This window comes from Megalops cyprinoides, chromosome 20, assembly GCF_013368585.1.
Source record: "Megalops cyprinoides isolate fMegCyp1 chromosome 20, fMegCyp1.pri, whole genome shotgun sequence".
In the NCBI taxonomy this organism is placed as follows: Eukaryota; Metazoa; Chordata; class Actinopteri; order Elopiformes; family Megalopidae; genus Megalops; species Megalops cyprinoides.
Window position 1 is genome coordinate 7,403,661 of NC_050602.1, and position 72,089 is coordinate 7,475,749.

The 72,089-nt window shown below is 41.7% G+C and overlaps 1 protein-coding gene across 1 annotated transcript; it reads right to left on the minus strand.

Annotated features, from left to right (window-relative positions):
* Positions 1-15,721: 15,721 nt before the first annotated feature.
* Positions 15,722-50,123, minus strand: LOC118796059 (parapinopsin-like). The gene is made up of 4 exons (XM_036554889.1): positions 49,754-50,123; positions 42,722-43,050; positions 25,532-25,765; positions 15,722-15,976 (listed from the first exon to the last, which is right to left on the minus strand). The coding sequence occupies exons 1-4, from the start codon at positions 50,121-50,123 to the stop codon at positions 15,722-15,724; spliced, it is 1,188 nt and encodes a 395-aa protein (XP_036410782.1).
* Positions 50,124-72,089: the final 21,966 nt, after the last annotated feature.

Consider the following 72,089-nt stretch of genomic DNA (forward strand, 5'->3'; position numbering starts at 1 on the left):
TTAATACCCAGCTGTGTGAATGGTTGATATGAGAACTAATTGCTGTGAGTTACTGTGGATAAACCAAATTCTGTAATTTAAATAACTCAATCAGCAGGAAGTGCATGATGTGCAAATGATCTTGTTTTAAGCTAAATGAAATCCTGACCCATGACCCGTTTAATAATTGCAGTTATTACCAACATCACTTGCACTCTGTGGTTTTTTTAAATGGTTTTGTTAATGAAACCATTCAAGGATCAACACCTTCTCCCTCTGCATTAAATCAAATTTCTGCATCAGTAGTTTTTAACAATGCCTATGAAAAAAATGACTGAACATTACCCAGCTTCTGCCGGTAGCTCATCATGTTTCATGTACTCTGCAAGCATGAAAACAACTGACAAAAAAAACTTTACAGAGAGGCTAATTATGTATATCGACACATTTGATCTGGTGCCTTTCGTCCCCAGACGACATGTCAGACGAAGCACTGCAAATGAGAAATCATTTGTATTTCGCATTAGGCTTGGTGTAATAATGTGTGCACAGCGAGTGAGCAACTCAGTGTTCTGCTGATTAAATGTGATGTTTTTCTAATTTAATTTAGAGCGTGGGGAACATGGATACTCCTAAACATGGCCAGAAATGTTACTAGAACAAAAGAACAAATCAGTTACATAATAGAGTGCCAATTCAAAATTCATAATGCGATCATTACCCATGATCATCCATTACTGTATCTGAATCTTTTTTTAGAGGAGGGGGATGGGTCAGAGATTGAGAGGGGACCATCAGTTGCAAATCTATATTAATGCCACAGTGGGCAGAGCTACCATGTTCTGACAATGGCTGACTTTTTAAACCAATCAAAAGGCTTTGCACTCCACATCAAGACACTGTGTTTGGTTCAGCTTACTGAGTCATCAGTAGCACAGGTTTAGGGGTTTATGAAGCAATTGTGTACCATTACTACCTATCACCCCATTGTGTCAGAATCATTCAGACACCTTTGTGACATTGCCTATACAAAATGGAGATCTTGCATTACATTACTGTCATTAACACATGCTATCATCCATTGCTTACATATACAAAATGTTTTACATGTTATCAATTTATATAGCTGGATATTTACTGAGGCAATTGTGGGTTAAGTACCTTGTCCAAGGGTACAGCAGTGGTTCTGCAGGGGTGAATCAAACCAGTAACCTTTTGGTTACAAGCCCTGCTCTTAATTACTATGCTATACTGCCACTCCATATACAAGACAATATATAATATGGTAAAATATGAAATCCAAAATGTCAGTAATGTATCTAGGACATGTATCAAAATATGGCACATACTGCAAAGTATATACATTATTGATGATGTCTTACATGCAATTACTAGAGGAAACAGGGTGGGAGATATTTCACAGCATGATTATTAGAAACATACTCCATAATGTGTGCATGGCACTTCATGCGTGAAAACAGTCATAATGGACATTTCGAATTCAATACATAAAGAATGTTCTGATGGGGCACAGCTGATGTATCCTTCAGCAAGGTGCGAAATCACTGAATCACTACAGTAAGTAGCGAATATCTGGCTGCATACATGTGTAGTGTGAAAGCTATATTAGTAGTGCTAAATTAGGGTTTTGCCAAGCTTTTACATTATGCTTTGTAATGACTTAACAGGCTGGTTTTATTTATAAAACAATAACATTGCAGAGTTTCAAACAGCAGTTTCACACAGAATAGTTGGTGTAGTAATTCTTTAGTGTAGTAGTTGTTTTTATTGCAGTTCAATACTTTGCTATAAAGCATTAATGCAACGTTATTGCTCTGTTGGATTCCTGCCAGACGTTTCTCTCGAAGACCGTTTTCAGAGCTACCTTCGCACCAGCTTTTTTCATCCAGCATTACCATGTAACATTTTTAGACGTCTCCCTTTTAACAATATTAATCTCTGTAAGTAGCTGTAATTGATACAATCTGATCAATCACTTAATGGCGTCAGTTATTACTTCTAAGGTCAGTGAGACATTACGGAAGTGGTTGGTACCGCATGTATGGGCAGTCCCTTTTCCCCTTTTCTTGTGGGGGCAGGTGAAAAAAAAATTTAGGAAGGAAATTTAATTACATTCCAAAGATCTTGGTCATCTAAAATGTGGCTGCTTTTGACTTCGAATCCATTCAGATTGCGGTTGATACGTTGACGCGTAAGTGACAAGTTTAACGGGATGATTCGGGCACCGGGACCGTTGGGGAACCCCTAACCGCCCCCGGATTACTTCTCGAAATAACTTTGTTCTCAGATACATCTGAGCAGTGAACCTATTGATGAAGAAGGATAAAGAGCACAACGACTACCGAACCGCTTCTCCAATTTAGACCGCGCGTCAAAGCGGAATGATTTGTAGCACGTGAAATGTGCGCTGGACCATCTGTTTTCACGACTCGAGGGCGAGAGTGATTCAAAGCCGATATTCGCACTCTGTCTCCCGTTCTCGTTCTGGTCTTTAAATCGGAATTATTCCGCTTGCCTCATTGTAAGCAGCGCAACCGGGTCATGCCCTAGGCTTACTGCGGATCCGAGTGAGATTATTAAACATTGTCATCTGATGCTGCTGTGACTGATTAATAAGCGCGCAGCTATAACCGGAATGACTGCATTGCGCGAGCGCCCGCAGCGTTGTGAAGAAAAAAAGCGAAGTGTGAAATCAGAGACGGTGTTAAAGCACGTCTTCGGATATACCCCCATACCTCCGTGATGAGTATGGTGGAAGCGGAAGTAAGCGAAGTATGCTGTGAAGATATGAAAAAAAAAAAAAAAAAAAAACTTGCTTAGGCCTAATGTTATTGTTCCATGTTAAGGAAAACCACTCATAGACTGAATCAGGCCACTCCATACTTCATACCTGAGTGAATACATCTTCCATATCTAACTTTGGGAAAGAACAAAGCCAATAAATCAAAACAGTAAAACCAATTAAAATCTGTTGGTAAAACAGCTAACTACAGTTGGTTTGTCACGTTGGACTACAACAATTTGGTTTTCAAACTAAAAATTCACAATAAGATTCGCACGGGCAAACAGGACAACCAGCACAGACCGCGGGGCCAATATACACATAATAGAACCACGGAGGGCAGGTTGCACTGAATATAGCTAGCTAGCAAGCTAGTTACTTTAACACAGCGGAATCTGCCACAACAGGCAGTACTTACAACACAGGGACAATAACACAAGGGAACCATGAGCGTAGGCTACCCTGTGCGATATACAGTAGCGTACGTTATGCAGTAGAACAAATTTAAAACATAATAAAAACACAATGGCAAAACAGCAGCCAGCAATGTCCTGTAGGGATCAGATCATGATTAGTGTATATAGCCACTGTAATAACAACACCTCGGGAGCCAAATCCTTCCCTACTTTTACCGTTAACAATAAAAGTTTAAAACTTTTACCACGAAGGAGGATATTATTAGCCAGCCAGCACCGCTCAGTCTATGGCCACCTATAAAACACACAGCTGTCAGATCTGCACCAAGTGTAAGTAGCATGCGTGTCCACAGTTTAAAACCTACCTCCAAGACACCAAGGAAGTTACGCATCACACAGAACACATCACATGAACAGCGAAAGGTAAGGCTTTTTTTCTGCTAGCACCCATGCGGTATATTTATAGCCGCTCATCTTGACTGATTTGTGTGATAGCAAACCGGGTAACAGCTATGTTGTCAGCCCTGCCTAGCATGCTAACTAGCTTGTGTGTGCCAGCGCATTGTATTAGCAATCCTGCTACACTTATAATCCTTTTTATTTGCTTATCAGAGGCTTTAGTCGAGGCTGACTTTTCAATCTTATGTTTTTACAGATGTAATCCATACATATGGTAGGTTGTTCACTGTGACATTTGAAGTTAAATAACCTGCTCAAGGGAGCAGCAGCAGGACTTCACATGGAAATTTAACTGGTCATCTTAGACCTACATGCCCATCACCTGTGATGCAGCAAAGACTGGCCTATATAGTTTGCTTTTGGATTTAGCATGCAGCAAACAGCTGTGTGGTTGTTGTCTTTAACAATGTGTATTATTTGGAATTCTGATTACAGAGTGTAAATGTTTCCTTGCACCTTGTCATTTTCATTCCAGTCTAACACCATCAGTAGCACAGCATGTAGAAACCAGAAACTTATTTTGGATTGTTTCCATCTGATGTTTTTATTTCCATTTTCTAACTGAAATTGCAGTTGCCCTTAAACAGGGAGATGGACACAGACAATAGAAACTGCAAGCCGGCACAAATCACCAATTTAAAGTTTTGACATTGGCTCTTTTTTTTTTCCTTGGGAAGTTCTGGCCAAGCTCAGATAAAAGGCAGATTGTGGAAGTTACTTTGTCGGCAGCGAACCGGTGGTGTGACCAAAGGCAGAGGGGTAACTCAGAGTCCATTACAGATTAAATTAAGTGTGAATCTGCTTTTAGAGGAAGGCTGAGAAGACAAAGTGATACTTGACATCACAAAAACCCCAGCGCAAGCAGGTTTTGACACGGCCTGTCTTTTTTCAGTTTGTTGACTTATTGAAGTGATAAGGCATCCCTTCTATCCCAAACTGAAAATCATTTCAAAATTGGTCTCATTTTTCATCAAAGTCTTTTGAAACTGATTAACAAAGTGCTGATTTGATTTGATTTACAACACTAAAACTGTTAGAATACACTCTGCTCTGGGCCTCTGCAACCCTCATTCATTGAAATGCTTCATATGGCATAACATCCTCGGTGAATGAGATGGGGACAATATCTAGAGAGCATTTCATCTAATGCATTGTATTAAGATTCCATTCCGTAACATACAGGCTGTGCTCATCTGTTTTATGAATTACATTGAACTCAGGTGTTCCATTTGAGGAAATGCCATTACAAGGAAACCAAGCAATATAATGAATATTTAGTGTGACATGAAGAGGGAGCAAAACTAACCTTGACACAGTGACAGCTGAAGGCAAATTTTGGGACATTTGTAAATACACTTGCAGTGTATATAGACCTTGTTTCTTCCCACACCTCTGTACTAGCTTGCCCACAATGAATTCGATAAAAAAATAATAAATAAGGAAATGGATAATTACTCAGTGTATTGACCTGAAATTGCCAGTACAGAGAACAGTAAAGAATAAAAATTACCATATATATTATATCTGAATATGCTCTTGGACAAAACAATTTTTGACGTACAATTTGTTGTGTTAAATTAAATTAAATGCTTGACAAGTCTGCTATTTATGTGCAAGCTACTTCCTTTCAGGAACCACTCAGCTATACTTAAGTGTAGCTAATTAAACAGGTGTCTCTTATTAGCCAATGACTAGCTTCCTTCTCACATACTCCACGCATGCACACACATGACAATTGCATGGTCTGAAACAAACCTGTTGAATTTTATCTTCTGTTTTTAATATGGAAAATGGAATCTGAGGGTCCTCAAAAACTGCATAAGCAAACACACCAACACTCACTTAAATACAATGCATGTTACTGACTACCGAAAACACTGTCACTGTTGACTTATTTCCCTCTGAGAAATGTGTCTGGTAAAAAGCTTTTGCTACCATGTGTATGGTCATATTCATATTCAACAGAATCTAAGCAATTCAATGGTTGCATTTGATGCCCATAATGCTAAAGGGAAAATGAACATCTCCATTCCTATATAATGATAACCTGCATCTAGCTCTTATTTACTGATCCAATCACTAAGTGTAATTACAATCTTTTCAGCACATACAGTTCTGTGCTGAAACGGCGAGTGTGAGGTTGAGGTTAATGAGCAGAAATGGAACATTTTAGTAGTAATTTTTACATTTCTGTTTCCAATGTCTTGGGAGTCTTTGCCTCAAAACTTGTCGGCATTTATTGGAGCGATTCCATGATCTACAGACAGAGAGTCCTGAAAATGACTCTGAAGGATAACATGAAGATGACATATTTGATCAAAAGAGTGACTCTCTGGTAGATGTTATTGGTCCCTGACGATGGTAATCAATAATGTAGGGGACATCACAGTTCCCAAAAGCCTTAGTCTGTAACCATAGCCATTTGTTCAATACCTTCTTTCCTTGATTAGACATGAGAAAAGTGATGATGGTGATGATGATGATGGTACATTCTTGAAAGAGAGCCAGCTCTCGAGAGGACTGTTTCCCCTTGCCCAGGGTCAGAGTCATTCATTTTAAACGGGGAAGTTTTTTACCGGATGATTATTACCTGCTTATGCGGGAGTGATGGAGCACACTGTACAGGGATTAGGCTGCCAGGCCGGTCCACAGAGATGGGAAAGTGATGAGCTTCCATGAGGGGAGGGAGCGGGGGGCGTCGTCTGAGGATGTCTCCCCCCCCCTTTCTGCTCACAGTGCTGTCTTGGTCCTCCAGTTTGACTTTGTCTGCCTTGCATGCGCACAGACCCATGGGTGAAGGAAAGGGAGTTTTTTGGGAGTGAGCAGCACTGATTGGAGGCTGACTTCACCACAGCTGTCCTGCGCCTGAGCCAGACAAAATGCTTTCCTCCAGAGTGCGAAGTGTTTTCGTCAGTTTGCGCCATACCATTCACGGGAAATGTGTGGCAGCTTTGCCCATTTAAAGTTTCCTGAAGCCTCTCTTGAGGCACGCTGTTAAGCTTTCGGCCTAGCGAGTGATTTTCTGAGATTCAACCAGACGCCACCCCCCCCCCCCCCCCACTCCTCTGAGGTGAAGTGGCTTTGTGTACACTTTGCACATATTCGTGCCACAGATTTGCTGTCCAGAGTGCTTTTGTCAAACAGCTAGGGGTGAAGTGATCGGCTGCATTAGCGCCTTCAGTCTACAGCTGTGTGCCTCTGATGTCTGCTTTCACAAAGGAACGCTGAGCCCATCCTCCATTTTGCTTGTCCTAAGATGTCCTACCGACAGCATTGTTCACCATAATCTCAGCCCTGCATGTTTATCTATTGATCTATCTCTGCCTTTCTGTCCATCTATTTATCTGTCTTTACATCTGTCTGTCTTCTTATCTGTTTATCTTCTGAATCTATCTGTCTTTCTGCCTATCTACTGTATCTATCTATCTACACCTGCCTGTCTTTACCACTGTCCACTATATGCCTATTACATTACATGACATTAGTGGCATTTAGTAGATGCTCTTAACCAGAGAGACTTACATAGATCACAATTTTTACATGCTATCCATTTATACAGCTGGAAATTTACTGAGGAAGGTGTGGATTAAGTACCTGGCCCAAGGATACAACATCAGTACCCAAGCAGGGAATCAAACCAGCAACCTTTCGGTTATGAGCCCAGACAAATAAATAGATAGATGGGTAGCAAGAAGTAGGTAGATAGATTGAAGTACTGATCTATCTTTTGCCCTGACAGTGTTGGTTTTACCACAACATTATTTGTACTGAGCCAATCCATTAATTTGGTTGTGAAACCTTTCCCCCATAAAAACAAGGTAAGAATCTCTTCTAATCGTTTCCTGAACAACAGTTGAAACACTTTAGAGTTCTGAGACACGAGCCTCAGTGTCTCTACGGTGGAGCCATTCCTTCAAATTGGGGCCAGGCGGACAAGGCCGGACCAGCTCTGTACGTTTTCCAGGAACGCCATCTGCTGCTGGAACGCCTATGCTCCTCTAGGAGGGGACGAGATCCCCGGCTACTCCATGTCACGATGAGAGCAAGTCACCGGGCCACGCTGTACGCCCTTGCATGGAATTACAAGAACTTTACATGAACTTTCCTCTCCTCAAAGTTTTTAAGTGGACAGTAATAAGTGTTCTCAAAATGTTATAAAATAATGATCAATAGTGCTTTATTACACTTTGCCAGTTTGTTCAGGAAGATACATTGCAAAAGTGTCTGCATTTGATGTGGCTCCAAGGAGCATAGAAAACAAACAACAATATTTGATACAATACAGACAGGCGGCTGTGCTGACAGCACTGAATAAGAAATAACCTGCAGCCTACCAGAAGTGCAAAGGGACAAGGGGCCTTATCCTCATAAAATGTGCTGACATTGTGCAGAAACTCTGATAATGGAAGGATAATAAAATCAGGGAATATATTTACCTTATTTTCCACAGTGCAGCACTTCTGTACCGAAACACTATACAAAAAAAAAAGAGAACATCACGCTCCAGTAGCTGATAGAATGGTTCAAGTGTCCAAGATAATCTAAATTCATACATTAAACCGGTCTTGAAAAAAAGATATGCCCCTATGTATATCTAAAACTAATCGCAGTTTCAAGTTTATAGCTTCTTTCCTCCCTCAGCATATATTTGTTGTCTCTGACGGTACAAGAGGCCATTGCATGAGGAACAACTGTCCTTGACCAATCAAAGTAAGTAAGAGGAAATCGACAAGAGGGCACTCATAGGGTCTAATACTCAAAAACAGCTGACCTGCCTGGGAAGACGCGACACAGATGGGGCACTGGTGATCAGTTTGGATTTGAATTCTCTGTGCATAAAGAGCATAAGTTAACACACAGAGCACTAATCACAGTGTTTCACTCTCAAGAATTTCTGCTTGCAGTAATCTGCAGCAAACAGGTGACTTTGAAGCTCCTGGACTGAACTATATTTAAACTTTTCCTACTTAAGCAAATTACACCTCACCCAGCTGCACTCTCAATATAATCTTCTGTGCGAGGGAACATTCACCAATACGTGTTTGTATTCATGCTAAAAAAAGGATGTCTTTAACAGGTACAGACAGTTTGACAGGTGTGAAGACTGGAGGGGGCAGAGAGATGTGTAAGCCAGGTGTTCAATGATACAGGAGTATATGGTATTATGTAATGTTCAAGGGTTGCACAATAGGAAACATAAGGCTTTATTGGACCACAGTAGAGTGTCTTAACAGTTGCCTCTTTTAAACAGCATTGCAGAGTCCTTGACATCACTTTCTACCAAAGTGAGTTGTGACACAAGAGGTAATCTGTTAATTATGGAGTGGCTATTCATCAAAACAACAACCCATTGTTTATTTTACGCAACACGGACCGGGGAGTAACAGAAAATATGTTTATTTAATTCAGGTCAGTGTCACCCCATGTGCCACTGTCCCCTTCTCATGAGAGCTGCTGTTCATCTTTCAGTGGTTAATTAGCAATATCCTGACCCTGAGGGCCTCATATGATAGATTGCAGCTATGAACTTCCAATGATTACAACAGCTCCAGTGCTGCTGTGGCTGTTTAAGAACTACCTTGTGTTCTTATTCAACAGCATGACCTTTCTAAAAACAAGCAGCTACTAATGGCAAAGGCATGCTGGCCTTCTTAGCACTGTTGGAAGTGACAGGACCTACTGTTGAAGGGTGGCCGGATTGTGCACATTATTCCCCTAGTACAAGGATAGGAATAAGTGGTGGACAAAAACGTAAAAAAAAAACTGTGGAAATAAATCTAGCAACACTCCTGTGAAAGTTGAGAAACAGAATTCTGTTGGTATAAGTTCTCTCATATCTTTGTGATTTTTAAAAAAAATATTAATATTCTATGTGCAATAAATGATTGGTGTTTCGGTGAGTGTGTACATATTGTCAGGTAGAACCTTTGGTTAGTGTGTCCCTTCAGTTTCTTTCTGTTTTAGCTGAGTATCAGTATGCTCTGCATGGTGCACAGAATCCTTTCAACTGCACTTGTGACTAAACAGACATCTCAGTGTGGACAAAGTAACACCAACGAACCAAGTCATGCTGCTGCTTTTAAAGAAGTTTATTGAAGTTACACCCTTTTAAAATGTACAGATCTTCCAGCTTTGGTATGACATAATGCACACATTTTAGTCACTGCTTATAAAACCATATAGTCCATTTGAAGATATAAATGTATAATCTTTATGTATCCTAAATGCAAATAAATGTGCTGTACATAAGCTGAGCATGACCACTTACATTTGACGTCTTTGTAGCAAAAAACAAAACCCATAAATGATTAATTCATTTCCATCTGCAAGTGAATTACATGCTTTAGTATTCTACACATTTTGCTGGGTACTGCAGAGGCTCTTTATTACTGTATCCTAGGAGCAGACTTAATCAACTGAGAAATGAAGTGACTAGAGTTACTGTGAAAAAAACTTCAACGGTTCAATGTTATACTTTATGTTGAAGTTTCTATCTCTGCATTACAGAAACTATAATCATATCTTGAACAATTTAAACAGTGTCCTCCTTAGCTGAACTAGGAAAGAACACGGAGTGCATAGTCTCTGTAGTAATAACATCTCCAGTATAACCACAAAATTGAATTGGCAGCCTCTTCTGCATTATCTTCTTATAGCTAATAGCCTTTTTCTTTCAATAATACAGAGCACTCCACTTATAATAATCACTTCTATCCAGGACAATTAATTTCTTATAAGCAGTATTCTCAGCCAAGTTCTTCACACACAGATCAAAGCATATTTGAAGTGTGCGCTACATGTATACAATCCTATAAAATAAAATGACAAATCATGTTGGTCAAAAATAACGAATCATGTTAGTTAGTTGAGTATCACAGTGTATCACAGTGTAAATTACTGCCGCTGTTTGAATTACAATGTAATAGTGCAGTCCTTAATGAAATGACTAAAGCAATCATTAGACTCACACTGACTGTTTTTGAGTGCCTCCATGACTGGTGCTCTAGGGCCTTGCCTTTTTTTTGGTGCCTTCATTTTTATGATATGATGCCTCCTTAGTTCTTCATAGTATCTTAAACAGTACAGGATATGGAATAACAATTTCTCTCCTGCATTGCTTTCAATGGTGTGAGAACAATCATTAGACTCAACAAGGCCTTCATTTTCAGAAAGCAACTTTTATTTGAAGTGTTTACTGCATGTTGACTCAGGCACTCAGGTAAACTGCACAGCTTTTTTCTCAAAATATTTTATGTGTTCGATGCTTTGGTTCTTATGGCAAGATAGGATATGTACTAATACTGTTTTTCATTTATTATGTGCCATTATGCTCCACTGTGAACTGTAATACATGTTGTGAGCCCAGTTTGATTCTTCTAAGCAGACTGCTTGATTCTTAGAAGCAGCGTGTTTAGACAGCGTTAGTAAATAATGATTCTGTCCCAGCGCTTTTGATCACTCTATGTGGTTGACTCTTGTATCAATATTTCTTATAAGTGGAGCACACTGTGATAGTAATAATAAGAAGACGAAGAAGAAGAGGATCATTATGTCCCATGCATTTTTGTATTTGTATCAAAAATGAATGAATAATCTTGTCGATTAAATATACAGAATATTAATATTAATCTTTTTCAAGCAGGCCATGCATTGAAACATTGAATGAACTAATTGAGCATTATCAAATCCAATCCAGTGTGTACGATTTTTCCATGGCTTAAAATTTTAATTCAATATTTCAAGTATCTAAATGAAGTCATTGTCATACATTTGTGCTGTGGTGGCCTTGCCCTTGGAGGTAGCTCAGTGCTCTCACTGTATTTAAAGGGTCCGACACACTCTTTCTCTAAAACTTCAGAATGTCAGCATTATGAAGGCAGAATGATATTTTCAGCATTGCTTAAGACGCGATTATTGAAACAGAAGCTCTGTCAAATTTAATTGCAAAAGTTCTCAATAACTCCAGCAGTGATGATGATGTAAAATGGTGTGTATAAAACACGCTGCATCAGATCCTCAGTTTGAGAGAGAAATTATTACTCACTGATAACTCAGATCACATTTTAGTTCCACATTTAATGTCATTATACCCATTTGTTAAAACTGCGTGATTCTGAAAATTCATGAGCCTGAAAACATAATCCTTTTTTATGTGGCAAAAGTGCAGAATGATTTTTAAAATTTTTTTTTTTGAAATTTCAATACAGTGTATGCACATAAATTAAAATTTATTTTAACTTGCCTTATGCAACCAACACATTTTGACATATTGTTGTTAAAAGTGCTATATTAATGGAATACTTTTGCATAAAGTGCTAATGTTGTATGACTATTTTAAACCTGTAAACGGATAAATAAACGAGACAGACAATTCAGTGTTTGCAAAAGCTACTTCAGTAAAATCAATTCCATATTGCTGTTGTTGGTTTAAGTACAACGTAGCATTTTAAATGGCTTCTGTTGTGACAAAGTAATTCAATAGCTGCCCTCAAGGTCCTCAGTAACCATTGCAGTTGAGCTAATTTAAGCAACATCTCAAATAAAAAACCTGTGACTAATTCTGAAATCAACTTGAAGTGAAGCACATCTTTTTGAAGAACAGTCTGCACAAACATACAGTGAAGGATCAGATTTGCTTCTCAGTAGTCAGGAAGAATCATTCTATCCAACGCAGCAAGGGTGATGATACCTTCACATTTTACACTGTGGACAATCAAGCAACTGGTACCGAAAACAAAAAAAAAAAAGATTGCTGTTGTCACGTGCGACTTTTTAAAAAATCTTTGAATTTCAGACTGTTTGGCACAAGACGAGGGAATTGATTTTGATTATTGTCTGTTTACTTGCAACACTTGAACCACTCAGGTGGGGCACAGTAGGCTTGGACTAAGCCTGCAGGCTATGATGGGTTATGACGCTGATAGCCAGATATGAACTGATGTACACGAGTCACTAGTGCTTGAGTCCAAGTCAAGGTCACATGGTCCACCATGTGGGTTTCCATGGAGACTTAACTGGTGTTGTGTAGGAGCATGCTACAGAGAACCCCTTGTGAAATTCTTCAGGTCCTAATTAAGCCCCACACGTAAATGCACAGCTTGAAATGGGAGTATTTCTGTTACAAAGTGAAGCCTATATATTAAATTGGGCCTCTGGAAAAAGCATCAGGATTCATCTAACTGGGCCACCCTTAATGTAATTTACACCCTTGTCTTTGGTTTAATCTCAGCTGGAAATGGGGCCTGGTCTCATTCCTTAACAGGTACGTACACAATATGTCTCTCGAAACCTCCAACCTCTTTCTCTTGATTTAATTTTCAAACTATTAGATTATTGCCTCTTTGCACAGAGCTCCAGTTAGAGTGAATGATTGTTATAAAAATGATATTTTTATATACAAGTATGATCCAAGGTGCATTCAACAGCTCAAAAGGCTCCAGGGCCGCCCGTATGGACGATATGGGCCCCTGGTGAGGACATGAGTACATTACAGGGTCAAGCCCCCCTATCCGTCTCCATAAAACTAGGTGCCAAACAGTATGGGAATGGGGCCTCTATTTATTACCTTGGTGTGACTTGATTGGGGGTAGACCCACCCACAGTTTGAAGTGATGATAGTGATGAGAGTGGGATAACAGGGCAGCTGAACAGTTCAGAAACAGAAATCTCGAAAGCTTCACCAAACTATGTAGTGTATTCATGCCTCAAATATTTCAACTGCAAACACTTCTTTGCCACAGAAACTGCTTCAAGGACAACAATTTAAGAATGTTTATAAGGGACCTGGGGCTTTTCTCAGAATAACTTTTACAGCTTTACCTTTCTATTATCCCTTAATAAATATGTCCAATTAAGACAATTTATGAGGCTAAAAAATACAGAGCTTTAAAAATGAATCCCAGGGGTTAGGGCAAGCTAATGTCTTAATAAATGGACACAGTACAGAGTAGTGAGACTCTGAACTGATATTAAATGTTCCCTTGTAAAAATACAAATGGAACACAATCTGTTCCAATGCAGGGTGTGCTGGCTATATCTCTTGAGGTGAGTCTGGGGATTACATGGGTGTTTACGTGTTTATTTAAAATTTGAGGTTCCTTGCAGGCACCTCTATAATATGCTTGCTTCAGCATTGCTATCTATCACAAAATCGTGTTTTACCGAAGCACAGATACACCTGTCACACCGTGTGACATACTTTTGACTTTTGATATCAGGGTGTTATGCATCACCGAGGGGAAATAAGCACAGATTCATTTCAAAAGGCATTCAGCTTAGAGGGTAATTTTCAAATACGAAATGAAAAAATACGCACATGCTATTTATTTGTGTAAATCTTCAAAAATACAAAATAACTTCATACTAATTTTTGTTAAGACTAGCAACACAGATGAAATCTCAATCGATATCCTACACACAGCAACAATGCGCTAGCAGACAGGTACCATTAGCTCAGTGTTGCTCAGTGCCAGTGGTGGCTGGCTACATATAGAAACAGCTTCTGTAATATGCCCACCCTATCTCTCATCCCTAGCATCTTTTGACTGTTTTGCACAATGAACAAGCACGCAAATCTAAAAAAGGGTCCTGCATTACTGGCTGATTCCTTCACACATGACTGCAGATAATGTGATAGCTCCACCTTTTTAAACTTGAAAATGAAAATATGAACATAAAAATATTTTAACTGTAACAAACAAGTTTCTTGCGTAAAAAATCTGACCTATGAGTTCTGATCAGAGTTATTCCATGTAACCTGACTTCTTTGTTGTAGTGAGATCACACAACATGACATGCATGTGGTACTAATTCAGATGTTGCATTTGAGTATTGATATTGAGTATAGGGGAATCAGGTGCTGACGGGTGATTGATGCTGAGATTGGCTGGCTTTTTCATCATGAAAGGCAGATTCAGAATCATGATTGGTTAAAAGGTAAGTCCTCTGGCTCCCCTCTTTGTATCTCACTGGCTGCAACTAGCTGTTTGGTACAGCCAGGTACAGCCAATTAACCTGATTTGAATAACTAACTAATAATTTGCAATCTCATTGTGCTGTTTTATACTGTATCTCCAGTATCTATTTTGCGTACTTAAGCAATTCAGTATATCTGTACAGCTTTGAAAAAAAACTATGAAAATAGGTGCATTTTGTGAATACAAAAAATGTAAGTGACAACATTTATATACTACGGTAGCCCAGGACGGTCGTGCTTGCAATTGAAATTTCTCGAGATAACGGGTTAATTTATCTCATTATCTCGAGATTGCAAAGCTCGTTTTCTCGTGATAATGGGTTAATTTATCTCATTATCTTGAGATAACAAAGCTCGTTATCACGTGAAAACAAATGATCAACTCGTTATGAACTCCTGAAGCTGCTTAATAGCAAACTGATCATTTGAATCAGCTGTGCTGGAGCAGGGAGAGATCTAAAACATGCAGGACAAGGGGTCCTCCAGGAGAGGTTTGGGAAACACTGATCAAATCGTCAATTTGTTATTATCTCAAGAAAACGGGTTTTGTTATTTCGAGATAACAAAATAATTAACTTGTGATCTCGAGATTAAAAAAAATAGTCACAAGCACGGCCATTCTCGGCTTCCGTAATATACAGAAAAATACTTTAACTGAATTTATGAAGTTGTCTCTGCTAAACATGCCCTTCTATGCCATTCAGTACACAGCAGCACCCTAGGCCAGTTTTGTACAGGGTGATATGTCATTGCATTGATGTAGAAGCTTTACCAACCTTTATCAAGAGGAATTTCTCAAACTATTTTTACCAGCTGCTAAACTGGTCACTCTCTCCACTGATCTGCAACACGCTGTTCTCATGTGGTTTGAAAAGGCCTTCTTGCTCTCCGCTTTCCCTTCTGCCAGACTGCCTCCTGTTTTGCACTGCCTTTAGTGGGCCATACTGATGGACCAACATCCAACATCCCGCCCCTATGGCTGCGCCCCCCTTCCTGCAAATTCCGCATTCCTCAGGACAGCGCCCCACATAGTCTTTCCTGTCCTTCCTTCTGCTCTCTTTCTTGCTGGGATTGCCGCGCCCGGCTGTTTCAGCCATTGTAATGGGCCACCAGCGAGACGGCGATGGGCTTTGGCGTGTCCGAGGAGGCCTGGTCTTCCGCGCTGTTGGTGGGGTTGGCGGGGCAGGTGGTGGGGCGGCCGACAGAGGCCACCACGAAAGTGAGGTTGTTATCGTTGGTGCGACGGACGGGGCGGAAAGGCCTGTTGACTTTGGACGAGCTCTTGAAGCTGGAGCCCCTCTGGGGAGCTTCGCATAGCAGCAGAGCAAGAAAACATCTGTAAAACTGGCACACAGAGAGAAAACACATGTAAAACTGAGAAACACATAGAAATCCCCTGTAAAACTTGCACAGACACACAGAAAACACCTGCAAATCTGGCACACAGAGAAAACACCTGTAAAACTAGCACACATAGGGAAAACACATGTAACTTGCACACATGGAGAAAACACCCATTCAACTGGCATATACACAGAGGAAACACCTGTAATAGTGGCATTTAGAGGAAATACCCATAAAACAAGCACACACAGAAAAAAACACCTGTAAAACACATACAGTGAAAACTCAAATAAAGCTGATACACACAGACAACGCATGTAAAACTGATATACACACAGAGAAAACACCCTTAAAACTGACACACATACAGAGAAAATGTAAAAGTGGCATATGCACAGAGGAAACACCTGTAAAAGTGGCACTTAGAGAAAATACCTGTAAAACAGGCACACACAAAGAAAACATCTGTAAAACTAGCACACACAATGAAAACAACTGTAAAACTGACACATACACAGAAATCACCTGTAAAACTAAAACATGTACAGAGAAAACACCTGTATACCTTTTATGCACACACAGGAGCAGCCACTAGTAACACTAGTAAAACTGCCATGAAAACATGAAAAAACTTCTAAAACTTCTTACTTTTATTCTCAGTGGCAGTTCACATCATAGAGGCCTGGTTTTCATCCAGTTTAAATAGAGCAGCTGATTCCATGCATAAATGTACTCGTTCTCACCACAAAAAAAGGGTTGTTCGCACCTCTGGCAACATCCTCCCCTCACTCCCACTGACAAAAAAGTGGTTTGCAAATTGAACTCTTCCATGCAAGGAAACCCATTTAGCCACATCGCTCTCAGACAAAGTAACTGCCAGTAATTACTAGTCAGTTTGAAATATCCAAGTGATGGCCTATCTCTCTCCCACTGCCAGCTTCCCACATGTCTTAATCGCTCTTCTAGTTTTCTTCACATGGACACCAGACCCGACTGTTAATTATTTGTATATCCTCCAAATTGTATTAAATGCTCAAGTAATTATGTTTCCTATCAAACTAAGACCATAATAGGATCTTCAACGGAAGGCATGCTGTACTGGAGTGTGACACCACAAACGCCAAAGACAAAATTACAACATATTTAATTTTTATATAAATGTGCATTTGTTCTCTGAGAGAAATTATTTTTCATCATTTGGCTGATTGCAGATAAAGGCTTCATAATTAAACTTGGCGGGTGAACAGCTGGTTGGGGAATTCATTCGCAAGAGCTGTGTTACAGTGGGAGCAAATCTGAAATGAAAGGTGTTTTTAAGCACTTTCCACTTGAACCAAATGTGGATTGACTCAGTGTGGACTGAATTTACTTATTATACACGTCACGGCTGACCTCAAGCATATGGTGCCACAAAATAAGCTGCATATATTTGAACACATAGACGTTTTTTTCCACTTTCATTCTTTTAACACACCTGTTGTATAATTTACTGCACAGTATATACATACTGAGCGGTGTATTCTAAATGAATTCTAAATATATCAGAATGTATTCATTGAACCTTGGTTTTAATAACTAACCATATTTTCAGCAGTATGAACTTTTTACATCGGTGAATCTACCAAATGTAGGTATCTTTATGTGATATTGTGAAAAAAAATTAAAGCCAAAGTGGAACAAAACTTTTAAAAGTTTTTAAAATTCAAGTAACAATGACAGAGAGGTGTGAAATAAACACAGACTCTGCTTATTTCACATGTACACATGGTTAAGTTTTAGATTTCAGCAAAGTTTAAGTTTTGTTGTCTTCATCTGGAAAAAAACATCTGGAATGGACCCTCTCTGTTTCACATACCAACAAGCAAAATTTTGATTTCTAGAAAGGTACATTTCATACAGTGTGGATGGTTTCCAGTTTCCCAAATGCAAGCATCAAAGCTCTGGATAGATCCTGCATTTGATAGAGAAGGCATGTCCCATGGCTCTATTGTGAAGCCACATCTGGTCACGATCCAGTCAGGGCTGTTAGATATAAATTTCATTACTGCAGCATTAACAAGACATTCACATTCCCTCACAGCCAACATCATACTAGTGTTGGCAAGTCGCACCCGGAGCATCCTGGGAATGCTTGATGACTTCCAATTGGATTCTAAGGTTTTTAGTGGCGTGATCCTGTGTGAAATTTGTCTTTGATTGTAGGAATTTAAAATATTTGAGAGGGGTGACGTAAAGAGATTGAAAAAATGAGTACAGCTCCATCCCGGTGGTCCAGACCTCACTATTTTCACATTTCCAAACTAAGCGCAGCCTACACATAACCCATCACAAGCTTTGCCATCATAGAGATATGGGAATGACTCACAGGAAGTGGAAACACGCTCAGTAAGGTGTTGTGTAACATGGTAATGGGTTATTCAGAGCCCAATGTTTTTCTGTGCCTGCAGTGTGTCCATTCATAGCGATGTGAGGAATCGGGTGATGAAGAAGAAACTTTTTGAATGGTTCTTTAAACAGGATCTGTCTACCCACCCCACTGTCCAAATAACCCCACCCCAAAACATACGTTACCTTCCTTGAGAAAACGTAGTGTACTTAGTATACTCCATGTGTTACACGTATACTTATAGTCTACTACATTTTCTCAAGAAATGTCAAAGAGTAGGAGTATCCCCCCCCCCCCCAACACACACACACACACACACACACACACACACACACACACACACACCACACACAGACACAAAAGATAATCAACTGCCTCGAGGCTCAGATTGATGCCATAAACTGATGCATTTTTCATTTTGTTCCACTGTTAACCTTGCTGACCTGTTTACCACTTTCCAGCCGTCTCTTGATCGCCTTTTCCCAGAATAAGGGAATAACTTTCCATTTTTTGCAATTGGCCCTGGGTTGTATGGTTTTTTGATCCCATCTTGAAATGAACTATATCTTGCAGTCAACGTGTTTTGATAGTATGTATTTAAAAAATATGCTGTAACACAATTTGATTGATTGATTGATTAAGCAATCCTGCATTTTAACTGGCCCCACAACAGGGTGGTATATGCAGTATATCTCTTCAGTGCAAACACACAAAGGCCCTTGTGGCATGATCAGTGACTCAGCAAGTGTACCCAGACAGTGAAAGCCAACACATTACCCAGCTATGCACACTGAGCGGCCTCCCCCTGGGAACGCCTGGCCTCACAGCAAACCAAGTGTATTATTGTAACGCCTTCTCCTGTTTGACTTGCTGGGTTTTTCAGTCCTCTGCGCAAACAGGGACTTCAGAGTCACCAAGGAACAAGAGCGGGAGAGGGAGAAGGAGAGGAAGAGGGAGAGACAGGTAACTTAAACATCACGCAGATGGGTGGAGTGGCACTCAGAAGGTCACCCTTAATGGCAGGCAACAGCAGCATTCCCTTGGCAACCCGGCCTGGCCAGGCCTGGCCTTATAACGGCTGTTTGGTGTAAAATTGGAGGAAAGTCATGCAGCTAATGTGATGGTGTTAATGGTGACGTTTCCCCCCCTTCAAGTCTGGGAGTCACACACTAATGCCTCTCGCTTCCTGTCCCGTGAATGCGCCTCAGTAATTCCAAGGCCTTCCGGTTTACTTGGCAATTCAACTGTCGCAAACAGGCGTTTCTATCGCAAGAACGAGCCAATTTGTTACAGAGAGGAGCGTGTCTTCTTCAAAGCTGCCTGACATAGCATTACATTCCATTTAGCCATTTAGCTGATGCTCCTATGCAGAGTGAGTTACTAACAAGAAAGTTAGGCAAAGAGCGAAGATGATACAACATCATAAGTGTCACAATCCGATAGGAGTCATTACATTACATAACATGCAAGTTATGCCAGACAACTGGCATGACCCGCACCCCTGCAAGAAACTGTCAGTATCTTATGAGGTAAATGACATTATGTCATATGCTTTATCTTCTGAGTGAGGCCAAAAGATATACTTCAGAGTAATAAAAGTCATAATGAAACAAAGGTTATAGCATATGTTTATGTAACACAGAAAAAGTGTGTAATTGTGGTTAGGTGTTGTAGTTGTGTTTGGACAATGACAGCTGTATTAAGGTACACCTAATGTAAAGCGTGGCAAAAGAAATCCTAGAATATAAAATAATCCTTTGCTGTGAAATGCTAGAATTGCAATGGCAGTTGCAAGGTTGTTAAGATAGATGGGCCATGACAGAACATTTTAAGCTTTGTAAAAGAGAGACAGCCTGGGGACAGGAAGAGATTGGGTGCTTTACAGAAACTCTGTCCTTCTGTCTCCTGTCTGCGCTTTAAGACTTTGGTATCTTATAAAGAAGAAGGACAACAGATGACTCAGCCTTTTCTTTACCCGGTATAAAACAGTCTGGAGGTCTGTGTTGTTTGTAGATATCGCCTGACAGTGTTTACAGAGGTACACACTTGGGGGGGACAGATGAGAAGTTTACTGATCAGCTGCCCGCGCCCAGTCGATTGCACTGAGACTGATTGATACCACATCTTGTGTTCAGCGATGCTCAGTGCACGTCAGCAGTTTTCAACAAAGTTCAGTGGTGTTGAGCGCTCTGCCACTTCTCAGAGGTGTTGAGCAGGCTTCTATAGTCACACAAATGGCTTTATTTCAGGTGAAGTGAAGCATGTGTCTTTCAGCCCAATAAAAACATTCAATTGAAAGTAAACCTGCTGTGCCAGATGAGAACTTCACACTGATTGGCTGGATTATATTATTGGCCTCAGCGCTGTGATTTGTCAGATTAGATTATCAGTTTCACACTGTGATTTGTCTGATGAGATTAATACCATACTAATACCGTACAAAAGAATTGAAACTCTCTGGTACATGAACTTTGTCAACCTACTCCAAGAAGTATTCATGTTGCCTTCTGAACATATGGTATAAAATCAGAGATGAAAGTTTTTTTCTGTTATTGTGTGAAAGGAAAAAAGTAAATTTCATTTGCTTCAAAGTGTCTCTGCCCACACTGACAACACATGTACACGAAGCTACAAATATTTCATCACAATATTACCAGTCAAAATCCTCATGGATGAACCTCTGGTCCATGTATGATAAAGGGGTCTGCTTATGACAGCAGTGAAAATGATGTGGATGTTTAAATGAATTCCATACCAAATTATTCCCATTCAGTTATCACTTCAGACGACTGCAGTGAATAAATACATTGAAGTCAGCCTCGAGCTGAAATCGAATCCATTATATCAGGTTTGAGACCTACTGCATAATGTGCATTTTCTAAAGAATCCTCAACTGAATGATAAAATCTGCTATCTCTCTCTAATCTATAATATTTCACTTATGAATCCCTGCTGAGTGGTCAATTAGCCATCATAAATAGCATAGTTTGAAGGAACAACTAAAAAAATCAACAAATTCTGATCTATTCCTGTTTGACATCATGACTTCAATGATTTTTTTTTTAAAAAGCAAATTATGAGAACAGTATGAAATGAGGCAGCCCTACGGAAATCTATTAAATTTGACATTGCAAATCTAAGCAATTTTTTTTGCAAGCTACATCAGTCCACTCAGCACCCACTTTGACACTTAAACAACTCGATTCGATTCTGTGAAATCTCCCAATGTTACAAATTGCTTCCCAACCATGAAAAGCAATATCAAATGTAATGGGCTATAAAATTGAGACGGGAGATTATTAGCTTACAGCGGGTGGCCATTAACATGAAAATAAATCTTCTGCAGTTTCACGCCAATTACAGTTGCCCAGGGAGCGGGAGTCACATGGATTTGAAAAGGACTGCTGACTGTCATATCAATGCTGTGGTCCAGTTTCACAGAGAGAGCATACCTGCCTACTAAGTCTGTGGGCCTGCTCTTTCTTACAGCCTAGCAAAACGTACACTGCCTACACTGGGCCTGCATGCTTTCATTCGAGCTTCATGAAACACATTGCCATTGTGTATGTATGTATTTACATTGCAACTTTTCCCCACTAAATCACCCCTGTATACTTTTTTGAGGTAATCTGCAGTTAACAAAGATACTGTGTTGATAATAAAAGGAACTACAGTGCACTGAAGACTTATCTTAAAATTCTTATCCACCATAAAAAATGTCTTCTGTGGAAACATTTTTTTTTTTTTTTTACCTATCACTTGAAAAAAGAAAGATTTGAAATTCAGGTCAGTAATAACCATCACAGAACTTTTTCCACAGAGTTTCCATTAGAGTGGATTTACCCCCTGATAAAAAACAAAAAGACTTTGATCGTCTCTCAGATCTGATTTATACACAGATGCAGTGCCACAGGAGACACCACTGAATACTGGTAAGGGAACTGGCCATGCAAGCAAGAATTCTTCATGTTCAGACCCGGGGTGGGGCAAAGGTTTTTATACCCTTAAGCAATGTACTTTATCTCAATTGCTTCAGTCAATATCCTGCTTTATAAATGTGTAATAACTGAAGTGGAAGCTATGCAAGTCATTCCGGAGTATGTTGTATGCCAGACACATTCATAATACAATGTAATAGAACATGAATACCTCCAAGCTCTGAAACACACCTCAGCCAAGACATGGCTGCCCCTCGTGACCATAGGCTAGTTTAGTCACAGGGGAGGACATAAGTTACTGCCTTTTGAAAACTTAAAAGGATAAAAAAAACTGATTTCAAACTATGTGACTCTCCTGCTTCCTATCCGCTGACCTGAGAAAGGAACAACACACAGCTACTCACCGTGAGCAGGCTCCTCCCCACCTTTCTCATAGGGGACACTCCTCCTCCTGTCTTCTGTGATTGGTCGGTCTCCATAGGTGAACAGTGTCAAGCTACTTGTATCTGTACAGCATTTTTAGTCTTCAACTCGCCTCAACTCACAGTTTCCATAAAGACGGGCTGGGAGGAATTGAAGACTGAAAATGACATACAGGATATAGGCGTCTTCAGCGGCCACAACCAAGGGTCCCTGAAATGTTGTTGACTTTTTTGGGTGGGGGTGGGTATGGGGGGGCGGAATGGAGAAGAATGCTTCAGGGCAACTATACCACCTATGGATATATGAATATACATATATGCATATCTATTCAGAAGACATAAATTTCCATACAATCAATCAAAGTGTATAGATTGCAACTAACGCGGTTATTTTGGTATTTCTATTTGGCTTGGAGTTTGACAAAGGGATTGTACCTAGCCACAGGCTACGGTTGTTGACCTCCTATCATAAACAGGGAACAGAATGCGGGAGATAGGATGGAGGAGGGATGCCATGAACAGCTGATGCAGAAAGGAAGCAGCAAGTAGGATTTTTATCATCATTGACATGACTTGTTTGTCTAGGTTTGATTAGTTGCATAGGGATTGTCTGATAATTCTCCCCTTGAATCTTTGTTTGGAACATCGGTATGTGTGTGCGTACACATTTGCTCAGCGAAACAACTTACAAACACATTTGTAAAGACAGCACTAAATAAACAGATGAATTTTAACATCAAGAAACTGTCCAAAGCGAATTGAATGGAAATGATTCTTGCAGAACTGTCACCAAGATTCCAATACATTGAAAAAACAAAGAGTACCAACATAAACATGCAACAAAAACCATTACGTTTGAGTTTGTGTGTGTGTGTGTGTGTGTGTGTGCCTCTGTCTGCCTGAGGCCCACGGGACAGAAAGGGAGCAGAGTCACCATCAAAGTCCAATGGACACATGCAGGTGTGAGAGAGCAGGCCTGCCAGGAAGGATTACAGTAGAGTACAGTGGAAGATATGATCTGCTCACCATCTGCTGCCCTGATACCACATTAAGTTGAAGGGGTAGAGTGGGTCGGGGATCAGTGTTTTGCAATTAAACCTTCTTCTCTGAGACTAAAGGGTCCACAATCTCCCCCAAAGCATAACCTTTATCAGTGCTTTGGCATACTCTGTGAATTTGGGAAAAAATAACCCCAACAAGATACTGATATTCTAAATAACTACACTGCATGGCTGCATGGTAGTCCATCTTATTTGGTAGGCAGTGAGCTTTTATGTTTTCCAAGGAGAACCACACAGAAGTCACAGAGTTGCAAACTAAAGAGAATGTTTGTATGATTTCATCCACAAGTGAGACATACAGAAGATTCCCCGTTGATTTATGTGAGATATTTCCACACTCTCCACATGTATGGCTTTGATCTGTTCGAATATCCCATTTTTTATTTATTTATATATCTATTTTGACTCAAGCTTCAGCACATGTTGCCCTCCGAGGCTAAGACATAAACCTCAGACGGAATAATTCAAAACACCCACACGCACACACACAGAAGTGCACGCTGTGTCTGGAAAATTCCACAGAGGGAAGAGAAAACCAACCAACCAAACAAACAAAACGGTGCCCGCTCCTTACATGTGGTGGTGACCAGGGTGGGCCACAGCACCACCTGACGGGACGTTCATCACAGTGGGCGTGTTCAGATGAGGCACGTGCTTCCATCCATCATGCTGGGTCTGCTTTCCCCTCATCCCTGCCACAGGGACCGACCACCTGATTAATGCCCGAGCTCTGATGAATGACCCGCGGGAACCGTTATTCGACTCCAGTGGCGTGTGTCCACCCCGCTGCTATCTGGTCACCCGGAGATTAACGTCCGACTGTCCTCGTCGCTGATATCCAATCGAAACTGCAATATTTCTCTTCCTTGCTGTCTCTTTTTTTTCCTTTCTACCAAGCCTACAGGAAAAAGCCACAGGGACGTACATCTGCGCAACCGGTCCATAAATCCCGTGGAACCACGTAAAAGATGACTCAATTACATTTGAGCGAAATTGATTTGATGTAAATTGTGACATTCTTGGAATATCTTTGGATGGGTGGATGGATGGGTGGGGTGTTAGTGAACCATTTACTCTCTGTATTTCTCAACAAATGCTGAAATGCTCAAATAAACCTGTTATTAGAGATGCCGCCTATAAATATGATTATTAGTCATTCTTACTCATCTCTAAAGATGTGCATTATTACAGATTTATGTTGAACAGCAGAGTCATTTCTTTTACCACTTGCCTCGAGATTTGGGCCTAAAGTTCTGTGGTAAGCTTTTGTCAAGCTTTTAATGTGTATTTTGGACATGCTGTGAGGTGACTGTGGGACAGAGGATTGGGTGTGAATGATTTTAGCAGTCTCTGTCAGCTCCCCTAACATTCACCAATCTCAAATGGGGCCACTTTTTAAGGGGCAAGAAGATAATGAACAGGAGTGGAAAAACCCAAGGCAGAAAAAAAACACACTGTTAAACTCTCTCTTTCTCACACACACAGTTCAGTTTAACTGCATCTGTCTCCGTCTCCTTTGGAGGCACCTTGACTGCTCCTTTTAATATCAGCAGCAAAGCAGAAACAGCAGAAACAGCCAGGGTACGGTGCTGACTAATGACATGTAGTCATACCACTACATCCAAGCACTGGAGTCACATTAAACAGGTTCTACTCTCTCAAGGCTGGGTAGGCCTGTCTGGGGCTGACATTGGAAACTACCATTCCCATGATCCCCTGCTTCTGGGGGCTGTGGCAGCTGCACTCACCTGCTTGTTCATGAAGATGTAGATGACGGGGTTGATGACGGTGCTGGTCTTGGCCAGGAGGGAGGGGATGATGCTGGCCTCAGGGGTGATGAGGCCCGGGCGGCCAAAGGTGGCCAGCAGCGCCATCACGCCGTAGGGCAGCCAGCACAGCAGGTAGCAGATCACCATGGTGATCACCATGACGAGCACCCGGTGCTCCCGCTTGCGGCTCACGGCCGTGTTGATGCCGCTCACCTGGAGGGTCAGGGGTGGGGGGGGGGGGGGTGGCGGGGCGGGAGGCAGAGGGTAGAAGCAGACAAAATAAAATGAAGCATGTTTAGTGAGGTCTCCACTTATACACCAAGGCTACCCCCATGAACTCTGCAAACCCAACCAGTGCTGGCAAATGAGCTACAAACAGGGAAGACCTTCACACCGATAATAGTCTGAACCTGGCTTTAATGACTAACAGGCATGCCGATTTCACTGAGGATCGCCCATCAGCAGTCCATTCCTTTTAATTAATTGTGTCTGATGTGGTAGCATGACCTTGCAGTTCACATTAAATGATTTTAATTACGACAAAGAGGTCAGGCGCGCACCATTTAATTTTTACTACAGAAAGATGTCAGGTATAAGCATTTAACATTGAAAAATTATCCTTCATTTATTTTTTCCAAATGACTTTACATTGTACAACATGCAATAGGCTCAGAGCTGCCACATTATATGCAGTGGAGCTCAGAGGGATCAGCCATCAGCTAGTGATCTTTATTCAATCTGGCTTGATTGTTAGTCATGACAGCCAAAAAGAGGTCCAGGACAGTTTAGGACATCAAATAAGGGTACGTTCTCTGTCGCCTCTTGCAGCACACAGGCTGCCAGTCAAAGTCATACATTGCAGATGTGATATTACACACTGTTTCTGATGATATTGGGGGAGCACTGAGACATTGGGTGAAAAGCTATCTCCAGAGTCTCGCTTAAAAGGAACTGTCAGCCCACTCGCACCACACAAACGCGACTGTTTCTATTTGAATATCGGCGCGACGGGTCCCGTCACCAGGCGTCTCCCGACACTGTCTGTCACCGGGCGTCAATCAAAAAACGCAGCAGGGACAGACGCTTTGGCAGGAGGTGCCTCAAAGGCTGCAGGAAAAAAAAAAAAAACAACAACAGACAGCATCATTTTACGAGCCACACGAAGCTGCTTTCTGGGCAAAAACCCAACCGACCGCCCAAACAAGCAAAACAAAAACAAAGCAAATCAGAGCTGACAGCTGAATAATGCTCAATGATGCCTCACTCATTGGCTGCTGCCTCAAACTCTCAAGAAGGCTCGTCCCCTTACTCCAGGAATACCAAGTCCTGTTATTTAAAGGATATTAATTCTGGTCAGAGCAGAACAGCTCTGTCCAGCAGGGGACACCTCTAATGCTCCTGTGAATAAAAAGCAGAGGAAAACAACTCCCACAATGCATTGCTGCAGAATTCCTTTAGCCTGGATGGTCCTCATTGGCAGGCAGTCCACAACTTCTCAACTAGCAGCAGTGTCTCTCCAGCCTACTGAAAGATGGCTTTTGCATTCTAAAAGACCGCCCAATGGGACCTGTGTCCTCCAGCCGGACCCTTCTGCCCCCAATTCTCTCAGACGCCCCACTCACGTACACACGGTTTTGGGGTTTTGCTCCGAGCAGTGCTGGTGCTCTCCTGCAGCTGTGCAGAACCAGTGATCACAGACTCAGTCTTCTGCTGCCTTCATTGTCTACTTTCAGGGCTTTAACCAGAACTTTTCCTGCAGATTCTTTATCTCCAACCCCACCCACCCCCAGTGCACAGAGCTTAGTTCAGCTGTATTTACAGCGTGCATACTGTGGCCATCCACTGTACACTGATTCGTCAGTTCACCTCTGGAGGTGGAGCCTGCTGTGACATCATAAAGGCCCCTCAGTGGTGAGCACCAACATACAGTAAAGAGCATTTAGTATGTACTGTTGGCGGATTATTGGGGGGATAGGGTCTTTATTTCTCTTCAAAGTCTTTTTGTTCGACTAAGATACTCACGACACTCTCTCTCAAAATGGAAGATACTGCCAAAATCTAAATTAGGAAAACAGCGAGCAAAATGATTAACAGAGGCCTTTTATCCAAATTTAACAGCTTCCATAATTATGCTGAACAGAGGAGTGTTGAGAGCCAGACTCCACTCTATGTTTCCCAGTCTTCTCCTGTCTCCCAGTAACAACTTTAGGTGGTTTTCACCCTGACCTTGTGTCTGGAGGGGGTCCGGACAGGAGCTGTCTTTTCCCGCTGAGTAAATAAATAAATGTAATGAATATGGATTTCCAGCGATTTAAATCCTGTAAAACTCACCCAGCTACTATGATGCCAACCGTGCAAAGCAATTAATCTGAGTATGAATGACAGAGGACAGGACCCGCACCTGTCATCTAAAAATATGACAAATGCCAGTTTGTTTCACACTTTTTAGAAGACTGTGGGTGTGAGACGTCCAAACACAACAGCCCAGATGTCTACGAGAGCTAAAGGTAGATCTGCCTCATTAATTTGCAGAACCGTGTTGCCTGTACTGTTACTTTCCTGTGATGTTCCTAGAAGTACCGACAGGACAGTGGTGCGCCACCCGATGGACTGGATTGACTAGTGCTCACTGGTCAGTGCAGACCGTGACAGGGCGCATGGTGGCCAGACAGCTCTGCAGACACACCTGCAAGGCATGATGGGAGCACGCCCTTCAACATCATTGCAGTGGTGGACACACAATGAACGGAGGGGGGGGTGAAAGTGTGTGTGTGTGTGTATGTGTGTGTGCTTGTGTGTGTACGGGACAGCAGCAGGCACCAAGCCTACCTGTCAGATCCCATTAACTCTGAGTGACAGTGAAGTGGTAATGATGGCGGTGAGATGTGTTTGTCAAATAAAATTCCTCAAAGTAAACAGGCCGGGTGGCCGCTCGTCCTTCCTACTGCAGCGGCCTCAAGTGACCTCCCAGCAGCACCGAGCCCACCGCGTGCACCCAACAAGTGTTCCTTTCCAGATAAATCTCTGTCTGAGAGGACTGGACTGTTTAGGACACATTGTTACACTCTGCTTCTATTCTCTTCTTTAAGTACAAATAACTGCATTTGAAGGCTGGGTGGGGTGGGGGGGGGTACAGGTTTCTAATAAAAGAATACAGCCAGAAAAAGCCTTGAGAGCCAGTTTTGTTCCATTAGATGCCAACCTGTGGAAAAACACTGAAAAATTGTATAAAATTAATCCGGCGTAATTGACCACTTCAAACCCTTTGATCCTAAACGGATTAAGGGTGCTCAGTGCACATTATCGCTGCTCAGTGAGAGGGAGCAGAAAACAACCCATGTTTTCAGTTACGCTGTGTCTCTCCTTCAAGCTATGCATGTAATCACAGGACAAGCGTCCCAAATGCATATGAATAATGCCGGGAAGCAAGGCCACCATTTACAGGGCTTGGGCCAGCTGTTTCAGGAGCAGTGCTGGACTGGACTGACACTGACACAGCTGCAGTGACAGTACAAAAGGGATAGCTGTACTGATAGTGAATTCCAAATGAGTCAAAGGGAGAACAATTACAGCTTAGGGTGGGGGGCTGGGGTGGGCCCAGATTCACTTCTGGTCCAGTTCGGAATCTGCATTTCGGAGCACTGCTGCCTGGTGCCCCTTCCGAGAGGTGCAGTAAACCCCACCGCCTGAGTAATTTATTCTGCCGCTTTTCTCAAATAGACCCACCCCACCCCCATGCAAACGGGCTGAGTAATCCTCCCAGCAGCGCCAGCGGCTTTGTTCCTGGCGGGGCCCTTGAATGCGCCCGGGAGACGGCAGCGCGGCCGGCCAGCTGAGCAAAGCCGAGACGACATCATACGAGCAGGAAGGCCAAACAGACCAAACAGACCAAATGCACAGAGCACAGCTGTGTGCAAACCCCGCCCCCTCCCCGAAGAACATCCCCTGTTTGCCTGCCTGAGAGAAATCAATAACGGCTGCGTTAGCGTCTGCCGAACAAATGTGTCTGGATTCTGAATGTGCGCCATTTTTTGGCAGCTGGATTTGCCCTCCATCCTCAAAAGCTGCAATAAACCGCTGCCTAATGTTTATGATATCACCAATGACATAATGTCAGGGGACATGAGACATGAATGCCACTCCTATATTTTGGTGCGATTATGCAATTAGAAAATTTTACTTTTTATACAGTCCATGTCTCTTTTCTTTATTCTCTGTTCATACTTTCCCCTCCTTTTGGGATCAGCAGGTTTGGGATCACCTCTCTGCAACACCTACTACACTTATGAAGGAATGCTGAAGGGAGGAGAATGCAGTCCTCCAATACACTCACGTGCAAATAATGGCTGTGTCTCAAACTTCAAATCCCACAGTGCACGACAGCAGAGCGTCTCCACTGACGTCATCTGAGTGACTCGCAGGCGCCCTGTGAGCCGCTAAAGGGCTAACTCAACTCTACCCTAAAGTGAAATCAACTGTGTTTCACTTCTATGGACTCCTGGTCATTATTGGTAAACGGCACAGGTCAACCTTGAGCCCAGATCAAGCGCTTTATCTGGCTGAGCCACTAGGGAGCACTTCTGCATGTCTTTCTGAAAACAAGCGGTCAGACAGTACTCAACAAATGAGTTGCCTGAAATCCTTCATGACTTCTTACCTGATCCATTTTTTCCATATACAGGTGTGGCCTCTATACTATTTGCAATGTGCTTTGTTATTAAGTTAATGAGTTGAATCAAATGTTACATATTTTCCTGTTCTTCTCACTCAACGTTTTGAGTTAAGCATAAAGATTGAAAAAAAAATAATGCACAAGAAATGGAAACAAAACACTTGGCTTAAATTTGGCACCCAATCTCAAATAAAACATTACAGTTACACTGGAACTGGGTCTAAGGCTGGGAGCCGTAACAGGAAAAAGCTACTAAAAACCAAACCCAAGTGAAAGGCAGAGCTTCCTGGGGCGTCTAGCTCCGTGCTGTAGCCTCTCGTCTTGACAGGCGAGCACGGAGCGTAATGCTGATTGCCTGCCTTATCCCGCCATCCAAATTGCTGAGTCCTATCAGATTACCTGAGACCCCTGTGCGCGGACTCAATGTGACTGATCATATGCTTTGTGTCCTCCGAGCGAGAGCGGGAGAGCCGCTCCTGTGCTCTGTCAAGCCTGGCATTACAGTGCGCAAAGGGCTTTCTCAGCAAGAAGCTGCCACGCTTCGCTGGACTCTGCCACAAACGCTCAAAATCCTTCTGCCTCTCCACCCCCCCCGCCCCCTCCTCTGCTTAGCATCGCAGTGCCAGTTCGACCTCCACCCCCACCCCACCGGGGAGGTGAGACCAGGTAAGCCTGCACCTTTCAAAAACATACGGCTCAGAGAGCTGTGGGAAAACATTAATAACTGGTTACTGTAAAGTGTTTTTAAGATTCCTAGATGCCCGAGCTGACAGTTATGGGGCCTTAGTTCTCTTTTAAACCTTTTGAAGGTGTTCCAATGTGCACCGAACCGAAGCCAGAAGGGAACACTGCAATTTAGATGATCCCTCGCTGAACCCAAAGCTGGACTGAGATACGCAACGACCCTCAGAAGTGTGGTGGCGCTTTGCATTTGGTCCCACGGTCTAGCTATATATTCAAAATATAAATAGAGAACCTAATTATCCAAGTCCACTGGCTCCCAAATCAACCTATTTAGGACAGAAAATCCAAGCATTAAGTTTTTTTTTTTTTAATATATAAATTACGATCTTAGGAAATGGCTATACTTTCCCTCCAAAAAATGAACTTGTTAGAATCCTTAAAGAGATCTATCTGTGTCAGGATGGTGTAATGGTATTATGTAGTGCTGGTTAAATATCTCCTGGGGGTATTTTTTTCTTTTTAGGTCATATACGCTTTGACTTCCACTATTTAATGACTGGAGATTAATTTAGCTTCAGCACCCTAGGAGGGAGATGGTTCATTCACCATATGCCTCTTATCAATTAGATTAACTTAATGACACATTTCCTATCTTTAAAAGTATGAGACATCTTTCCATAGACAATCCCACATTGCCCTTATTTGCAGATATGAATGCACACATGTACATCTAATAAAAAGTCCTGGAGCCATCAAAGATGTGGCTACACCTTGCCAACACGCATTTTGATAACATTTTTGCAAAGTTGTGACTGTGATAAGGATTTCGGCTACTACTTTAGAGAAATACTGTGACACAGTTACAGGTTACCAGGGTTACTGGAGGAGATTTAAGAGCTGCATTTGTGCTTCTGTGCCTTCTTTCCACTTTTTTCCTTCTTTGAATTTGAGCTACTCTAGAAAGGATGCTAAGATAATGATGCAAATCTATACTGATATGTATACCTGCTACTATACCTGCACTTACAGTATGATCCACACAATCTGGGGGAGGTTAGGATATTTGGCACCTCACTATACCTGCATTGATTTACAGTCAGGGTCAAGTCAGAGTCGGATGTAACATAGACTATGATTTGGGATGAGATTTAAGGAAGTTCTTCTTTAATGCAGCATATAACTTTACAAACTGTGTGTCTGCCTTTGTTACATAATAACTTAATGTTTGCTCCCAAACAACTAGTATATTTCCCATCATTCTTAAGATTTCTATCTGGACTGTCACTGTGAAGATCCATGGACAGTACTGTTAGCTCTCACGAGAAATTGTATGAAAACACACAGGCACACACAAAGACACTGCACACGCATGCACACATACACATACACACACACACGTGTGCATGTACATACGCACACTTATACAAAAACTCATGCACAGATGTGCATGCACCAGTATGCACACACACTCGCATACACACATACTCTGGTAGGTAGATAATACATACAGATACACACCCATGTTCAAACACGTGAGCTGACACGCAAGCACACTCAGGTACACATACTGTACGCAGACACTCACAGACACACATACTGGTAGGCACACATGTGAACACATTCACATTCAAACTTGTGCAGACACACAAAAGCACACACACACACACACACACACACATATATGCACACATGCACACTCTGAAAAGGAGTGGAGGGATCTGCCGTCTAAATCTTAGTGGGTGCGTGTAATTAAATAGGCTCTCTCCTATTACACTTTAATCATATTCAATCTAGCCCGATTATTATTCATAAGCCCAGCATGGGGGCCAGCTTAATAAATGATTAGAGCACAAATTTCAAGTAGCAAATTCATTAAATATATTAATAATTTATTTGAAATAGCACAAGAGCAAATCATTAGAAATCCAAAATGATAAATCAGACAAAGAATTTGCATTTTTTCTCCTTATCATTATAGAGCGGTCATGTCAATTGATAAAGCCGTGCACTGTAGTGTACTGTTAAACACACAATCACTTCAGATTGTGTAAATGACCGAATGTGTGTGTTGCTTGTTTTTGAGTAACATTATTATTATTATTATTATTATTATTACTAGCTGTTGCTTTTTTATAGGAACATGCATGTACAAGGTATAATGTCAGGGTCAAGAAGATTCAATTAGACTTTCCCTTATGCAAAGCTAGAAAGGAAAACTGACTGTTGCTAATGATTATATTAGTCTAGATGGCAAAGCTGACAGAATATATACAGCACAATCTTTAAGAGGTTTAATGTTTTCTGTCATTTTCCACAGCTTTAAGCATAATCAGACATTTGACTCACCAGGGCTACATTCACGTTTGATTCCTTATATATTCAGTTTGATTCTTTATCATTAAGTGGCATGACTAATCTAATGAAGGAATTAATTAGAATATCTTCATCTTTCTCTACATTAATTCAAACATTCTTTATTTCATCCATTGAAATACTCATTTTTCACCCGATTTACACAATCATCTTGTTTTACATATTTCATTCCTTTTTCAAACATTCTGTATAAAAGTGGCAATAATTGATGTTTTTCATATGTAATACTTGGGGCACATATTTAAAATATACTTCTTAAATTTCAGATGTTATTTTTCAAAATATCTTACTTGACATGATGTTCACCTGCAGAACCTCCCACATCAGCTGACCTAACCCTCCTAACCTGCGGACCCACATAAACTGACAGCTACCAAATGCAAAACAAGCTGTAGTTTTGGCTTACAGAGCGTCTCCGTTTCAGGGGTTGCTGTGACAAAATAAGAAAATAGATTTGTTATTTACAATGTGTAGGAGAAGCTCAAAAAGGAAAGATCAAGTACCATAGCAACAGTTACTATTTAGCTTCAGGTGACACCATATCGAAGCTGATATGCTTTTAAACTTTTAAGCTTATATCAGTTTTCCATATGCTCCTAGACTGCAGGTCCAGAGGTCCGCAATAGAGAGGAGGACCTAGCACTCTGAATGAGTGATGCAACTTAGCACAAATAGTCTGACTGATAGACTTCTACGAACCTGAATCAACATAGTAGCTTAGCCTCGATATCTATTTATCCGGTAGATGCCGATTTCCCACACATGATGAAGGGACGGCACCTGGCCACGGGCCAAGGTTGTTGACCCCCCATTTGAATGTCATAAACAGTGAATGAGGTGGACTCAACATTAAAAAATTACTACGGAATATTTTCTGCTCCTAGAAATTCAAAACAAAGTTTGTTTATTTAGCATTCTGAAGAGTAGCACCAAAATGGAGCGTAACTGTTACTTTGCTCATTGTTTGTGTGTAGTGATCCACACAATCTGAGGGAGGTTAGGATAATTGGCACCTTGCATTGCAATGTGTTTTACATGAGCTGTAAAATAAAAACCAAAAAAGGATGTGGGCTACAGACACAGAGAGTGAAACGGCTACAGACACAGAGAATGAAAGGGCTACAGACACAGAGAGCTACAGACACAGAGAGTGAAAGGGGTACAGACACAGAGAGCTACAGACACAAAGAGAGGGCTATAGACAAAGAGAAAGGGATACAGACACAGAGAGGGCTACAGGTACAAAGAGAGGTCTAAAGGCACACACAGACGGCTACAGACACAATGAGAAAGAGCTAGAGATCAGAGAGAGAGGGCTACAAACAGAAAGAGAGGGATATACACACAGAAAGAAACGGACAGATGCACACACTCAGGTGGGACGGCCAAAATTGCGCAGGTTGGGCGATTCAACACCAGGGACATTTCATCCACCTCCACACCCTGCGAAGGAGGCTGATTCGGACTCAACCTGGCGCTCACTCAGGGACTCGAATGCGAAACTGGTGCTGAGATAGGGAGACTCAAAGCACCGCAGAACAGATCAGATACGATAAATAATAATGAGTAAACTGGCTGGGGGACATATTTCATATTCAGCGTGCAGGGCCCATGAATATACTTGCATGGAGCCATTATAATTAAATGAGATGTAAAAATGGGTCACAAAGAAATATGCGCCCATCAGCAGATACGGTTGACCAAGTGGCCCGCTTCCATGCAGATCTCTGCGATACAGTAAGACTGATTGTTCCCGAACGGACGCGTTTGCACGGTGATGGGGACGGTCTCTTAATGCACCCCAGGCACCTGAGGGAGAGGTGTGCCTGTTTATGAATGAGGCCATTCATCATACTCCGGTGTGCGTAGAGCAGCCCCGCCTCGGCACTCCAGGAGAGAGCGCGCGCTAAGACATATGTTCTCTCTAAAGGGCACCCACCGTAAGCCTGTTCTCTGAGGCCGCCGTCTCCGTTTCTTTAACTTAGAGCAATAATTCAACCCGGATGTCTAATGCAGACTGCAGTCGGGTTTTGCCATGTTTTTACTGCACTATATGCGGACATATAACCCGTGAATGTCTGCAGTTGAAAAATGTCAACAACAACAGGTGACCTACAGCAACAGGAGGGATGCAGGTGCTAATCCTGAGATGCAGACATGACTGTTGTGTGCTTGAGCAAACTTAAAAATGCCAATCAACCCAAACTGCTTCCGTGCTATATACATTACTTATATTACATTACTGGCATTTAGTAAATGCTTTTATCCAGAGTGACTTACATAGGTTATAATTTTAACATGTTATCCATTTTTATAGCTGGATATTCACTTAGGCAATTCTGGGTTAGGCATCATGTCCAAGGGTACAGCAGCAGTGTCCCAGTGGGGAATTGAACCAGCAACCTTTCAGTTACGAGTCACTGTGCTACACTGCAGCCCCGAGTGGTATATCAAGTGGTATGCAATGTTGAAGCAGTACAGCACAATGAACAGTAAAGACTGCAATGAACAAAAGAAGCAGAGGGAAGCCATCTTTACATACAAAATAACACATATACTCCATATACCTGAAGGGGGCCGACACTCTCTGTTGTTCATTTTTGAATCGGATTTGGCTACAGGTTTATCAAACTGCATGGTGGTGTCAAGATTTTTTATATTTCTTGTTTTTGCTTACATTTATCCTCCTACCTTTTTCATCCAAATTTTAGTGGTTGCCGATTATTCATTAAGCATGCCACAACTGCAGTGACAACCAGTAGGCCTGTGTGGCAGCGTGCGGCGAGGGGCGTACAATTCTCTGATACACATGCACACTGTGACTGGTTTTCTGAGTCACTTGGGAGCTCACATTTCCTGTTTCAAGTTCCCACAAAAGTTTCTTTGGCACACTGTCCATCCCAGCCTGCACTTCACCATCAGATGGGAGTGACACAGCGGCACTGACTCATGCACATTCATCACGTTTTCAGTGTCTTAAATCTATTTTCACCATTGTGATTTCAGTGTGCTCGTGAAAGTACATCAGCAGAAGGAGACTCCTGTTAGGACTGAAACTCACATTCCTCTGATCATGAGGGTCAACCACTACTCAATGGCCACCAGACACTCAATAAAGGAAACTGTATCTTGAGGTACAACTGTTCTGTTACTGAAGGTGCTTTCACCTGAGAAAGGGTTAATGGGAAATGGCCATTAGACGTCAACCTTGATCGAAGGTAAATAAACTCCAGTTGATGCTTACTGATGTAATCATCCACGCTCTCACCTTTAAAGCGTCAACAAGGCCTGGATGGGATTACTGCTTTGAGCTGTTCCCTTGCAGCATGTCATCTTCTTGAACGACAGAGTGCTGCAATTAAGAGGTTTTTGCTTTGAAAAAGTCTCTCTCAGACTAATCCGTCAATTTGTGGAAATTACCCATGCTGTCTGGCATGAATGCAGTTCACCACTGACTCCACTCAAAACCACAATTAGGACTCGTTCTGAGAACAAAAAAAAAAACAAAAAAAAGGGTGAGAGCCCACACACAAGTCAAAGGAGTAGAACACGAAAATGAGAGAGGCGACACCAAAACAAACTCAAAGGCTGTGATTAAAAACCCTGATGGCTGCCATTGAATGCGAGAGCTCCTTTCATGCAAGTTCAACGTCTTTCAATTGCAAAGCGGTTTTTTGAACCTGCAGTTATCATTACAGACATGGTAGCAGATGTAGTATATGCAGCAGAGAGTGCCGTGGTAAGGCTCAGGAGAAAAGAGATTGGATGGGAAAATGCAAACAGTCGATGGCAAAATGCATACAGCTGCTGCAAAACGTATTCACGCTCTTAATAAACTGTAACAAAAAGGTGACTTAAAGGAAGAAAGCGTTTCTTCAGCTATACTTAGTAACAGTGCATCACACAAAACTGCAAACATTCTCCTTTTAAAAGCTAGGGAAAATGCACAGGTCTGTATGCCTGGTATTCCTTACTAAACAGTTCCTCCGAGGTTTATATTCAAGCACCTTAACTTTTTCTACCAAAAAAAAAAACATTTAAACAGTAATAATCTTAACGAAGCTCAAACAGGGTCTAAATTTTTAATGAGAGCTGTGAGGTAAAGCATTGATATTTAGGAGGATGGCCCTGTGAAACTGGGAGATGAGGGACCGTGTGGAGGAAGGCAGCCACGCAGTTAATTCCACACCGTTTCACCGTATTTCTTTGATCGGTCACGCCACGTGACCAAAAACAACGAGTCTGTCCATCACATCACACCGCAACATCGGCAATTTCCTCCAAACAAATATGGAGTGCAGATAAAGGATAATTAAAAACAGATTAGCTGCGCGGAATTCAGATTCCGGTAATATGAAACAATGGGCCGTGCATGTTTCAAAACAGCTTACTTGTCATACTTGTGAACAGGCGAAGCTGCTAAATGCCACATCATTATGCAGCGTAACATGCACAAAGCCCCCTCTTGCAGGTAGGTAATTGATCTATTCTGCTGCACGTCAATCAAACAGACTCTGGGCAGATGGTAAAGAACGACTTTTAATTAAGGCTTGCTACACTCTGATGGGGAAATTGATCCCAGGCAGCCTTGGTTCCTTGAAATAAACCCAAAAGGGCCACAGTTATGTACTGCATAATACACACACACACACATGCATGTATACACACCCACATACACTGCTTTGTGTGTGTGTGTTCCAGTGTACACTGGATTAACAGTAAAACAGTAGTAGTTGTACACTGAGATGTGTGTGCCTGTGTGTATGTTTGTATGTACATTTGTGTGTGTTTGTGTGTGTGTGTGTATGTATAAGTCAGGGTTTCCGTTAGCCAGTAATTACTGGTTTTTGCCTAGTAAGAATGGTAAAAAACTGATAAATTAAAAACTTGCAGGTCAAAATGTCCGGTAATATGCTCATACAAAACGTAGCTATAACGAAGGCTATCCTTAAACAGGACATTTGTGTTTTGACAGCGAAACAGCCTATTAACAGCCTACAGTACTTTTTTCCCCAAAAGGGTGCGCTCTTTTATGACGCGATACTTGCTACTAGGCCCACTACTATTCATCTTCGAAGCAATTTATCAGCACCCCTCATTGATGCCAAGCGCGCACAACGAGATGTAGTGGCAGTGATGATGGTGCCCCATGGTTATGGGGGTTTAACTTTTGCAACAGCTTTCAAAGTGCTTATTTATGAGTTCAGCGAGCTGTACCCCGACTGGGCTACACTTGCTGAAATTACCTGCAGAGAGGGGCTTCTCTCTGCAGAATTGAATTAAGACAGTGCTGCGAAATCATCTGGAGGAGGAGAGAGCGACGCGGCTTATGTGCATTGCAAGCTGCAAAGACACATTGGACACGTTTGCAGCAGAGGACTTTGCCTCAATGAAAAAAAGGAGAAAATAAAATGTTACATGGTAGCCTATAGGCTACATTTGATGCCATGTAGGTCTAGTAGTTCTTTTTTTTTTTTCAACATTTTTTTTTCCATTTTCTCCCCAATTTGAAATGGCCAATTCCCCGAATTTTGGAATGCCCAATTTGTCACCGATGTTCGGTCCCATTGCACAACCCCAACTGCCAACTGGGAGAGTGTGGACAAGCATGTGCCCTCCTCCGAGACACATCATGTCAGCCGCTGCTTCTTTTCGCACTGCGGTCCACAAGCTAAGCTAGCACAGAGATGAGTCAGAGTAAGACATTTCATATGCAGCTTTGGCACGTGGACCACAGGCGTCCGATCGACCAATAGGGGTTGCTGTTGCTAATGGGACCGAAGCCCCTGCCGACGTACCCACCCACACAAGAAAAAATCCTAGAGGAAATCCTGGTATATGTATGTGTGTATGTCTGTATATGCGTGTGTCTGTGAGTATACTGTATTTGTTTTTAATGACAGTAGTAATTTGTGGAGTATCCCTTGTTAGAAAACTCATTAGCAAGCACAGCCAGGCCTAATAAAAGGGGATCAGTGGATCGCAGACTCTGTGCACCTAGTCCCCTAGTCCCAGTGACCACACCTTTGGAAAACATCCCCAATTAACATCTGCAACATGGTTTTGGGAGCATGGATGGAGACTTAAGACAAACTCAAAAGGGTACCTCAGGTGAATGCATTCAAATGCTTTGTTTGTGTGAGATAATTGCAGGTGTTTATGTTTAATGATGTCTAGTTGGCTAGTCACTGGCTGTCAATCACTCAACGGAACCCAGGTTGTTTACAAAAATTTGCACATCAAAGTCAACAGCTATTAATGTTACGTCTTATTTTTAACTAACCATGGCAAAATCTTAATTGTAATTTGCAGTCATCATTGTAATGTTTTGCTGACCTATGCTAATGCTAATAATTAATGCAATACAGGAGCGTAGGGGGAGGACATCTTTGATTAAATTTAACAACTCAATAGAATACATCATTTCCTTCTCATCCAGTTCCAGCAGTAAACCCATGTCTCTCATGGGAGCTATTAGCTAAAAAAAAGCCTCTGCTCAATGATATGTGGGTCTTTTCATAGCCCCTGAACAGTATCCGCAGCAGACTAACCCAGTCCTCCCACCTACTTACTCTTAATGGAGCTGGCAAATAGTGTGTGGCAGGTTCATCTGCTCAGTCAAACCTTCACTCGGCGGCCCTCCAGTCCCAAAACAGACGGCACTCTCCGAGGCACACAGGCGCTGCCCCCGTGAATTACCCCACACAAGCGGTGGGCTGTCTAATTACGGTGCTTTACTTTCACCGGGGCTGCAGTGATACCTCCGTCTTGGGACCTGTCGCCCCGTTACGCTCTTATTATCTGGGCTCTGGAGACTTGGAGGGGCGCGGGGCGCTTGAGAAATGTATCTTTAATGGCTATGGAGACCAATTAAAAGCCCTTTTGAAAAGTCAGAGGCGAGCGGTGGTGGGAGAAGGCCGACAATGCTGCTGCGCCTGGTGCCTGGGGCTTGGCTTGTTCCTGCTGTTAGGGGCATGCCACACTGGGCACCGTTTATGAAATGGCAGAACCAAAAAGGAACAACCAAAGGGGCTCCGGCACTCATCCACTCCCGCCCACGATGACCCCCAGTGCCCACCTCCCAAATTTTCCCCGTGGAAACGAAGGCAACATGCCGGCAAGGTCCACTTCGGGTGAGGGCATCAGATTGGCTATGGGCTCAAATCCATGAGGTAAAAATGTTCTGTTACTGAAGGTGCCAAATGCACTGTGGCTGGCACCTTGGATGACTTCCAACAGGATGCCAGAGACTGTTCCGTCTTGCGTACATGCCCTTAGCGTGATGACGCTATGCTAAACATGAGCCTTGACAGTGCTGCGTGAAATCTTGGGTGAGGCTCTGAACTTCCCCCTGCTTTGCCTGCAACATGGAGCAGGAAACCGTCCAGAGCCAAGAGAACAAAATGTGTAAGTCTAACACAGTTTTTTCCTCATGCCATATTTCCACATATTATTGTTGTATGCTCCTCACACCAGCAGCTTCTTTATAAGTTGTGCTTGGATAGCCAGCGTACACAGGAGGCATTTGTAGTCAAACCCCTTCGTATTGCACACAATCTTCTGGAAGGGCGAGCGTGAATGCTGTGTAATCAAAACTTTTACCCTTCGCTCCCCCACCCTATATCCTGTTTATCATTGATAAGCTAGGGACGCCGCTGCATGTCACAGTTTAAGGGAGACAAATTGATTTTATTATCCGCTGGGTTTTGGACAAAAAGGAGAGCACTTTATTAAATTGGAGAATTCGACGCAAGGCAGTCAGCAGCTCAATTTCAACAGACATGTACCTACCCTGAGAGGAAACTAATGCATTTGTCTTGAGCATGAAGCCTGCAAGAAACACAGGAATGTCTATTAAACAGAAAAACCTCAGTCAATATTTATATACTGCATCAATGAGTTGTCTTTTTCTCATTAGCAGTTCAGTACACTGAATGGCATGTTTATACAAATCTTCTGTTCAGAGACTAAAGCCTTCTATAATCCTAAGAATATGCATTTATGATCTTGTCTAGTCCATGAGAGGTTACATTCAACAGACATCCCAGATAGCCCACCTGTCTAGACCCACTTCCTACATGCTGACAGTCAAAAATACACCTGAAAATGTAAACAGCCACTGATATCTTATCTTTGATAAGAATGTAGAGAAGGGCAAGAGCAGTCACCCCACCCAACCTCAAACCAAGGTCTACAGGGTGCCAAACCTGCAGCTTGACCACAACACCAAAGAGCCAGGCTTAGTGGCAAGGCAGTCAGAGCACATACTCAACCGTAGTGACAGCACTCTGTCACAGGACTTAAAAAAACAGCCAACAACAATTAAAATACAGAATTTATTCTTTTTACTGTGCTTTGTTTTACACAATAGGGCCAACTGAGAATCAGTTCACTTTTACAACAATGCCCTCAGGGAGGGAATTGTTTGGGGACACGATTCATTAATTAATTAGCCTGAGTTCTCCCACTGCCACACTCTTTTGGCATCTGGTTGAGTGTTATTAATACCCAGTGGCGGTGGGTTAGCTGGAAACAGGGGTAGCAGAAACATTACCTTTAAATCTATCATTACTTTCTGCCTGTTCCCATTTATCCTTCTTGATTAACAATAAAACAAATAATTCACAGAATAATTGACACCAATTGTAAATAGAGTAAATGATTATGCTCGCGAAACAGCACAGATTGTCTGTAGTTTGTGTGCTTGCGAAAGCTACAACGTGAGATTGTATAATTAACAAGGATGGTATTTATCGATTTAAATTACTTCCAATGCTCAAAATAACAAGGATGGCAATTTGAATAATTAAGTGGCAAGTAATCCCAAAGCTTTCTCTTAAATGTTTCAAATTATAGCTTTCTTGTGTTAAAAAAATTCAAATTACAAAACGGAGCTAAATTTGGTTAAATCAATTTAAATTACTGAGAATAAACTTTCAGGTTAGCTTGAGTGCAATGAACAATAGCATTTAGAACACAGACCTCACAAAAGCTGTGATGTGTCATGAGCATTTAACGTAATTTACATCGATAAATGCCATCCTTGTTAATTGAACAGTTTCACGTTGTAGCTTTCGCAAGCACACAAACTACAGACAATCTGCGCAAGCATAATCATTTACTCTATTTACAATCAAGGAGGATAAAGGGGAACAGGTTGAAAGTAATGATAGATTTAAAGGTAATGTTTCAGCCTCCCCTGTTTCCAGCTCACCTGCTGCCACTGTTAATACCATACCTACAAGGGAAAGCATTTGGTTGGATGTTTATAAATCAGCCTTGTAAACAGCAAAGTCCTAAGGATGTTATATGGTAAGCTAATTCAAAGGTGCGTTCAGGATGTGATTTTCTTACTTTTGTATGTTCGATGTGATGATCCTTTTCTCTTCATACAGTAATGTACAATGTAATTTATGCAAATTTGTGGTTGTTAGACTTACCTGCTTGATAGCGTGGAGCAGCTTGCCGTAGCTGTAGACGATCACCATGAAGGGAAGGATGAGGCAGAAGATGAACAGGCATATGATGTAGGAGATGTTGTTAGCGCTCTTGGCGGTCCAGTTCACGGAGCAGGTGGTGCCGGGCCCCTCCGGGCCGTACCTGCTCCAGCCAAATAGGGGGGGCACTGACCACACCAGTGAGTAGGCCCAGGACAGTCCGATGCCCGCGCCGATCTTGCGATAGTTGGTGGCATCAGCCTCTGCTGGGGTCATCATGGTACAGTAACGCTCGTAGGACAGCACGGCCAATGAGATGAGGGACACGATGCCTGCATGGGACACACAGAATGCCCACGGTCAGCCTGGAGGGACCTGACCCCCCCCCCCCCCCCCCCCAGCTGCCAAAGAGGAGACAAATCTGACATGTCCTGGCATCACTGGAGATCCCTGAGGAGGTCAGAGAGTCGCGCACACATGCTTTCAACAGACGCCAGATCACGCTTCCTATCTTTAGCTTTCTCTGCTGTGTCCCTTCAGAAGGGAGTATTTTGATCCCCTGGGTTGTCCCTGTCCAGGAATGGCTTTCAAAAGCAATAAAGCTGATCAAACAAGCCATCTAATTAGAGCTGTGGGCCTCACGCTGAGCTGCGCTCTGAGTATCTCAGCCACTGGAGGAATGCCTATGTAGGAGCCCTGAAACAGCTGGCCGTCCTTCTCACGTTCGGATGTTTGTGACATCTTTGATTAATTGTGACATCATTAAGTTTCACGCCATTAACCAATGAAAACACAACAACACAAACACCACAAAGGGACTGAGGACAAATCATTCCATAACAATGGAAGATTCCATGCAGAGACATTATTAATTTAAAATTAATTTTAAATTAATTTAAAATTCTCAGTGGCTGAGATGGCACTTAGATGGTACAAGCAGAAGCCCTAGGTCTGAGTTTGAAGCTGGCTGTGCCATTTGCTGACCAGGAGACCACATCGGTGGGTGGGTCCGTCAATGGCCACTCATTGCTCCATTCTCGACACCCTGGAACTTGTGGGAGCACCAATGAGTTAGTCAGATAACATCAGGAGAATGCACCTATCCTACAACAAAGCACTCTGGGAAATTTATGTGCAAAAGGTATATATGCATATCAGAACCTGTGTTCCTACCTAGGTTCAGTGGTTTTCACTGCAATGTTGACAATCTTAATGCATAACTGCAGATTACAAAAAGTTGGGTGAAGACGTAAAATGTGGAGGAAAGCTCAAAATAATGCTATAATATATTTGCCACCAGTGCCCCAGACCACATAAAATTAGAGGAACAATGTCAAACCAAATTAAGCCTAATAAAGAACACGGTTACAGGACACTTACAGACTATTTGCCAACTACTAACAAGGAGCTTTGTGGTACTTGTTTCTTAAATTGCTCGGCCGCAATGAAGCACGCTGAAATCGAATAACTCAGCGGTTGCAGCCTGCCAAGGCCACGAGGCAGGAGGGGTTGTGGGGTTGTCTTTCATCCGAACCCTTGATTACTTAATTGGATCAATGGCTGGATTTGATTTGACCCAAAGGCAGAGAAGTTTTTCTGAAATTAATGACACTGAAACCTGCGAGAAGCAGGTGTGGGGCCGAGAAGGGAAGCAGCGGGGAGGTGGGTAGGATTCTTGTTGTTTTCCGATTGAAGAAATGCATCAAAACATGAGGTACTGCCACACCCTCCCCACTTTTTACTTTAGTATGTACCAAAAAGGACTTTGTAATATGAAATTTCCCTCCCTGCCTTACTCAGTGCATTGGCTGAGGTATTAGACTTGCAAAGGGTATGTGTGTGTGGGGGTGTTTGTGTTTATGAAATCTGATATTCAGGAATTACGTGGAGCAGCCGAGCGATGCTCGCAGCCCTCAGGCACATATTGCAGGCTGAATCTGAACAGTGCTTTCGGCTATGCTAATTTAAGCCACTTATAGCAAATCTGGGTTAGCGCAGCAGGTGGAACAGAAACTGGTGCCCCAGCTTAGTGAATCCTCAGGCGAGGATTCGATCGTCATCAGGGATCTGTAGTAAGGCTGAACCTCACAGACTGGGCACAGATGCACCATGCAAACGTCACCACATAGAAGTGTACAAGTGAAAGGAAGAGAAACATTATTATAGAGTAGTAATTTATTGAACATCTTTTTTTGGTTGACCTAAAACCCACACCTGGTTAAAACACCCACACTCATCAGGGATCCAACTCTGGATATGTGCTGTGAAGCACGTCTACGTTTCACACATTTTTTTCCTCATTCCTTCCTTCCTTCCTTTTTACTGTGAATTCCCAGTTTAAGGTAAACAAAGGCGACGGATTGCATTGACAGGCGGTGGCATGACCACTCGGTTGGATCTTACTGTGCATACAGCATCAATGCAAGACCTTTTCTTTTACAGAGAGCGTTCCAACAGCCTGCTAGCGCATGGGCAACTACTTCACCCATTCCAACACTTTTGGAGGGTTAGCGGGACATGCCTTAAACCCTATTAAACTGGAGTACATCAGAGTTAAATTGGGCATTCTGATACAGGTAGGGACCTTTCTTAATGCTAATGGCAAGGGAGCGCAGCGGGCGTTCTCTGATCTGTGGCCTCCTAGAGGGTCCCTGGCAGCTGTTTAAACGCTGCTTTCCCTCTCTCCCAGCGAGTCTGCCTTACCCTGGCACTGTGAGTGACCCCCAAGGCATCCTGGGATTCCGCTCCAGTCACACCGAGCTGGTGACGCGAGTGGCCTTCATGGCTGAGTGACTTCTACCACCTTGCCGTCTCCCCCCGAGGCTACGCTACCATCACCAGTACTCTATCGCGCTCCTTTCCGCTATCGATGATGCCCGAAGTCCTGAAAGCAGTATGGAAACATCTGTGAAGTACTTCTGTATCTGAAGAGCACGCTGTTTGGGACATGCAGAGATTGTATTTAGCCTTAATGTGATGCTCTTTATCTCAGTTCTGTCTGCGGGGCGTCAAAATGTTAGGATCCTTCTCTTTGTGAACATAACGCAATTCCCCACAATTCTTTCAAATGCTAAAACCTAAGAGGCAACAACATGGCACTGTGTTGGCTGTGCCCTTGAATTTTGCATTACAGAGAAAGGATCAGGATCTTTGATTGTTCACTTCAAGCAGGGTTCAACTTCAAGCAGGGCTCAGCTAGGCCTTGTGCAAGCTTTTGGTGGCAGAATTCCAGGCAAGGGCACCAATGGGATATACTTTAATCTTTCAATTATAAGGAATATGTTCTTTCACATTACTTCTTTGACACTGTGGTTCTATGGCTGATAATGGTATCAACTTTGGTACGAAGCACAAAATATATCACACAGAGCCTCTCTACATGAACATGCATTTACATATAAATGTCCCAGGCCTCATACACTGTAGAACCGTGTTTCCCAACCCTGCTCCTGGAGGCACACTGTCCTGCATATCTTCTATGTATCCTTCCTGCTTGACTAAATCAGGTGTGCTCAGCTAATCAAAAGTGCCACTGATGAGTTCAGTCAGGTAGGTAGAGCAGGGATAGATAGAAGATATGCAGGACGGTGTGCCTTCAGGAGCAGGGTTGGGAAACGCTGCTGTAGAACACTCTACAGTACAATACAGGAAAGTACTGGAGGCATGCATATACTTATGGGTGAAATGTTTCAGAAAAAATATTCTCTGTACAAATGCTGGGGAAAGTTGTATTCTTCAGTGGCAGTACCAGTGCTATGTCAGCATTTAGTCCCACAATAACATTCATGAAAAGCTTTTAGGACCATCAGTCTTAAAGGACACCAAAGTTTATTCTGTGAAAGATTACATCTAAGGTAAGTGTCTAGTGGGAGGTAAAATGAAGTAACAGCCTCTGCCCTGTAAGGACCCCTGTTTTGTGTGTGCATTGCAAATCCAACTAAACACTGCCCCTAGTTTAAAAACTTAAAAAACACACTATTCCCATAGAAGTAAGAAAATCAGTTTCAGCAGCAGCCAAGATAACAATGAGTTAAAATCCTGACTCTAACTTTAACCCCTGACTTAACCTTGGACCACATTTTAACCTTTTGTGCATGCAGTGTAAGTACTGGGGAACAATGTGTGCTCACACAGAAGTTACATTTTACTTACTACATAAGTACAGTTAATAAGGCCACAAAGTAAAGCAGGATCCCAAGGCTCTGGTTCAAGAGGACACGCAAAGGGAGTCCAATGATATGTTTACCGTTATACAGTTACACACCTATCCTATACACATTTCCACCTATCCTTGCCATGCACACACGACTCCCCCTCCATCTGTCAATGTGTGCTCATATTATTGATTCAATCACAAGGAGTTGTTGTGGAGACAAGGACACTGTGTAAAGCACAAAATGAATGAAGAGACTCTTTTAAACCAAACAAGGTTGCACAACTCCCCTCTCCACTTGACTGTTGTTTCAAAAACCACCTTGGGATGATGTTAAAGTAAAAAGGCAAGTGTCTCGCTGCAGTTTTGTAGCCAAAAGGAATTTAAATTTTGAAGTATACTTTTGTAGCATTTGTAAAAAGGCACCTGTTTCCCACATGGTACTGTCCATCCATCTTGATAGTTTCCCTGTGAAACATCTTTTGACTTGCTTTGAGAAATTTCATAAAACTTTTGAGCTTAGATTAGTTTTATGCATTACCTGATAATCCTAACTATTTGTTTTTGGAGAATTGCCCTTGCTTCCTTTTAAAAGAATATTTCATGGCCAGTCTGAAGATGAGATGTATCTCTTGCCCAACACATGCTCAGTAATTCCCAGCTCCTGCATCTGAACTACTTGGGGTTTACACCGCTCATTGCATCTCTGCCCATGAGTCCTTGCAACAATAATACCCCTAAATGAACACATATTCTTGCATTATATGCACATCTGCTGGTAGTTTTCCTAGCTTTCTCCTTACTGTGGCCCCTGTTCGTTGCATTGTGAGCACAGCCAAATTGAGGCAACATCGACTTTATTACCAGCAATAAATACATTCACAAGTTAAATCTGGAGATAACTGGATGGCAGGCGGGCAAACAGGCAGGCAGACAGGATTCACATTTTGCCCAGGAGATAAGGATCACTGGCCATCATCATGTAGCATGTCTCCAACAGCTGACAGACAAAAATGAACTGGTAATGGATGTGCGAAAGCCTATTGAACACGGGAAGAAACTTCCTCACCCCTCGCCGATCATGTTCGATGTAGATAAGGAGGCGTCGGGTGAGCAGGACTGAGGGGGCGGGGTCAGGTGACCCGTTCTGCTTTGCTATTTGCCAACGGGCCGCCCCAGCGCTTCCACAGACAGCACTGTGTCATTAACATTCAGGGGAATCAGCGTCTTATTTTCCTCCCTCTGTCCCCTGCAGTGCTCTCTGGCTGACACCACCGCACTTCTGAGAGGCTGTGAAATCTTAACACCAGATTTAGGACCCCTCCCACCAGATGTTTATAGTCATACAGCGTCAAAAAAGCTAACTCAACAATTCAGCTGCCATATTGCTCAATGCCAGGTGTTAGTTTAGGTGTCTAAAGACTTTAAAAAGTAGGTTTTTTTGTGAGAGGTACTTGTTAGATTGATTCCATTTCATGAAAAGCTCTTCACACATTCAACACTGAAAATGTGAGGCTGTGATGCAGTGTGCTAATGGACCACAGACCCATCTCAAAAAACAGAACCAAGCAAGCGACGCTTTTCTGTTGAAAATGTCAGAATACAGAAAATACAGGGTGGTTCTTGGGAATTCATTTCTGAAGCTCAGCTTTTTACCTTTAATTTGTGGCTGCAGACATCAGGGTGACGGCAGGAACCTAGAGGTACAGTAAACTGCCAATTGTGAGGGCATATTAATTTATGTTTGCTGGCCAGGGAATTCTATCATTGATTGTTCTGGGGCTGTAAACTCAAACTATTCCCTGTGCCACTTTTGAGGGTAATAAAAACTCCCTGACAGAATTAGTGCTGTCTTTTAATAACAGGAATAAGTAGCTTTGGTATTCAAGTTTTCATGTTGAACAATACATCACCACTTCATATAATCTAGAGCGCTTGAGCATTAAACCATACAAGCACCCTCACCAACTCCTGTTATTTTAAAGTTATTTTGAATGTTTCTTAAAAAACATTCTGTTGTAATATAATTCTGGTCACTGCCCTAGTCGTCACACTAGCCAGAGGTAAATTTTCTGTTACACCGTATAGACTTACCGCACTTCCTTATACGCTGGCTTGATGTATCACAGACATCTCCTTGTCTGTGATACATGAAGTTACATTAAGCTTTTTGATGTCATCTTTCTGGTGCTACAAACTTGCAAACCTGCAGCTTTTATCTGCTACTTAAGATGATATATCTAACATGCATAAATCTGAGCATTAATCGAAAATGCTCACAGCATTAAAGCATTCGTTTCAAATTCTTTAAAAGCATGTTTTTCTTTGCCTAACCCGACTGAAACACCGCAAGGTAGCTTTTTTTTATAACCACGAGTCAACACATCGCCTCACATGTGTGTCGGGTGCTGAAGGTGCACCCAAACTACAACTGTTCAGCCAACTGCCAAATACATCCAGCTCATAAAACAGAATGCAATATATTGCAGTACATCTTGCTATGACCCGTAAACGACGCATGCTGAGGTGAACCGTCTTTAATTTATCTTATTGGCACGTTTCTCCAACATAACAGAGTATGGTCATGCAGCATGCACTGTGGGAGGAATTTCGCGAACAATTGGATCAAAAGTATCGTGACACTTAAAAATATGTGGATGCCCTACTCATTGACGCATTAACACAACGGCAGTCGAGAACACACAAAGGGAACTGTTTAGTTTGCCAAACGATAGTTCACGTGCATCATATACACAAAAATCGAACTTGCCTATCTGTTTTGAGAGCGCACGAAACAAGCACCAAATCGAATAAGTAACACAAACTGATGACAGATCTTTACTCAGCCTGACACTGGAACACAGCTAACGCAATTAACTTACCGAATAAAGTATTTGCGAAGCCATACCACACGCACCCAGCCGGACCGATGAGCCACCGTCCCTGCGTGCTGGCAGCAAAGCTGAACGGAGTTCCCACCACGCAGACCAGCAGATCACTGACGGAAATATTCATCAGCAGGAGGTTGATGGGCGACCGCAGCATCTTGTAGCGACAAAAGAGCACGAGGACGAGCAGGTTGTTGAAGAAACCGAAGGCGCCGATGAAGCCGAGACACACAGCGACCACCAGGTGCCCGGTCGGGCTCAGCGTACCGTGAGAGGTCGTCTCCAGGTGGCCCTCGCTGCCGCCAGCGCACCATGCGCTGTCAGCCTTAGTGCAACTGGTTAGGCTAACGTTGGACACAATCATTGCAATCCGTTTTCCTTGCAAAAGCCCACAGCGTGCATTGAACAAGATTTACCGTGGCATTATCCAAAACATCTACTTTGCTTTGGATTATAGCTGTTGCAAAGAATCAAAGTTGATTATTATTATTATTATTATTACTACTCGTTACCGTGTTGTCTGTTGTCAGAGGGTTAAAAGACACAACAATACATATCGCTATATTGTAGCCTCAGTACATTATTTGAAATTAGTTTGATTTCTCAGTTCATCAGCCGAACTCGAAATAAAGTTTGGAGTGGCTGTGCTCCACCGTGTGGCAGTAAATATCCCCGCAGTCAGCCGGACGAGGCTCCGTTGGTGTTTTTATTAGTGGTCCTCCTTCTCAGCTGACGTCTATGAGCAGGATCTGAGAGAACGACTTCATTGGGGAATATGACCTACAAGTGAGGTCCAGCTTAGGGGGACAAATAAATGAAAAAAAAAGATCAATGGATCTGATAAATGCATGATTTAATGATCTTTCTTGAAAAAAAAAGACCACCAAAAAGGTAATACTAATAACAGCAACAGTAACAAAATTATAGGTATGCCACATCTACTAGTTAGAGTACTTTTAGATGATAAAGTCCGTGTTGCCGGTTAACATAATTTTAAAATGTTACAATCAAGACTGTTAATATGGGCCTAAGTATTTTTTTGCTAATCGGAACACTTTGGTTATGACAGTTAGCATGACCTTAAACTGTTTGGAGTCGCTCTTTAATTCGCTTTTGATCAGTGGCTTGATACGCCGTATATGATCAGGCTTGGCCCCTCTTCGTTGAAGAAAGGGTCGGGTCTTGCGCTGTCCGTGGTCCTGTAATTCCTCTCACGTAAACCTGTGGCCAATCAGCACCTCGGCAATTCGGAGTCGTTGCGGCATGAAGCAGAGTAGAAACTGCCTATCTGACGCTAAATTAAGCTCTGCTGTTTAGTCTTATAGCCCTAAACTATACAAGTTATTAACAGGCATGCCGTGCGCTGGAGCAGTGTCTTTAAATGTCTCGCTTTAAAACTTTGAGATCCAACAGAAATTGTTTCTCTGACCGTGCAGGAGCGTTTGTAAGCAGAGTGCATTGTAATTCTGTAAGTCTGCTTTTATTCCCAGGGAATTCATCACCTTTGAAAAAAAACCCACTAATGATGGAAATACTATGTTTCTAAGATAATTACGAAAGACACTTCAAAGACCCGCTGATTTGTCCGTGCTTTCACGGTGGCAATCGTAATAGCGATCGCCTTTTCTGCGCCTGTCAAATGTGTGCACGTTGCTCATCATTAGGATGGACTATTTAAAAAAAATCTGCAATATTAATTTTTTTTCTTTGCAGGATTTCATGGTCAGGACAAATGGGGAAGTAGCAGGCAGGATGTAGATTGACTGATGCATTGTACTTCATGTTCAAATACAACTGAATAGTTTTTTCGTCCAGAACTTTTTTCAGGTTTGTGTCTCTGCCAACCCTAAGGCTTTCCTCTCGCTTGCTCTGCACCTGATGAACTAAAAGCTGTCTTTAAATCATAAATTCCCAAGTGGCACAATACTCGTACGGACCACAGCAATCCAGTTACCACTCTCTCATGCTGTATGCTCTTGCAATAACGTATAAAAGCTAACATGGATTTTGGAGCCCTCCGACATGTCCATTTTACATGCAAACTGTCAAAAGGGTGATGAACTGCACTGATCTAGCATTGGTCCTTGCTTTTTTGGCAACATTCATTTAAAATGCATAGACTGCCTCTGTTGCTTGACCTCTTGACCTCTGACATCTGAACTACAGCTTCCGTGGGCATAAATACTCAGTGAAACTGTAAGGACTCAGGCAGGGACTCAGTCGCAGACCAAGAGATCTTCAGGTTGCAGGCGGGTTTATAAATGACGGCAGGAAAGTAGCGAAACCAAAAGCAGGCAGGGTCGAAAACCGGAAGGCAGTCCGTGGACAAAAACAGGGTCAGTAACAGAAGCAGGCAGGATCAGGAACCGGGTAGGCAAACAATCAGGCAAAGGGACAAAAACGGCAGGCAGGAAACGAAGACGAAGGGCAGGCAGAGTCAGGCACGGAGAATACAGAAATCCAAAAAACTGCGGGAATGAAACAGGTACGGAAACGCTAAGACGAACTGGCGAACAAGACAGGAACAAGCAGGGTAGAAATAGGGCTGGGCTGATGAGGAGATGGGATGCAGGTAAGCAGGCAGGCAGGTGAAGGTAATGGGGCAATCAGGTGGGCGGGGACCAGGCGGGGAGCGGGGCGGGGCTGGAACACAAGGAAAAACAAAAGGACATGGACAGGGAAAAACAAAAACACCACAGCTAGGAGGGCAGAGCCCTGACAGAAACAAAAAACTAATTTCTCTTGGTCTCTTTTTGCTGTTGCTCAATCTGCCACTCACACGTCATGCACGTAACACCCTGCGTGTTCTGAATCATCCTATCACCATCATTTCATCCCTTCTCTGTGTGGTTCTTTGCACTGAGCCCTGTAACGATGCTACTGGGACAGCAAATCTCTCAAGTACCTTAAAACAAAAAGCTGCAGGGTCCAAATTGGGATTCTTTGCGTGACCTTTGTGTCACTTTCCCCCAACCCCTACATCAGACTCTGCACCTCAACACCTGATCCCACTTAAAGGATTACTGAGAGGAGAGAGGAAGGCTGTTATCACAGGCTTCACTCCACACGCATAGGAATCTATACTGCTTTTGTTCTACCAATATTATAGCAATGGTACAGAAATGGTAAGGAACAGGACCAGAGTAATAATACTACCATGCTAAATAAATAAATAAACCTGAAATCTCTCGACTTCGATCGCAAGAATTAAAGAGGTGGAGCTCAGACACATATTGATGACTAATCTTGACTTGGAGGGACGAAGTTGTAATGAGCACGGTAGAAGCACAATTACAGGTTATGCTTTATGTAGCTGAAAAATCGCTGGTGGTAATGAATTGATAAACGCAACCTTCTCACAAAATTCTCTCAGGCGTGATATCCATGCTTGTGTTCAGATAATGAATCATATTAAAAAAGAAAAGCTTTTGATTCTAACTCTTGAGACCTTTATGAACATACCATCTATTTTTTGCATTCAATGAGTCTGCTTCGGCTCTCTCCTTACTTACTCTCTTACACTGCAGTCTTCAGATACAACAACAATGCAGACAAATGGAAAACATAATAGGTAAGATAATACACTTACACAAAAAATAACGTTACAATTCTGCTTCAAAACGTTTGAACTATGAAGCCGTGAAATAGAAGCATTTTTCAACCACAGCATGATAGAATGAAATAACTTTTTAACAGCCTTTTCCCCTTTAAGCAACCAGATTTTGGAATTTCCACTTGTATCCTAGTTTCGTCTCACCACGGCAACCTCTTTGCCGATGCATGAGCGCTGAGACGAGACGAATGCTATCTTGTGACACACGCACAATCTCACTGAAGGAAAAACGCTGCTCCGCTTATATCATCCTGGCAACTCGCCTGACGAATTGCAGGGTGCCTGAGAGCGGAGAGATGAAGAGGCTGTGCCCACCCTACCCAGCCCTATAACTGGCAGAACAAAGCGAGCTGAGCTCCCGGTCATTGTCGCCTGAATAATCGAACTTGCTCTCGGCTGGAACTGAACCTACGCCGTAAAGCTCAGTTTGCGCTCAGCTAAGCTACACGGGAACCCATCGTTCATGTTCCTTGGGTAGTGGGAAGGTCTAACTGATGTGAATCTGTTAAACCACCTCTACTCACTCACAGTCAGCATGTCTTTCTTTTCCCTTTGGAAACAATGGAGTGTAATGACCGCACCAACTTTTCAATCCAATATATGTACAATGATCATCCTTATTACTTGAGAGATGGACAACTCATGATGGACTCTCATCCCGTTTTGGTCGTCAGAATTTCTCTGGATGGTCTCTGGATTTTTCCTTTAAGTAAAGGTTTGTGTTGGAAAAAAAAGAGTGTTGAAAAAAGGGATTGATTCTCTGATTATATAATGATCCGTAATCATTTTTTACAGCTTTCAGTATAATGTAGGTGTTACTCCTCTGCAAAAGTGAGCCAGGATTTGGCTATAATGTATGCAAGTTGCACTGCTTCAAGTCAAACACCTTTAGCAGGCTGTGACAACATTCAGAGGTATCATCTGAAGGGACATTTACATGATATGAGAGGAGATTACTTACATTGCTGTGTATTTATTATGGGGCTCTATCTGTAGCCTACAAAGATATACTAGTCAAAGACCTTTAGTTTTGTGTCGTGCTGATTCAGGATTTTCATAGAGGCATAAATCCTCAGGAGAATGAAGGTTAATAATCATGTGTGATACATCAACCAGACCAAGATTAAACACAGCCATTTATCCAAGACTAGAACAGGGTAAAGAAAAAACTTTGAAACAATATGAGTAAAGGTCTTGCACCCGAGCGGTCTGCAAGTAATGAACTTGTAGGTTCATTGCATTGTAGGACACCTTTGGGGAACATTCGTTACCTCAGTTGCTCCGGTGAAGATCCGGCTCTCATGTGGAATACGGAATGCACTGCAAGTAAACAAGTACCATTAATAAGAGTGCCTCTTCTGAAGGTTGAACTTGTGTCAATCTGGTCATGAATAGGAAAAAACAAATTCGAAAGGTTCCAAGGCGCTCTTAATGGCTGAGGTTAAAAAAGCCTTTATTACGTGAGCGCAAGACTAACTGAAAATCCACTCGACCTACACGTTGCGGCTCAGACAGCCCTCGAAGGGTCATAACCTTCATTTTCAAAGAGCACATTTCTTACATTTGGCAGAACAATTTCAGTGCTACTTCTTAAATATTTTTATTCCGACAGATAACGTTGCTTGTAAGCTGCTACAGGAATTAAGCGGTCAGACATAATGTCAGTTCACAGATTTAATACAGGTTTTGAAACTCTATGAACATAATGTCGAATATATTTCTAAAGAATGTGGTAGAATATGTATCCATTAATGAAACAAGTATTCAAGCGCAAATATGAAAGAGACAACCTTTTACATATTTCACAATGTGTGTTAGGCCTATATATGTGTTGAAGTATTGAACACAGCCAAAGCCATCATAACTGAGTTGGAACAGGTATTACACAACGCTAAGCAGGTGGAAGCGCTCAAACTAATTGCTGCTGTTGATCGATACCAGTCAATTTTCACTGCTTTGGCAGCTTGACCGTTTCCGCAAGGCTGCACCATGGAGCTGGCAAAACATATTGGAGGGAGTGGAAGTCTGCTGACATAGGTGACAACTGAGCAAAACCATTTGGCTATAAGTCATTAACTGTCTTCGATTTTCTTCGAATGGGATTTTCTGAGCAAACGACCGTTTTAAAAAGCCTCCATCCCCCGCCAAAATCCCTGCACATTGCACCCGCATGGGCGTAATTTATGGTAGGGACGGTGGAGATATGTCCCTACCACTTTTCTGATTACCAAACAAAAATAGTTAGGTATATTAACATTATACTAGTAGCTAGTAGGCCTACCTCCCACTTTGTATGAAAAATAAACACAAAATAATCTATTTGCTTTTCACTGCAATGATTCAAAAGTTGCGGTCAAAACACATGCACAGGTTTTCATAAAATAAAGCACATTGCATGGCAAACTATTCATACACGGATCCATAAGTTTTGTATGTTTGTCTGACCTTACCCAAGTTGCCAGATCATCTATGAAACACAATCTACACACACTTCATACAATTATTTATTTACTCTTTTTTAACTATTTTATTTACTATCCACAACCCCTCACCCCCACCCCACCCCGCCCCCCAATTGCCACCGGGTATTTTGCACACTGATGATACATATCCCTTTTCCAGAGCTGATACTGAAAGTGTAACACCTTTAGTTCTAATAGAGGTCATTACTGCTTAATTGCACTGCTGAGTGGGACAGATGGAGAGAGGTCTCGTCTATAAGTTGAGCAACAATCTTAATCTAAGTAGGCCTAACAGTTGATTGATCCAGTTACCACACTTCGCATAATACGACCTTTTAATCGCACTCATCTGTAACACCACATTGGTTGTTACCGTTACCATTATTTTACAACATGTAACACAATATATGAGCAATTATACACATGTAAGTGCTAATATTAAAACTACTACTATTAGTGATAATGATGGCATTAATAATGTACTGTAATTCTTTTTTTTCCTATATACCACATGTAAAATGTATTCAGTATCTTTCTAACTTCTTACTGAGTGCCCCGAATTATACTCTTGTAAGAGATATGATTTTGCACAGTATTACTGATAGCCTTGGTGTATATGTCTGGCTTTGTACCAAAGCAATTATTTCAAATCATTCTGGGCAATCCCTTCTACTTTACAGCTCTAATTTGTACTATAATTCTTTTTCAAACATACTTTAAATTGAAGTTGCTTATCTGAGACACATTTGTCATCTTATATACTGCTAATGTGGTTACATCTGAAGAGCCAATTTTTCTAAAATAAGAACTTTTTTAACTTTTTGAGAAAAGCAAAGAAAGTTATTCTGTCGTTCATATAATAATAACAATAATGACAACATTAATGAGACTACTACTGATAATAACAGTAATTATTATTATACATTCAGCCAAAGGTAAAAAAACAACAACAACAAAAAAAAACCAGATATGTGTCTTGGGATGTTGTGGCAATTGTGACCTAGCCTAGGAATGGTACCATCTTTACTCATATTTCAGTTAAGACCCGTGTTAGGATGTCCAATACTGAAATGTATCAAGTAATTCAATGCTCTTTGCTACCTAGACAATGAATCATTTTGGCGGAAATACATACATCCATATTCTCTGTGTGAGGCAATCTGGCTCTTAAAAAAATAACACCTGCACATAAACACAGGTGTTAAAGGTCACCACAAGTAATTCTCTAGCACCATTTATTGGCAGCACAAATGGAAAAGGCACAATCAGTCCTACTGATGAAGGGCTCTGCTCTGTCAATGAAGAATGCATGCATTTAGAAAGGCAGTGCCATGAAAGTCACAGAACCCTTTCCTTGACCCTTCCTCAGAATTAGAAATGTTGAACCTCTCAACACCTGGGATCCATTCATTCTCACAAATGGCTTCAGATAGGCCTTCGAGGCAGCCAGTATTTTTTTAAATCCATTTTTCTTGAAAACCTACTGCCAGGCAACATGTAGACATCATGAAAGCATCAAACACTCAGCCTTAGTTATTGAAGCTTTGCAGGGCAGGCAAGGAACTCCCTCTAGCCTTCTTTTCCACCTACACATGGAGCTGGGTTTGGTTAGCACCACGGGCTAGGTTCCTCACTATAACAATAACAGCTCGTAAGAAATAATATGGCCTTGACAACCTGTTCCTTTCAAAGCTGTCACTCATTCTCATATAAGCATGTGCTATACCACAATCACAATAGGACCCATGGAAATGGCTCAGTTTGAAGAAGCTTTGCTGCACGTTTCTACTGTAATGCTGCCACACTGGAGTTATGGTGCCATTGGCAGTTTGAAGCGATAACGTAAACTGAGGTGTAATTACAGTATGAGTGCCTGAGCTTTGACCTGGGATCAAGGATATCGCATGAAAGAAATCGACTGGAATGAGCTTGATAGTCGATTGCGTGCCTTGTGTTTGGTCAATGCACAGAAACAGGCCAGGTTATGACTGTAATAATAGTCTCTCATCTTTTTTATGTGTTGCCCGCTGTAACATTTAAGTACCTGAATACTGCTGCGGTTCCTAACACATCCTTTTTGGATACCAAAATTAACCAGAGGTACAACAGCAGTTAATTCTGACTACAATAGTGTAGAGATAATTCCTGTGCTTGTTCCCTGCTCTCCCATGGGCTCTGGATGAAAAATTAGCCTTTATTACTGCAACATTCGGCAAATGCCCTGGTGAGGTGAAATCCAATATGTCACAGGCTTAAGCCCAAAGATAAAGTGCTGAGAAGTGTATGGATTTTATGTCTTCCTCTGTATAAATGACAGAGAAAAAGCATCCACATGATCCGAACCCATTGCTAATATGGCAGAAGCCCTTTTTCCAGTTCATCATGAACACTGACTACTCAAGAGGGGTGGCCGTAAAACCTGTCTGCTTTGTGAAATTTCAAACAAGAGGCTTAGATAAAGGTTCAGATAAATGATTTTGTATGATTTGCTGCAATTTTGAAAGTAGTAGTAATGACCTTTTCACTGAAGCATCACTGAAAATTTATTTTGAATGAGTGACACATACACAAAGTAAATTAATTTTGTCAGGGCTACTGAACATATCGAGCTTGAATGGAGGATTAATTTATTTACTTATTTAGACCAGAGGAATTTCTTTTTGCTCCCTTTTCTTAAAAAGGAGTGCTTATTTTGTTGACTATAGAGCAGGTGGCACTGTGTTTATTTGTTAAGTTGCTGAATGTTACATGCTGTGGGATTCGATTGTTTTTGTTCAGACCTTTATTCACCGAGTGCATTGTGTTTTACTGAAAAGGAAAGGTGCTGATATATGTAAGCTGCTGGACGTAGTTTTGATTTGATTTCATTATTAACAGTAGCCAGTTTGGTAATTACTAATATTTTTGTACTAGTAATTGGGTTCGGTTCGGTTCGGGTCCGGTATAATGTAAAGTCGTATTTGGACTGGGTTTGGTTCAGATAGTAAAGTGCATGGGTCGGATGGAGCTTCAGGATTCAGACTGAGGCCTGCGTAGACCTTTACCTGAAAGTTGTGTAAATGGTCTTTCATTGTATTCACAGGAATGGTGGTGCCTTGCAGTGAGAGGTGCTTCAGATATGCTTCAACACCCAAACACAAAGCTTGATTCAATGTTCTCACAGTTCCCCAAAAATCAATTTGATACTCCATTACTCTTACCCAGATTTCAATCTTTCACCAGCCTTACTTAGGTATCCACTCAATCCAGCTCTACTTTTATTCAGGAATTAATTTTCTCCTCTGTCATTCGTACTTTGGACTCAATTCAGTCCAGTACAATACATCCATAAAACTCCATTCAGTCTCCTATACCTCCCTTAAAGGTCAGGCAGCTGGGCCTAGTTCATCCAATCCCCTCTCTCTAGAGCTGCAGCTCCTACAATCCTAACCAGGGGCTTCAGTCAATCCTGCACCATTTGTAGAAAGAATTTGATATAATCCAATACCATCCCAATTTGTGGTAGGGACTGCAGTCAAACCTGCCTTAACCCCCAAAATATTTTTAGGGGTTAACATGCAGTGTTTTCCTGCACTTTAGGAAACATCTCAGGAATTTGTTTGCCAGCTCCATGAATCCATATATCAATGTAAGACAAAAAAGATCTGTGGAACTTGCAACAAAGATTATCAATGGTACTTATTTTGTTGGCAGATGCACCCATTCAGGATGACTTAGATGTTGTAGATACAGGTGCTGAGCCGAATCGAGTCCACTTTCTAGGAACAGTGATGTGTTCACTCTGTAATAGTTGCAGAAGATTCACTGAGGTGAGCCGAATGGCTTTCCATGCTGTCATATGTTACTATAAACCCAGACACAGTAATAATATACAGTGGAGCATTACTCATTCCGTGTCAAGTAGACATAATTTTTTTTTTGAATTTGACAAATATATACAAAAATATGTACCACAAAATTTACACAAAAGTAATGATTTAAGTAATTTTGGTTGACACTGGCCTCCATACATAATTGAATAAAGGACAGGGGGATACTAGAACCGGTTCCTTGGCTAAAACTACCTCAAATGAAGGCTGTATCCAGATATTCTAAGAGATTCCAGCTCAGCAGTGTGGCTATGGTGGACTATATCACCAAAAGCCCTGGCTTTTTCTTTTCACCAGCTAGATTAATGCATTACAACAGTAATCTCATCAACTAACCAACAATTGTCTCATCAGCTACAAAATGACAATGGTAACCTCACCATCATAATCTCGGCTGAGGCCGAAGGATGATGATGATGATGATGAAGAACCTCATCAGCTATAAGGCCTCAGCAGTGAACACTCAACAGTAACCTGTAAACAAGTTGTAGTTCTCTACAAGTGGCAATATGATGAAATTGAGCGGGCCCCTCTTTCATCACACCCTAAATTGCACAATTTCTTGTCTGTCTACTACAATAATCATTTGTATGTGACTAGCAAGTCAATTCAGGTGACTACGTAATACCATATAATATATGTTTCTATTCAGTCATCACCAATCAGTTCCCTCCCTGTCACACTTGCTTGGTTGCTTTCATTCTTTTGTGTATGACAATAAAAAAAATTAAAAACCATGAAAATGACAGAGCAACATTTGCCATCAGTGGACAGGCAATTCAAACTGTTTCTGTGTGTGTTAAGTTGGCTGTGTTAAATTCACCATTTGCATTGTTACTGTGGAGATAAATTGCCTTTAATGAGCTGTGAGGTATGAACAGGCAGGTGATTAATAGTTTACAGGAAGGAGATGGGTGCTTTGTTGCTGGAAATGACACTACACTGATAACTGACTGTCAAAAAAAAGAGCAACATGTGACATCCTGCACGCGGCGATCAATTGGTTGCCGTGACCGCCCGTAGCCTGAGCGGCAGATGAGGAGTTGTAAACAAGGCGAGGGTCAAACCTTTGACATCTGCAGCTGCTGCTCGGACTGGCCGGTGCTGACCGTGCAGATCCCTGTGACGTGTCAGTGCAGAGAGTGGCCTATACTCTGAAACATGATCAGACATGCCATTTTACAAGAAACATCAATGTGACAGGTTATTAATAAGACAGCCTTTGCTTCTAACACAAAGCAAATAGGAGGTTCAGTGAAAAAATCCATATTTTTTGAGCAAAAAATGAAAAAAGAACAAGACCCAGTTTTAAACCAAGCTACGACCAGCAAGACTCTCAAAAATGACTCCTCCAGTCACATGCCTGTATTTATCAAGCCTCAGGCTAGGCAGGTAATGCTCAAAAGCCAACAGCTGGTCAGATCAGACAATTAGACACAGACAATGACAGTTAAGCAATTAAACTTATTTGAATGCATTTGATTGATGGCAGCCCAGTTATTGACTAAGCTGAAAATCAAGAAGGCAAGGATACCTAAACGTTCACAGAAATATTTCACAAGGAATACAATTAATCAAAGTTACACAATAAATAGCAGTGGGGGAGAGGTGAAGGCTCTCCTTCATAAAGGTCATATTTAAACCAAACTTTAGGACTGAGGCGCTGGTAGTGTTTTGTGGTCCATGGTACAGACTGCTTAGGTGAGTGGGCCAGACGACCACAGATCACTTAGGCTTTCGGTCTGTTCCACTCAGCCTCTCATATAATGTTTAACAACTGATATGATATATTGCCTGGCACATCTCAAAAGCATGCTGAGAATCATATTAGGTCATGCAAGGTACGGCACATGTACAAAGGCTAAAGGAGAAAATAATCATACTAGTTGCTAAAAGCAGTGGGCAAAAAATATGGGAAGTGCCCTTCAATCAGGAATAATTATAGACAATTAGGTGTACTCGTAGTGCTGTCCTCTGGGCTTGATTTTAATAAGTGGCTATGCAAGGTAACAAAATGATGAGAGAGGACATGGTCGAGGACCCACTAATTTTCTTGGAGCTGGACCGTTTCTCCACATTGAGGTCAAAGGTTAATTCAAACCTCCAGGTATTTGAAACATCATTAGTCATTTCACGGTAGTTTTTTCTTATTTTTAGTTTTGCCTGCCATGAAATGAATTTCAATCACAAATGTTCCTAATCAGAGAACAGAAGGGATGTCACCGCTTAAGATGTTCACCTTGAGAACTCAAGCACTCCCCTGACTTCTTCATTATACCGGGGGTTAAGAATCCTTTCTGTGAGGTTCCATGTTTTGTGTTATGCAACAACTCTGCTACTGTGTTTCACTGTCGAACATTATGTGCTCTTGCAACAGTTTGCAGCTTTGTACGGCTGTCTCTGCAGGCAGTTCTGTGGGTGTGTGAAAATGAGAACGTGGCGACCGTCTACATGGTCACAGCTGACGGCCCCACCGCTTTCAACTTGTGCCTGCGGGCCATGTTACTGGGTGTGTAGAGATCGTGGATGGATCCTCTGCGGAGCGGTAAAACTGTAGAAGATGTCGTTTCAGTTTGCAGTCAACTCATGGCTCATTTAATGCCCATTTTACACTCAGCTGCGGAGCTGGCTGAATGAGGATACTCACTCCACAGAAACAAAGGAAAAGTCAGCTAAATTGAATGTGTCCATTCTTGCATTGACTTTGTGTGGATTTTCCTTGTAAACTCCTTGGTCAGATTTATTTGTTCAGCAATTTTGATCATGTTAAAGTTTGTTTGACCTCCTTGTGTTGTATCTAAGAAAATTCAGCGGTGACCAAATTTGGCCTCACTGAGTGCGCACAATCTGAGAACCCTCTTACTTTTGATGTTTGGGCATGGCCGACTCACGGTTGCATCACAAAGTCCATGACCTTTTCAGAGCCACCAAGGCTCTTCAAGGAGATGCAGCAGAAAATTAAATGAGCTGTCACTCTTACAAATTAAATGATGCGTGTAGGGTTTCAAGAAAGAAAACTGTGCTTTACCACAACCCTACTCTTCCTACCGAGGAAAACAAATCAATTTCTTTCCACATGGGTACCATCGTGCACACACCACATACTGTGTGGCTATCTGTCACATCAGCACTACACCCCAAAAATTGAGGCAAAAGAAACTGAACCTTTTCGCGTCTTCAATTACAGGAAACAGACTGTGCTGGGATCGTAAATGAGAATCTCCATACTGGTCAAAGCTCAGGCAGCAATCACATACTTTACGGTAATGTCTGTTTCCCTGTGGACCCATTTCCAAAGAGCTCTCCCTTTCTGGTTTCCATGGTGACACTTTGGAGCGTGAGGAGGGGACATTTTCGAAGGCCGTGACGGAGGAAATGTTGTCCGAACACACGAGTGACATGGTGACCTCCCGGCGGACCCTGCCAACACTTTTAGTCATGTCCATGCAGATGACAAAGAGAATGCCTAGAAAGGGGTATCACACTCCCCACTGAACAACAACTTTAATGTCCAACGTGCGTATTTTTAGCATGGGAAGTGTAACTTGACAAGGCTGAATTGAGTCATTACCATGGTTTGTCGAGATTTGATTCACGGCAAGGAAACATCGTCTCATTTTCTCTTGACACAGTCTGAGCACAAAAAATACGGAAGTGCATCCATATATGTACAATATATGCATCTGTCAAAGTCTAAATGGGAAAAGTGTATGTCTTCAGGATATATTGTACAGTGCAAACATATGTTGATTTCTGGCAGGCTGACCACATTAATTGCTTTTACTGGTATCTCGACACTTTCCATAGGTTTCTGTAATTATTTTACAAGTCATCTTCATTTTATGGTAATTTTATATTCTGTCAGACATTTGACTCTTTTTTAAAGTTCTCTACAGCATGCATAGCTAGGAACCTGTCACTAAAGTGGCAGAAATCTGTTTGAGCCTGGGGAACTTCTGACTTCTGGATAACATCCTTATTTTCCTTATATGTCAAATAGGGGAACAGTGCTGGAGCTGTACTGATGAATACATTCTATCCATTGGTACAAGAGTGAGGCAGAGGGGGTGGGGGGGTTTATGGTTTTTGTCACAGAGACCATGAGAGCGGGCGTTAACATGGCTGTCGACTTCGCTTAGTGAAAGAGGCGAATCTGCGTTCCGCCCTCATGAGAACCCCACTCGCTCATTCCAGCTCTTTCATCTCTTTGACACAAGACCATGTGCCCTCCGTGTTAAAAGCTCTAATCACATTGACGTTCCTGTCGGGTCTAGCCTACGTGCGGCCAATTCTTATCCATCGTGGATGCCGAAATAGCTCAAACAGCCAACAAGATTTATAAAATTTCAACTGAGCAAATGAGCGACCTTCTCATATTCCAAAGTGTTATGTGTGCAGTGTAGTGATTATTAAATGGGGCTTGCAACCAGATGGTTGCCGGATCAAATGCTGACTGATGCATTTGTTGTGTCCTTGAGCAAGACATGGAAACTTAATTGTGTGGGGAAAGGTCATAAGCTAAGTATATGAATTTATACATGTTGTAAATAAATTTACATGATACTCAAAAAGCATTTGTTAAGGCAAGACAAATGACCGTGTTTAGTCTGAAGGTACTTAATTCCTGATACATACTACTGGCCCTCTTTGGGAGGTGACTCAACAATACTCAACGTTCAGGACCCATCAGACTCGCTGGAGCAAGTGTAATCTGTTTGTTGTGTCCCAACCCCTGTCATTTTGAGACTGGAACACGATGTTCTTCTTACAGCTGAGAATCCCATCAGATAATGCAAACTTGTAATGTATCAGTGAACTTTGCATTTAAGAACAAGTAAGTGAGCACAAGTGAGTTGTAAAAGACAGCATGCCCTTGAAAAGCCAGTGTGGTGAGCTCTGCTATGTACATTCCACTGTGTCTATTGTACTGTGTGCAGTACATGTGTGCTCTGCTGTTGGTAGAGTGACTCTGGATATCTGTAGGCCCAGTTAAACGGGACATACTCGCATCCCATGGATTTTTTTTTAATGAGCACTTCTACACACAGGAGGTCACAATCACACAGCTGTTAGCTGACATAACTCTGCAGCAGATCAGTGGGGATGTCTCCATGAAGTTTCATGGACAAGTTGAGCTGGAGGGCAGGGCTGTGTTCTGTGTCTGCGTGACCATTTGCTAGCGAGAACATGGACCCTGCATGAAGGAATGGGGCTTCAGGTCACTGAGGTCAGAAATGAGAGACACAGAAAGAGCAGAGTGGACAGTCTGAGTGCTGGGCTACTGTGCTTTTCACGTGGTTAAATCCTTTTCTTTTTTCACCCCTATGATATTACATTATTCTGTACGTATTGCCTCTCTCGAAACAAAATCAATATTCCAACCAATTCCTTTATTTCTGCCTTTGTGTCTCGGCTGAGCTGCAATCTCTACTTCTGCATCTTTGTCGTTCCAAATATATGAAGCCATTCAGTCATTAATCCTCTGTCTCCCTCAGTTTTACTCATTTCTCCATATTTGATAGCATCAAAGACATGGTGGAGAGGGTTTTTTTTAACAAATCAAAAAACAAAAAACAAAACATCCATACTGTATGCATGTGTTTCAAAGAATTGCAATTCCTTAGTTTGTCCCACCTTGTCCTTCTAAAACCATCTATGATCATCACTTGAAATAGTTGTTATGTTAATAAAATGTACACAAGCCCCTATGACAAAACCAATACAAAAACAGTTTTGTTCCAGCAGCCATCACACAGAAGAATAAGTCATAGTATAATTGTTCATAGTATAATTGTTATTTTTTTTTCTTCAGTTTTATTTTATTTATTTATTTTAATTGATTGAACTCTTTTATTGACTGTTTCATTGTCTTTTAGTACACTTTTAAATGTCTTAGGAAAGAACGGACCCCTGAGAACTTTTATGATATGTTTTCTGTTTTATGTTTTATGTGTTATGGTCTTTGTTGCCTGTAGAGCAAGTGTGAAGATGAATGATGTATGACAAGTGTCTGTCTGTTACTACATGTGTGTACATGAATTAGGACTCTTTACTGCAAACCAAATCTACCTCGGGGTACAAATAAAGTAACCTGAACCTGAACCTGATGTGTCTAATTAAGTCAGACAATTTCAGAATCCAGGAAAATTAAGTAATAATTATTTCATCACTGTGAGGAGCAGTTCCAAGACATCAGTAAAGTGATGAGGACATGGCAAAGAAGTCACCATTCCAGTGGATTAATCCATTCCAGTGACTATGCTGGGAGGTAAGTGACTTTGGAGAGATCTTTTTAAAATATTTTTCTCCTTTCTGCTAGGATGCAGGCCCAGATGGGGGGGGGGGGGGGGGGGGGGGGTGTCCTGCTTTGAGACTAATTGCAGTATTGTGTCTGTATGCATCGTACTGGGTCATCAGGGCAAATCAGAGCCATTTATCAAGCCCTTCCTCCACATGCAAATTCACAGAGAGAAGGGGAAGAGCCAATGCACTCTGTATATGCCTATAGGGGCCCAACCACAACACCATATTTGTGCATGCCTATAGGGGCCCAACCACCAGACCATATTAGTGCAGGCCTCTAGGGGCCCAACCACGAGATCATATTAGTGCAGGCCTATAGGGGCCCAACCACCAGACCATATTTAACCATACTAAATCACACATATCATCCTTAGGGGTTCACAGGCACTGCTGCCAGACTCTGACAAGTTACAAATACGAAGCACAGCACTTTTAATTAAAGCCAAGGAAGACAAACAATCTCTAGAACACTGAATTCCTAATATTATGGTCGTGGTTTTCTTTTGAAGAATCAATAGACACATCAATAAAACAACCCTTAAATGATGTTTTGATCGCTGAGATGTAATTGTGATGGGGAGAGAATTTGTTTGAATGCTTGGCAACCTTTTGAAACTTCAATATCCAGTATCAGACATTCAGTACTCATTCTTTGTAAACATAATTAAAGACAGGGAGTTGCTGTTAGTTTTTACAATGTGTCTATTTTCTGTGTGGTGCAGAAAACTAGCTCCTTATATCAACTATCATTACTTGAGGCAACAAGAAAGTCCAACTCCGTTGGTTGACGCTCAGTGTTGACATCACCATGATGTCCAAATCAACCAATACTAGGCGCTGTTGCATTCTAGGAAAACAGGAAACACAGAAAAGTGAACAGAATCATTGCAGAGGACTCCTCACTGGCCATTAATCACCTGTGCTTGTCTGTAAGCTCCACTCCACAATTCTAAAGATATTCCAGATTCTTGAGCTCAGTTCTTTTGAGTCTCACTGTTCACACATCATCAATCTAAACAAAAGGCCTCAAGCAATAAGCATGACCCGTATGCAACAACATCAATCTTTTGTCCTTACCTTCCTACAGAGAGATTTGGAAGCAGCTGTATGTCACGCTTAAGGTATACTTGGAGGAGACTCTGTTAATTAAGCCACCTTTTGTGTGAATCCAAGCATGTACCATGCTGTACTAAGATTAATGGAGAGTACACAGTATAAGACATACACATATGGACCTGTACAGGGGCTTTTATAAAGCAGAAAGTGCACCCCAAGTGAATGGTGAACGTCCTGTCAGAATACTCACCGGGCTTGATGGAGGCTGAGGTTTTGTCTCACGTGGTACAGAACTGGTCTTTTGTATCTTGAGTCTTGCATAATCACATCTCAGTGGCAAGGACACACAGCCACCTTTAGCTGGAAGATAATATAAAAACTAACAGGGAGAGTGCTGCAAAAATTCAAGTGGAATAAAGCTTTTCCTGCTGAGGCCTTTTCTCAGAAACTGCACCACCACACAGCATCACTAAATTATTGTTTTACCTTAACAATAATTTAGTGATGATTACCTGAAAAATATTAAGTAAATATTATGATATGAAATCAGGGGAAAGTATTGCTTAGACAAACCAAGCACACTGAAGATCAATGTTATTGATATGTTAACTTTTTTGTTCATTGATAGTGCATGATAGAACAATCAATAATACCAGTATGCGTATGGCCGGGTTAGGCCATTTTTCTGGATGATGATTGGACGAAATGACAGAGACAGAGTTTAAACAGCCAATAACGATTTTATTCCCCTTTTACTAGAGTGGGAATATGAAATAACAAAAAAATCAAGAATTTTTTTTCACCAACCAATCAAAATGAACAGACAGGGAGGCTGAAAGACTAACCATGTAGTGGCTATGTCTGTGTACACTTCCCTTGAACCACAGTCAGGTGTGCCTTCATAACGAGCTTTGTAAAGGCAACAGGCAACACCTTGCTAGATTATCAATGAACTCCAGAAATGACTGCCTGTACTGTATGTGAGGTCTGTGTCCAAGGTTCTAAAGGTCTACCAGACTCTGGGGAAAGGCAGGTGACAGGTCCATCTGAAAACATCACCATGCAGGTCAGTATTTACATATGTAAAACAGTGGTCTGTGCTCCACCAAGGGAACGGTTAATCTTGTATTGTTGCAAAGAGTTGTATTATCCTTAAAGATGACATATTAGATAATTATGCCATAAGTCATTGTATAAACCTGGCTCTTTTAAAGAAAAAGAGATTACTCATCCCGGATTTCCATTTTAAGTTATGTTACTCTCATAATCTTTTTAATGCCTATGAATTGTGCCTGCAAAGCAATGTGGATTCAGGTGTGTTTTGCTCAGTGTTCTCCAGCAAGAGGTTGCAATCTGCTGATCAGCAGTGGTTCTTTAAAGAGGCAGCAGGGATTTTTGATAAACATTCCACTCTTGTATTCTCTTCCTTTAGTGTGGAACCCTGGAGAGTGTCCTCTTGTAGAGCCATTTTCTTATTTTAAAATGACCAGGTTTGGAATTTTCAGTTAATAACAGGCGAGATCTCAGATAACCTTTCATTACCAGTTATCTTCTTAAGTAGTAAAATCTCAATTATATAACTATGGGAAGTATAGGAGATAATTTAGTGTACCACAGTGCGTTGCTGGAGGAATTTCTCAATATCCTGACCCCCTAAACACCATAAATTTGGACCTTTGAACCTTGCATATAGTAAGCCTCTTCCCCCCAACAAACAGAACCCAAAATGTTTGTGTGTTTGTGAATCCATTTCTTATCTGAAAGGCTGGAATATTAGAAAGGATCTGATTTATTTTTAATTATTCTTGCCACCGTATATGTATGATTGCAAAATCAGGAATTGAGATCACACCATTTCCTCTTCTTACTCATCTATCCCCCACCCCAAAATGACTGCGATTAATAAGCCCAACTGATGTCAGCACCACATAGACAAAGGCACTGTAAACTTCACAGAGTTACGCGTGTTGTTGTGATATAATTTGACGAAAGGAATCGGCATACGAAGTTAAACCAGTTAGCGTAGGGGCGAACTATTTCGACGACCTCATTCTGGGCTTTTCACGGCTGATTCTCCGAGGGCGTGGGCACCGAGAAAGCCCCACCGAAACCGCTGCGCTCGCAGCGACAGCAGGGCAAACCCTTCAATCTTGTCTGATTCGAATAACTCGCGCTTGTTCTTCTGATGTTACATAACCAAGTCTGTTCAGGGGTCCCTACGGATAAGGGTTGCGGAGATTTGTAATGAGGGCAGGCGATGTGCAGTGGACACTGAAATATTTATAAGTGACCTTCCTCGTGCAAATACGCAGTGACACTTGCGGTGGTGGGTGACACATTGTGAAGAGGAGACGATGACATCGTGGAAGAGGGGGTTCGTATTGAAACTGACTGCTCCTCCTACGACTACCGTCGTTTTGAATGAGGATTGGGTCCTTCTGTCCTCTCGTTGCAAACTGACTGGGTCCCTCATAAGTGGGCTGAGCATTATTGTTCACCTTTTTTTGCCTCTCTTCGCACTTGACGTTTCCTTTCAAAGTGCTTACTATGTAAAAAAAAAAACACCCATGCTGTGGCTAAATCTTTGGGTCAATATTAATATACGTCTTTGTATTTCATTAGACCAAGGGTATTAGCGAGGTGCAGAAATGCCTGCAGCTAGAAATTCATTTTTATTTTATTTCCCAGGATCGAATGAATCCAAGCAAAAAAAAAAAGAAAGAAACGCATCCCCACGCTCTGCTTAATGCTGAAGCAATACGTCCTTCTGATCATTACATTAATACACTGTACAGTGTGCTGACAAAAGCGAAACGCGCGCTACCGAAAGCTCTCCATTAGTGACAGTTATCTTCCGTTTAACGTCAGGGAAAACGCTAATGCTCTTCACAGAGGTTTTAATTAAAGCGATGTGCCTTGGAACGGAACACTATCGAGTTCACTGGAGAGCCGAGAATGAACCGCTCGCCTATGCCCCCCTGCCTTACTCAAGCAAAGTCATTCATCATGATGTCACTTAAATTAGGAAAAAAGGAGACAAAATTAAAGCTACCTTCCCTGGTTCCTGGGGGTAGGGGGTTTGCGGGTGCATATAATACGGTACAAGGACGTGGAGTTAAATTCACTGAATGTAACAAAAAAAGTTGTTTTTTTTTTCTTGATGCCGTTCGCTTCTTATTGTGACACAAGTTGCTGTGCTCTTTCAAAGTCCTGCTCATAATGTCTCATTTTATTTCAAAAGGCGCTTGTAAAGCACTTCGTCGTACATATCTGGTGATGCAGAACGCAGCAGAGATCTGGCAATTTCAAGGGACATCTAGGGAAAATTGAAGCGCTTTGCAGATTTGTCTCAGATTTAAAACACCTCGACTCTGTCTGACCGGTTTATATTAACTACCGTTTAATCAAGGCAGCCAGTATTTTATTTATTTGTTCATTTATTCTGGCGGCACATTTATTTTCCTTTAGATCCTGATTGCGGTCATTTGTCTGTGTTAATGACCGGGAATGAGGGTGAAAGCGTATCAGTGCTACAGAATGGATTGGCTAAACAGTTTGCCGAAAGATAATCATTGTCCTAAAGAAAGCCGGCCTTATGGTAAGATTATGTTGCTTTGTGCCATACTTATTACGCGTTTTAACCCAATGAACATTTTTTATGTCGCTTAGCTTTTTTCTTCAAAATATATTTCCCTTTGTATGGAAGTGTCTTGTTGTAAGGAGTGTAGGTTATTCAGAAAGTGCTTGAACACAGTGCTTTGACTTTCTGTAACTCCTTTGACTTGCGCCATCGCTTTACTCTGACTCCTAATAATGATAATGCCAAAGTATTAATTAATTAATTAATTAATTAATTAATTAATTAACCTTTATTTATTCAGGTGAATCCCATTGAGATAGAGATCTTATTTTCAAGAGAGACCTGATGTACACAAAATAAAATTAAAACAAAATAAAAACATTCATGAACAAATAGTCTAAAAAGAATTTACAGTACAATTTAATTAATAAATGTCAGTAGAAAAAGGCAAATATTGTAATAAAGTAACACATAAAAGAAGTTTAAAACCCATAAAATACCAAATTAAAAGCATAAGCCATTTATCTAATGAAAATAAGAACATATAACGTCATCAATTAAAACAATTTAAATACAATTACATTCTGTTTTGGGAAGGTTCAAAATCTTGCTCCTAAGTTGTCAATAACTTATGAGACTATCCAGTGTATCCAGAGTATCCAAGTGCTCCTTGCTCTTCACTTTAGGTGCATGGAGTGTGAGTCAATCATGTGCCCGAGTTTGGTAAGTCCCTACTGATCTGTCCAGAAGAGATGTAATACAAGACAGTAATTTGCCAATAAGGGCTTTGTAAATAAATAAATACGAATGCCTGTCATGTCTCTCCGAAAGAGAGGACCAACCAACCTTCTCATACAGAATGCAATGATGGGTACCATAAACATCACCAGTAATAAAGCAGATGGCAGAATGATAAACTGAATTCAGAGGTTTGAGGATAAAAAAAAGCTGTATGCCTATAAATCACATCCCCATAATCTAAAACTGACATGAATACTGCTTCAATAATCCTTTTTCTGTAAAACAGGGGGAAGTTGGCTCTGTTTCTATACAGGAACCCAATCTTCTGGCATAATTTAGTCACAAGATTGTCTAGATGATATTTAAATTTAAGCTTTTCATCTAGCCAGATGCCAAGATATTTATATTCTGTGACTCTCTCAATTCTGAATCCATCTACAGTGGAAATATGTAGGTTACCGTTGTCTATATTACTGGCTCTAGAAAACAATATAAACTTATTATTATTAACTAATTTTAGATCTATAAGCATATCTTGCAGAGCATTAAAGGAAATTTGCAGGTTCGAAACAGCTGCTTGAAAAGAGTCACACAATAGTATCATCCGCATAAAGGTGGACATTACAGCCAGTTAAGGATGAGGTAATGTCATTAAAGAAAATAAAATTGGACCCAATATGGAGCCTTGTGGCACACCTTTTGTTAT

Excerpts from the sequence above, each read along its gene's own strand:
- LOC118796059 (XM_036554889.1), bottom strand. The coding sequence starts at position 50,123 with ATGATTGTGTCCAACGTTAGCCTAACCAGTTGCACTAAGGCTGACAGC. Across the intron at positions 25,766-42,721 it reads TGCTCCACGCTATCAAGCAG|GTGAGCGGCATCAACACGGC; the intron begins GTAAGTCTAACA and ends CTGACCCTCCAG. Across the intron at positions 15,977-25,531 it reads ACATCTTCATGAACAAGCAG|TTTTACAGATGTTTTCTTGC; the intron begins GTGAGTGCAGCT and ends TCTGTGTGCCAG.